The following is a 72,089-nucleotide window of genomic DNA, read 5'->3' on the forward strand; positions in this document are numbered from 1 at the left end:
ATTCCCGTCCATTTTAGTTCACTGATTTCTAAAATATCAATGTTCACTCTTGCCATCTCCTGTTTGACCACAGACAGTTTATCTTGATTCATGGACCTAATGTTCCTGATTACTATGCAGTATTGTTCTTTATAGCATCTGACTTTACTTTCACCACCAGTCGCAACCACAACTGGGCATCACTTCTGCTTTGGCTCAGCCTCTTCATTCTTTCTGTAGCTGTTTATCCACTTTTCCCCAGTAGTATATTGCATATCTACCGACCTGGGAGGTTCATCCTTCAGTACCTTATCTTTTTGCCTTTTCACACTGTTCATAGGGTTTCAAGGCAAGAATACTGAAGTGGTTTGCCATTGCCTTCTCCAGTGGACCACATTCTGTCTGTTACTAACAGGGACATACCTTTCAGCCACTCATTGTAGCTGGATGACATGCCCAGTGCCCTGGTTGTCCCAGTGATGGTCCTTGTTGAGTGTGAAAACCTTCACTGGCTGAAGGGTGTTGATTGATGTATGGCTGGGTGTCAAGAAAAGGCCCTCCTGGAGTGGCTGGGAAGCAAGTCTGGGGAAGGCTGAAGTCAGCGTTGGATGATGCCCAGGAGCGGGGGCACCCTGGCCTTACCACTGCCCACCCTGGAGCCAATCTGCCACCCAGGAGTGGACGGTATCCCAGCCTCTCCTCTGCATTGGTCTCCCTGGGGTGGATCTGCCACCACCACTGGTGGATCGACTCCATGGGCAGACATCGACTCCTTGGTGGCAGAAAGGCTCCATAGGCAGACAGCGACTCCTGGGTGGTGGATAGGCTCCAGGGTGGGCAGAGGTAAGGCCAGGGTGCCTTCCACTCCCGGGCATCCTCCAACATCAGCTCCTGCCTTCCCCAGACCCCCTTCCCAGCCACTCCAGCAGGGTCTTTTCCTTGATCCCCCGGCCACACATTGACTGACATCCCATGGCCAGTGAAGGTTTACATGCTCAACAAGGGCCGGCATTGGGACAACCAGGGCACCAGGCATGTCATCCAGCTATGTTGAGTAGCTGGATGGCTGGTAGGAGGCAGTTTTAATAAATAAGGGAGCTTACATACAAGGTTTGTCTTTGTCAGTCTCAAGACAAGTATATCTATCCATCCTCCTGCCACAACCTTAAAATTTAATAGAGAGGCCTTTTAAATTTTATTTATTTATTTATTTTATTTTCTGGCTGTGCTGGGTCTTTGTTGCTCTTCGACAGCTTTCTATAGTTGTGGCAATTGGGAGCTATTCTCTAGTTGTGATGGGTAGGCTTCTCATTAAGGCAGCTTCTCTTGTTGCAGAGCACAGGCTCTAACATGGTCTGGCCTCAGTAGTTGTGGTGTTATGGCTTAGTTGTGCCATGGCATGTAGAATCTTCCTGGACCAGAAATCAAACCAGTGTCCCCTTCATTGACAGGTGGATTTTTAACCACTGAACCACCAGAGAAGTCCTACAATAGGGTCTAGTCACACATCCAGTTCAGATGGTCTCAACAACACATTACTCTCTCAAGACTGCATCCTTGAAGTGGCTGCTGGTGTAGAAATAGTAGGTGGAACATACATTCTAAGGACAGGGGAGAGGTTAAGGAGCCTCTGATCACCTGATTCCTGTTCATGGGTCAATTAGCAGTCACATCCTCTTGATGATCTCCCCCAACAATGACATGACCATCTATGTAGGAAATCTGGAAGAAATAACAAACAACTCGTAGAATAAGCAACTACAGCAAGATTGCAGGATGCGTGGTTAATATACAAAAGTCAATTGCTTGCCTCTATACCAGCAATGAACTCATGGATGTTGAGATTAAAGATATAATACCATTTATATTAACATCCCCAAAATGAAATAACAAGGTAAAAATCTAACAAAATATGTGTAATATCTGTGTGGAAAAAAAAAAAGAACTATAAAACCGTCATGAACAAAATAAGTGAAGAACTAAATAAATGGAGAAATATTTCTTGTTCAGTTCATTGATAGAAAGACTGGATACTGTCAAGCTGTCAGTTCTCCCCAGATTGATCTATAGATACAATGCAATCTCATTCAAAATCACTGCAAATTATTTTGTGATTATTGATAAGCTGATTATTAACTTTATATGGAAAGGCTTAAGATCTAGAATAGCTAACAGACTATTGAAGGAGAGGAATAGTTTGAAGATTGATGCTACCTGACTTCAAGACTTGCTACAGGCATATCTCAGAGATATTACAGACCCTAGCAATAAACTAAATACTACACTAAGGGAAGTCACATGAACTTTTATTGTTTCCTAGTGTACATAAAAGTTATGTTTACATTATACTTTTGTGTATTAAATGTGTAATAACAATTGTGTCTAAAAATTGTAAATAATGTAAGTAAAAAATACTTTATTGCTAAAAAAAAATGCTAACTATCATCTGGGTCTCCAATAATTCATAATCATTTTGCAATGGTAATATTAAATATCAATAATCATGGATCTCCATAACAAATATAATCATAATGAATATGTGAATTAATAATGAATTGAAATATTGTGAGAATTACCAAAATGTGACAGAGAGATCCAAAGTGAGCAAATGCTGTTGGAAAAATGCCACTGATAGACTTGCTTCAGTCAGGGCTGCCACAAACCTTCAATTTGTAAAAAATAAAAATATCTGCAAAGTGCAATAAACTAAAGCACAATAAAACAAGACATGCATGTGTAAACTACAGTAACCAATATAGCATCACCTTAATGAAAGAAGGGATCAATGAAATATGATAGAAATCTCACATCAGTTCAGTTCAGTCCCTCAGTTGTATCTGACTCTTTGCGACCCCATGGACAGCAGCACGCCAGGCTTCCCTGTCCATCACCAACTCCCAGAGCCTACTCAAACTCATGTCCATTGTGTCGGTGATGCCATTCAACTATCTCATCCTCTGTCATCCCCTTCTCTTCCCACCTCTAATCTTGTCCAGGATCAGGGTCTTTTCCATTGAGTCAGTTTTTCGCATCAGGTGGCCTAAGTATTGGAGTTTCAACTTCAGCATCAGTCCTTCCAATGAATATTCAGGACTGATTTCCTTTAGGATGGACTGGTTGGATCTCCTTGCAGTCCAAGGGACTCTCAAGAGTCTTCTCCAACACCACAGTTCAAAAGCATCAATTCTTTGGCTCTCAGCTTTCTTTATGGTCCCACTCTCACATCCATACATGACCACTGGAAAAACCATAACCTTGACTAGATGGACCTTAGTTGGCAAAGTAATGTCTCTGCTTTTTAATATGCTGTCTAGGTTGGTCATAACTTTCCTTCCAAGGAGTAAGCATCTTTTAATTTCATGGCTGCAATCACCATCTGCAGTGATTTTGGAGCCCAAAAAAATAAAGTCAGCCACTGTTTCCACCGTTTCCCCATCTATTTGCCATGAAGTGATAGGACCAGATGCCATGATCTTAGTTTTCTGAATGTTGAGCTTTAAGTCAATTTTTTCACTCTCCTTTTTCATTTTTTTTTAGTTTTTTATTTTTTTAATTAATTTATTTATTTTAATTGGAGGCTAATTACTTTACAATATTGTAGTGGTTTTTGCCACATACATTGACATGAATCACCACTAAAAAGAATGCATTTGAATCAGTTCTAATGAGGTGGATGAAACTGGAGCCTATTATACAGAGTGAAGTAAGTCAGAAAGAAAAACACCAATACAGTATACTGATGCATATATATGGAACTTAGAAAGATAGTAACAATGATCCTCTTTCACTTTCATCAAGAGGCTCTTTAGTTCTTCTTCACTTTTTGCCATAAAGGTGGTGTCATCTGCATATCTGAGGTTATTGACATTTCTCCTGGCAATCTTGATTCCAGCTTGTGCTTCATCCAGTCCAGTGTTTCTCATGATGTACTCTGCATATAAGTTAAATAAGCAGGGTGACAATACACAGCCTTGACATACTTCTTTCCCAATTTTGGAACCAGTCTGTTGTTCCATGTCCAGTTCTAACTGTTGCTTCTTGACCTGCACACAGATTTCTCAGGAGGCAGGTCAGATGGTCTGGTATTCTCATTTCTTGAAGAATTTTCCACAGTTTGTTGTGATCCACAAAAAGTCTTTGGCATAGTCAATAAAGCAGAAGTAGATGGTTTTCTGGAACTCTCTTGCCTTTTTGATGATCCAACGGATGTTGGAAATTTGATCTCTGGTTCCTCTGCCTTTTCTAAATCCAGCTTGAACATCTGGAAGTTCACAGTTCACATATTGCTGAAGCCTGGCTTTGAGAATTTTGAGCATTAGTTTGCTAGCATGTGAAATGAGTGCAATTCTGTGGTAATTTGAACATTCTTTGGCATTGCCTTTCCCTGGGATTAGAATGAAAACTGACCTTTTCCAGTCCTGTGGCCACTGTTGCTTTTTCCAAATTTGCTGGCATATTAAATGACTATAGCCTGGTGTTAATCTCCTGGTTGTACATCATGGAGCATCTGCTCTTTATCTGAAGATTGGTTACTGAGATAAGCTTCAGAAACAAACTTACAGTGTCCTTCTTAATAACTTAATTAAATCTTTTATCAATATAACATAACAACAGGGAACTATTTCAGAAGTGAGTCTCAGTAAACACTAGACTTTAATTAACAAAACTATAAACTTAGTTTAACAATTAACAAAATTTAACATCAGTGAAACATAATTTTTCATTATGAGGGCATTAACCCTGTAGCCAAGGAGGGCTTTAACCCATCAAATAAAAATCAGGTCTGTCAGGGAGCCAGGAAAAGCCAAGCAGCCGTCTTGGATTTCCCATAGCCCTAACGCTTTGATTTACAGCTACTGTTCACCCATGTTTAATTCCCCGATTCAGGAATAGACTGTTGCCATGTTTTAAGGACATCAGGATAGCAAAAGTCTAGCCATGAGGGCTTATTTTTTGTAGAAGCAGAATAACCTTTGCCTACATGTACCATAATCTTAAATAATGTTTATTTAGTTTACCAAAGTAGCGAAAGATTTTAAAAACAAATATAAACCACTTAAAGGCAAAGAAATTAATAATCTGTTATCAAAAGCTGCATTCTAAGAAAACTCTGTTCTCTTAACATAGAGAGTAGACTAAATTCCAGTCTGTTACCAGTTTACCAGATAACAAACAAAATTTGTTTATTGCTTAATCTTAGAAGTCTTTTCCATAAATCTTGAAGTAGCAGTATTCTTGCAAAGGCATCAGAGTGAAACCAGAGAAGGCAGGTTTAAAATCTGATTAAATTGTAATTGACAAAGTAACCTGGTCATTGCTGTGACTTGTAACACTTTAACATGATAACTAGAATTATAACTGACAGTATTTTACCAGGACATATCAGATTTTCATGAATTTCACATAATTTCTAGGATATCTATATTAGTAACATCAATCATACAATATAATCTGAGAAGATTTATCACCCCTTCAACAGTACTTCCCCTGTAATTTAACATGTCCAATGAACCCAGGTAGTTTAATAGCTCTTTGAGATATCTCAGGGGCCCTCTGAAGCATCCCAAAGTTAGCTAGAAATCAAGTTATTTAGGAAGTTTTGTCGATAAATATCAAAAGGGTTTATAACACTCAGTCAGATAGAATCATATAGATCATTGTGAAAAAATATATTCACTTAGGCAAAGTAACAAAGAAGATTTCAAAGGTAAACATAGAACAGATCACTACAGAGGTAAAGAAACTTAAAATCCGTTATCAAAGGCAGTTCAACACTTCAATAAACTTGTATTTATGCCCAAAGTTCTTCCCTTTCCATAAAACCTTCTTATCACTTTCTGTACCCATTATTCTCTTCTCCCATCCTGAAACTGCCATCTGTAAGCCAGACCTACTTCCTTTTCCCTTCATAAAATGTAATTTCATTCCTCATACCTTCTTTACTGAAAACACACATCCTACTTTCTTTAAGCAACAAAGAAATGATCTTTATATTAGCACTCTATAGATTGGTGAACATAAATACCAGTGATAAATTCTAAAAAAAATTCTAGAGAACATCTCAGGATGGCATCAAACATTCAATAATAGTCCAAAATCACTAGTTTCTCTGTAAGAGGAAGTTAGTGTTCAGTAATGAATGTTTCAGAATCTTACTTTATTTGGAAATGACCTAGTTATTCAATAAACTTCCATCACTTAGTTTAGCACAACTCTAGAAATTCAATTTACCCCAATCTGTAGAGACTATTTTAGACAGACATTCCTAAAGTATAATTATTCTTAATAATTTAACTAAAAGCTCTTGTCTCATTTATATTTTTCTTTTTTAAAAGTTTCTTCACTCGAGTTACTTTCCTTGCTGACAAACTTGTAACAGATATAACAATATTTAACTTATAATAAACCAAGGCACAATGAAAATACTATGCTTAATGACTCTTAGACATGTCTATATTAGATTAGCAAACAAACAATAATACTAGATATTTAATACTGAAAATTCCCCAGTTCACGTAAATCTGAAATTCATTTAGGTTAATTTCTCTTGTATTTAGGATTGTCTGATTTGTAAGCGTTTGCTTTTCTTTAGGCCAATTAAATTAGAACTGATTTACAACTTCAGCAATATTATTAAAAAACAAACACACAAACAAAAAAGACATCCACTGAGACATACATAAACCCAGACAGACAGACAGAGATCGCATAGTTTTCTGCTTGAGATTTAAAATGTCTCTTTGACCCCTTGTTTTTTGTTTTGTTTTTTTTTGGCTTGAAGTGCTAATTTGCCCAAGGCTGAGGTCTCAGGTAAAATGGGCTGTATATTTCAAGGACATGGAAAGGGTTAACTTCAAGCTTTTCCCTAGACAAGCCTTTTAACAAGTTAGTTGTTTTTAACTGCATATGCAAAAGGACCAGTTTTGCAGTTTTGAAGAAAAAAAATTTCACTTTAACCAGTTTTCTCCAGAGTCTAAAGAATATCATGGCCATCTTGTGTCAAAAAGTCATCTTTCCTTTCTATGGTCATAGTTTTATACCTAAATTATAGACCAAATAGTGCTCAAATTGACTCTGATATCAGGGGCAGATCAGCTGATAAAAATCTTGGATTGTCCCTCTGGTGGAAAGTGAGGTCTTTGTCCCATCAGAAGAATCTGAAGGATTAAGGGAATTTGCAGGGGGGAGGCTTGGTCCTTCCCCACTCTTAGGTGTAGTTAGAAGGGAATTCTTTAGGATGGTCAGGAGTGGGGAAAACTTGGTTCCCTCCCCACCTGAGAGGTAAGCATACATACAGGAGAGTTTTTTATCCTTCAGGCTTTTGAATATAGGAGAAAGACCTGGACCAAAGGGAACCTCAGAATCCTTTCCTAGAGATCATGTGGATATGCAAGGTCAAGTAGGGGTCATCTAGGAAATCTGATGGAGAGAGACAGAGGGGGACAGGTGACAGGAAGGCAACAGAAAGACACATGCGACATGAGTCCCTCAAAGCTGGATTCTGACTGAGGACCATGAAGGACTGAATGTAAGGAAATTCTGCGTCCTTTCTCTGCTTTTGGCAAAAGATAGTGGGCCACTCAGAGGCCATTTTTTTGGGGCCCCCCAGTTTGTAATGGGGCCAGGCCATTTGCAGGATCAAAATTTTCCAGTTTCTGAGAAGGTAGCATGGGGTGAGTCTGAGAGAGGCTCCCAGGACATACCAGAATCCACTCTTAGCCTCTGCCATAGAATGTGGGCACTGAGAGACACCGGCTGACAGAAAGGCATCCTTTTTGTCCCAGTGATCTCTCTGTGTGACTAATGGCACAAAAATGGCCAACCATCCCAAGTCGCGTCTGACAGTGAGAGGTGACCCCTGAGAAACATGCGGCTATGGTACAATGTGACCTGGGCAGAGAAAGACAGCACCTGTGGCCCGGGAAGAAACAGATAGAGATTCCCGGGAGCAACCGGGTGACTCACTGTTTGGCCATTCCCTGAAACATGGAAGCCATTCTTGGGATGGCTCTGAGGCAACACTTAGGCTCCTGTAAATCAATCTGGACTGAAAGGGAAAGAAGTGAAAGTGACAGGGAAGAAAGCTGAGGAGTCTGCCTTACAATCCTATCGGGGAGGCAGTGGCCAGGGGACAATGGCCTCTGTTTTGCTTCAACCACTATGTGCCTGACGTGGTGCACAGAAGTTGTCTTGCTGCAGGCAGATGCCCTTGTGGCCTGATCCGTTCCGTGTCCCCCTTATCCTCACACGGGAGTCTTCATGTGTCAGGCTTCCTAATGGCTTTTAAGTACCTGACCTGTGCCCACACAATATTTGTTGGCCTAGTCCTCAGTTGGAAAGAAGACACAGGAGAGACCCCCACCCGTTCAGGCGGCAGCTACTGGGGTGCAGTGAGCAGTGGGGCCTTTGGAACACACAGAGGGTGACCCTGGCCAGAGTTCCTCAGTTGCTTCCACAGCACTTGTCTGCTTGCAGAGGGTCCCTATGAGAAAGGAGAAGCGAGGAGGTGGGGGAAGAGGCCCCAAGGTCCCCCAAAATGTCAGCCACCAAAAATGGGCCACCAAAAATGTTGTAGTCTGGACATGAGTCAGAAAAGAATTTCCAGACACGAGACAGAATGAGAAGGAAACAAAGTTTATTAGAGTGGGAGACGCTCTTAGAACAGTGGGCCAGCTCAAGGGAGAACCGACCTTGAACAGGATTCCTTAGTTCACTTTTATACTCAGGGTACAAGGAGGGGGATGGGGCCTTGCAGGTTATTTGCTGATTGGATGAGGCACGTATACTGGGTTGAGGGTAGAGTAAGGAAATACCTTCTCCCTATGGGGTAAGAGGGGAGACAGGTTATAATGCTCAGGAGGACCTGAAATCTGTTAACAGTTACAACATGGGGGAAGGAAGGATGATAAGGGTCTGGTTTTTCTGTTTCTGCATTTCAAGACCCTCCCTGGTTTTATCTGCTCTTTCATCCTTGGGTCACCACAGATGCCATGATCTTAGTTTTTTTTTTTTTTTTTTTTTTCATTTATTTTTATTAGCTGGAGGCTAATTACTTCACAACGTTGCAGTGGGTTTTGTCATACATTGACATGAATCAGTCATGGAGTTACATGTATCCCCCATCCCAATCCCCCCTCCCACCTCCCTCTCCACCTGATTCCTCTGGGTCTTCCCTGTGCACCAGGCCCGAGCACTTGTCTCATGCATCCCACCTGGGCTGGTGATCTGTTTCACTATAGATAATATACATGCTGTTCTCTCGAAACATCCCACCCTCGCCTTCTCCCACAGAGTCCAAAAGTCTGTTCTGTACATCTGTGTCTCTTTTTCTGTTTTGCATATAGGGTTATCATTACCATCTTTCTAAATTCCATATATATATGTGTTAGTATGCTGTAATGTTCTTTATCTTTCTGGCTTACTTCAGTCTGTATAATGGGCTCCAGTTCCATCCATCTCATCAGAACTGATTCAAATGAATTCTTTTTAACAGCTGAGTAATATTCCATGGTGTATATGTACCACAGCTTCCTTATCCATTCATCTGCTGATGGGCATCTAGGTTGCTTCCATGTCCTGGCTATTATAAACAGTGCTGCAATGAACATTGGGGTGCATGTGTCTCTTTCAGATCTGGTTTCCTCGGTGTGTATACCCAGAAGTGGGATTGCTGGGTCATATGGCAGTTCTATTTCCAGTTTTTTTAGAAATCTCCACACTGTTCTCCATAGTGGCTGTACTAGTTTGCATTCCCACCAACAGTGTAAGAGCGTTCCCTTTTCTCCACACCCTCTCCAGCATTTATTGCTTGTAGACTTTTGGATAGCAGCCATCCTGACTGGCGTGTAGTGGTACCTCATTGTGGTTTTGATTTGCATTTCTCTGATAATGAGTGATGTTGAGCATCTTTTCATGTGTTTGTTAGCCATCTGTATGTCTTCTTTGGAGAAATGTCTGTTTAGTTCTTTGGCCCATTTTTTGATTGGGTCATTTATTTTTCTGGAGTTGAGCTTCAGGAGTTGCTTGTATATTTTTGAGATTAATCCTTTGTCTGTTGCTTTCTTTGCTATTATTTTCTCCCATTCTGAAGGCTGTCTTTTCACCTTGCTTATAGTTTCCTTTGTTGTGCAAAAGCTTTTAAGTTTCATTAGGTCCCGTTTATTTTTGCTTTTATTTCCAATATTCTTGGAGGTGGGTCATAGAGGATCCTGCTGTGATTCATGTCAGAGAGTGTTTTGCCTATGTTCTCCTCTAGGAGTTTTATAGTTTCTGGTCTTACATTTAGATCTTTAATCCATTTTGAGTTTATTTTTGTGTATGGTGTTAGAAAGTGTTCTAGTTTCATTCTTTTACAAGTGGTTGACCAGTTTTCCCAGCACCACTTGTTAAAGAGGTTGTCTTTTTTCCATTGTATATCCTTGCCTCGTTTGTCGAAGATAAGGTGTCCATAGGTTCGTGGATTTATCTCTGGGCTTTCTATTCTGTTCCATTGATCTATATTTCTGTCTTTGTGCCAGTACCATACTGTCTTGATGACTGTGGCTTTGTAGTAGAGTCTGAAGTCAGGCAGGTTGATTCCTCCAGTTCCATTCTTCTTTCTCAAGATTACTCTGGATATTCAAGGTTTTTTGTATTTCCCTACAAATTGTGAAATTATTTGTTCTAGAAATCCCTTGCATTCCTATACACTAACAATGAGAAAACAGAAAGAGAAATTAAGGAAACAATACCATTCACCATTGCAACAAAAAGAATAAAATACTTAGGAGTATATCTACCTAAAGAAACAAAAGACCTATACATAGAAAACTATAAAACACTGATGAAAGAAATCAAAGAGGACACAAACAGATGGAGATACATACCGTGTTCATGGATTGGAAGAATCAATATTGTCAAAATGGCTATACTACCCAAAGCAATCTATAGATTCAACGCAATTCCTATCAAGCTGCCAACGGTATTTTTCACAGATCTTAGTTTTTTTAATGTTGAGTTTTAAGCCAGCTCTTTCACTCTCCTCTTTCACTTTCATCAAGAGGTTCTTCTTTGGAAAACTGGAATGGAAACTGACCTTTCCAGCCCTGTAACCACTCCTGAGTTTTCCAAATTTGCTGACAAATATTGACAGCAGCAATTTCACAGCATCATCTTTTAGCTCAGCTGGAATTCCATCACCTCCACTAGTTTTGTTTGTAGTGATTCTTCCTAAGGCCCACTTGACTTCACCCTCTAGGATATCTGGCTCTAAGTGAGTGACACACCATCGTGGTTATCCAGGTCAAGAAGACCTTTCTTGTATAGTTCTTTTGTGTATTCTTGCCACCTCTTATTAATCTCTTCTGCTTCTGTTTTGTCCTTACTGTTTCTATTTTCTTGAGATTTCTAGTCTTTCCCATTCTATTTTTTTCCTTTATTTCTTTGCATTGTTCATTTAAGAAGCCTTCATGTCTCTCCTTGGTATTCTCTGGAATTCTGGCATTACCTTTCCTCCTTGCCTTTTGCTTCTCTTCTTTCCTCATCTATTTGTAAAGACTCCTCAAACAACCACTTTGCCTTTCTTTTTCTTGGAGATGGTTTTGGGCACTGTCTCCTTTACAATGTTAGAAACCTCTGTTCATATTTCTTCAGGCACTCTACCATATCTAATCCTTTGAAATTATTCATCAGCTCCACTGTACAATCATAAGGGGCTTGATTTAGGTCATATCTGAATGACCTAGAGGTTTTCTCTACTTTCTTCCATTTAAGTCTGAATTTTCAAATAAGGAGCTCCTTTTTGGCTGCAAAGAATATAATTATTCTGATTTTGGTGTTGACCATCTGATTAGGTCCATATGTAGCATCATCTCTTGTGTTGTTGGAAGAAAGTGTTTCCTATGACCAGCATGTTCTCTTGGCAAACTCTGTTAGCCTTTGCCCTGTATCATTTTGTACTCTAAGGGCAAATTTTCCTGTTACTTCAGGTATCTCTTGACTTCCTACTTTTGCATTCGAATCCTCTGTGAAGAAAATGACATCTTTTTTGGGTGTTAGTTCTAGAAGGTCTTATAGGTCTTCATAGAACCGTTCAACCTCAGCTTCTTTAGCATTAGTGATCAGGACATAGATTTGGATTACTCTGATGTTGATTGGTTTGCCTTGGAAATGAACCAAGATCATTCTCTCATTTTTGAGATTGCACCCAAGTACTGCATTGTGGACTCTTTTGTTGAATATGAGGGCTACTCCACTTCCTGTGAAGGATTCTTGCCCACAGTAGTACATATAATGGTCATCTGAATTAAATTCACCCATTCCTGTACATTTCAGTTCAGTGATTCCTAAGATGTCAGTGTTCACTCTTGCCATCTCCTGCTTGACTATGTCCAATTTATCTTGATTCATGGACCTAACAATCCAGGTTTCTATGCAATATTGTTCTTTACAGCATTGGACTTTACTTTCATCACATCCACAACTGAGTCTTGTTTCCTCTCTGGCCCTGCTGCTTCATTCTTTCTGGAGTTATTAGTAACTGCCCTCTGCTCTTTCCCAGTAGTATACTGGACACCTTCTGACCTGTGGGGCCCATTTTCTTGTGTTAAATCTTTTTTCCTTTTCATACTGTTCATAGGGTTCTCTTGGCAAGAGTACTGGAGTGGGTTGTCATGTCCTCCTCCAGTGGACCATGTTTTGTCAGAACTTTCCACTGTGACCCATCCGTCTTGAGTGGCCCTGCCCAGCATGGCTCATAGCTTCACTGAGTTATCCAAACCCCTTCACCACGACAAGGCTGTCATCCATGAATGGGTCAAAAAGTATGTAACATCCTCAGATAAAACTCACAAAAATATGCAATACTGCCGTGGAGAAAATACATGGAGACCTAAATATAGGGAGACCTAAATAAGACCAAAGTAAAAGAAGAGCTATACCATGGTAATTGGCTATTACAATCAATAATGTTAGATAATATTTTTTCCCAAGTAGATTTAAGGATTCAAAGAATCCCATCAAAGTCTCAGCATTTTTATTTATAAGTTGTCATGATGACTATTATTCATCTGAGTTGAGCATAGCCAAGACAGTTGAACAGGAACTTACAGAAGCCACTATGGAAGATGGTATGGAGATTCTTTTTAAAACTAAGAATAAAACCACCATATGATGCAGCAATCCCACTCCTAGGCATATACCCTGAGGAAACCAGGGTTGAAAAAGACACATGTATCCCATTGTTCCTTGCAGCACTATTTACAATAGCTCAAACATGGAAGCAACCTAGATGCCCATCAACAGATGAATGGATAAAGAAGTAGTGGTACATATACACAATGGCATATTACTCAGCCATAAAAAGGAACGCATTTGAGTCAGTTCTGATGAGGTGGATGACCCTAGAACCTATTATACAGAGTGAAGTGAGTCAGAAAGAGAAAGATAAATATCATATTCTAATGCACATATATTGAATCTAGAAAAATCGTTCTGAAGAATTTACTTACAGGGCAGCAGTGGAGAAACAAACACAGAGAATAGACTTATGGACATGGTGAGAGGGGAAGAGAGGGTATGGAAAGAGTAACATGGAAACTTACATTACCATATGTAAAATAGATAGCCAACGAGAATTTGCTGTATGGCTCAGGAAACTCAAATAGGGGCTCTGTATCAACCTAAAGGGGTGGGGTGGGGAGGGAGATGGGAGGGAGGTTCAAAAGGGAGGGGATATACATATACTTATGACTGATTCATGTTGAGGTTTGACAGAAAACAATGAGGTTTTGTAAAGCAATTATCCTTCAATAAAAAAATAAATTTAAAAAAGAACTTATGGAAGGATGCTTATTCTACCTTATCAAGATTGTTTCCTGCTGTATTAACAAATGGTTGTATTTGTGACCCTATTCCTTGCTGCAACCTGCCTCCATACCTGTTTCAGATTCTTCCTACCTTTCTTTTCTTTTGCTTTTCCCCATAATGTTTATTTTCTAAAATGCTGTATAATTTTGTTCATGACTTCTTGTCTGCTCAATCTCTCTGTTAGGGAAAGCACACTGACTGAAATCGCCCACCTTGGCCAGGCACCATAGTAACCATTTGCATGAGTTATTTCATGACAGGAGGAGGTCCTAGTAAAGAACAGGAACTAATAAGCCACCACCAACCAGAAGAGTTTGGGAAAGGTCAAAAGGAAACACCACATGTCCGATCATCTCCCAGAATCCTTTTCCCTGGTATCCATCTTGGCTGAGCAACGTATGCACCACCAGGAAGGACTCTTGAGTCAGAATAATTGGCCAAAGATAACCTGGAAAGTAATCCCCCATCACCATAATGCCTGAGACTGTGAGCCATGTGGCAGATCAGTTCTCCTGGGTTCCCTTACCCTACTGCTCTCTGGGGGGCTGAAGGATGGGGTCAGGGTACTTTTTCCAATAAAGTCTCTTGCTTTGTCAGCATGTGTGTCTCCTTGGGCATATCATTTCCGAGTGTTAGACAAGAGCCCTCTTTGGGGCCCTGGAGGGGGTTTCCTTCCTCCAACACCTCCTTCCCCAACCCCTGACCCAGAAAAAAGTTCTCCAGAGCAATGATCTCTGTTTTGCTCACCAAGATAGGGCTTATCTCCAACAGGTGCTCAATATACTTGTTGAAAGACTTAAGAGAAAATAGGTTTGCTCTTGTCAGTTGTCTACTTGCCTTACTATCATTTACAAAGATGCAGAGCTACAGGATACTATCCTGGCAAAACGGTTTCCTCTCGGAAGAACCAGGAACCCACGACCCAGCGGCCCAGGAAGCACCAGCACTAGCTCAGAATACGTCTGGGCATGGGACAGACTCAGCCCGGCCTCTCCCGGCAGACAGTTAGGAAGAACTACACTTCCCAGAATCCTTGGGCACTGGTGCGGACTACATTTCCCAGAGGGGATAGCGATAGCCCCTGAGGGTCCCGGACCTGCGTGGGTTTTGCCGCTGGCGTGAAAGGCCTCCCGGCGTGAGGTCGACCCAGGCAGCACCTCGGACAAGTCCCTACCTGAAGCAGCTGTCTGGCCGTGGCAGTTCCGGAGCATACCACTTGCTGCCCGCGGAACCCCCGGAGGCCTGGGCGAGGTGAGCTGCGGAGGGTCGGCGGGATGCAGGAGGGAGGACCGGGCCTCGGGAGGATGCTGCGTCGGGGCGCGGGGCAGAGGCCCAAGAGGCGAGATCAGGTTCTTCGTGGGTGCCGGCGGGCCGTGGGCGGGGCACCACCGCCTCTGTTTTCTTGGCGCCACCGCCTCCCACAGATGTGCCCTGAACGCCACAAGTCGGGCACTTCCTCCCCATTCGCCGGGTTCTGCCACCCTGCTGCTTTCTCCCGACCTGTTCCCAGCGTGCTGCCTGCCCGGCTCCTGGGGCGTTTTAATTTGCTCCGGGCCGGCCGTGAATGAGAAGATTATTTCCTCCCCCTCACATCGCCACTACCCTCCTCAGTGAAAGGCTTGTTTTGCGTGAGAAGTGAGTCACTGGTTTCCCCCAGTGGCAGAATCAGGACTGGAATCCCGGTCTTTGGTTGTCTGTGCCTCCTCCCTCAAGCCTGCTCCCCGCTTTAGGAGAGCTGATGTGTTCCCTTCCGGAAGCAGGTTTTCTAGAAAAATCTGGAAATTGTTTCCTTAACAGGAGGGGGAGGAGTTGGGTGGGAAGACTTGGATGGAGAAAAGTTGTCACGTGCATGCAGGGAGGTTAAAGCATGTGCTCTGGAGCCAGCTGTGGTTGGAATCCTGGTACCACCCTCCTTTGGCTGTGTGGACTGGGGTAAGTTGCTCCCACTCTGCCCTCAGTTTCCTGATCTATAAAATGGGGGGGGGGGGGGCTGACAGTGCCAACTGTGCTCAATGATGCAGGTAGCGCCTGACACTTGGTGAGGCTCAAGGAGCTGCTACTACCGCTGATAGAGTCCTAGGACCTTTTCCTCTGAGTCAGGGAGAGAGCTGGGCCTGGAACAGGATGACCCAACCCTTTTCTCTGGTGCTGTCTGTTCCGAGGTCCTGACTTCCTTCTCTGAGGGCACATACTATCCATTCTCAGGGAATGTAAAGGTTTCAGAGCTGCTGATTCTGAGGGGTGGAAAGAGAAAGGGCTTCCTCCTGGCTCCCTTCTTCTTCTCTCAGATCTGACTTACAGAGACTTCACCCATCCTCAAGGGAAACTGCTCAGAAAGAGGATATGGCTGCCGAACAGAGGGAAACAAGGTCTCAGGTGAGTTCATTGCCCTCTCAAGTCTTACAGACAAATAGATTTGTTTTTTTATCTGCAAACTGGAGTTCTCCACCTAATACCATCTTCACCAGGATTTGGAGCCCATATCCTTTTCTCTTTGAAGAGCTGGCCCACAGAGGTGGATGGTGGATTCCATAGGGAATGTTCACTTCCAACCTTGCAATCCATATCTAGTGTTTCTCTTTTGTTTTCCTGGTAGACACTCTTTTATTCGTTAATCTCAGCTCACCATGTGATTACTAATTAGACAGGTAAGATGCCACACGTCTTGTGTCACTTGAGGTCAGAACAAAGAAACGTGCACACTTGGCAGAGTTGCTTTCTGGCCTGGCCCCTTTGCTCATTCCTGTCTCTCTCCCTGCCCTTGGCCAGAACGCTTTTCTTTTTCTTTCCACCCCTGAGAATCCTCATGCTATCTTTCCCAGGTTTTTCCCAATCCATAGTTGTTTGGTTTTTTTTCTCCCTTTTAACTTTCTGGATCATGTATCTCGCTTCTATCACTCTCTTGAAAGCTGATCTTGACCTACTATTTTGATCTTCATTCTGTGAAAATGACGGTGGGGCCCCCATCCAGGTTAACCATGTTAGAGGGAACACAAATGGAGAGGTCTCTTGACTTCAAGAGCAGGGAGAAGACTCCTCAGGAAGTGGCAGGGAGGATTTTGTGGGATATCAGTAGTGGAGAGTCAAGGTATACAGGGTATACAATTAGAAGTGGGGCTCTCAAGCCAGACACCCAGGTTTGAACCCATATCTTCTGTTGCCATTTATAGGCCTTAGGTATCTGCATCTCTCTCTGCCTCAGTTTCCTCAGCTGTAGAATGAGAATAACAACCATGCCTACCTCATAGGGTAGATGAGAGGATCACATGAAATTACAGCATGAAAAGTGTTTTAATCAGGGCTGGGCACCAGTTGTAGTAGCTGAACAGTATCATTGTAGTCCATGATACTATTACTGTTGGTAGATAGAAATTACTGTACAGTGTTTTTCAGACCCAGAAAACACTGTCAATTTTTACTTATTTTCGTCTAACAATAATATTGATAGTTAATGTTGCTAGGGAATATCCCAAGGGCTTTACCTTTGTTCTCACTCTCATAACAGTGCAGCAGTTATTACCCCATTTTACATATGAGGGAACTGAGGCTCAAAGAAGTCAAGTGACCTGAAATCAAACCCAGCTATGTCTGGCCTCTCATTTTATGCTGGTTATTGTCCAGCCGTTCCTCTGGTGCATTTCTCAGAATGCAGAGTAGGCCCAGACCCTGTGTTACTGGAGCTTTTTGCTATGTGATGTTGCATGTCATTTGAAGCCAATGATTCAAATGGTGATTGATCTTCTGAGGCAATGGCTAGGACCTGCCTCTGATTATTTGAGCTGCTTGGTTTTCACGTTCCATTCCAACAAAGTCAAGCTGCTCTCTTGCCCAGAATCTTCTCCGTCCCTATATAACATTCTTCCCTAACCTCACCTGCTGCATGGACTTGTATGTAAAACTCAGTGACGGGATGTTTTAGGATCAGAGAGAGAATATACCAAGTGCTGTGTTAAAAGGAGACTAGTTATCATCCTGTCTCTGCCGTTAATAAAGTATGTGACTTGGAATCCTAACTGCCCTGGATCTTGTGTTTCTCGTCTCTAAAATAAGGATTAATAGAAATGATGTGTGGTCATATTCAGCTACACATTTTCTTTTATTGTTCAAATTCGTGCACTTTTCTTGTCTGTTAGATTGTAAATTTTTTGACAGCATAGATCATTTCTTGTATTCCTCACCAATATTAATTTAATGCCTCATCTTACCATAAAAATATTGCATAATTGTGGCAAAAAACTTTACAGAGAATAAAATATGCACATATACATGTGTATATGTATATATGCTTGTATATGTACATAGATGTGTGTATGTGTGTGTATTTGTGTATATATTTTTTCCATATATGCAAAAAAAAACCCCACCATCTGGAGATAACTGCTGTGAGCCATTTGTTATGTATCTCTCAGCATCATTTTCTATGTACATATTTAATTTTTTTTAAAAAATGGGAACAAACTATACATACTGATACATAACCTGCTTTTTGTACTTAACATTATCATGAATGTCTTTTTAAGTCAACATTGTTGACTTATACCATCAGTTTTAATGATTGCATAGTACTTTATATTGATGTGATAATAGGTAACATCTGAACCTTTAATATAACCTTGGTACGGTTTTAAGTACATTGTATGCAGTATTTCAATTATTTACTAATTATTTGGTAGATGTTGAGAGGCCTTTTACAGAGTGGTTAAGAATGGAGCCTTAGCCATGCACCTGAAATTGGAATCCCAGCACTGCCACTGATCGGCTTTATGATTTTAGACAGATGTCTTCCCCTCTCTGTGAGTTCTCCTGCGTAAAATGAGGATACTAAGAGTACCTTCTTCTCAATGTTGTCATGAAGATAAAATAAAAGATTTACACTAAAGGTTAATATAAAGCTGTAAGAATAGTACTTGGCCTAAAGAAAGCATTCAGTAAATGATAGCTATTTTAATTGCCACTGTTGTCCTCAGGCTTCAGAGAGCACACAGATAATGCCTTAAATTATTTAACCCAGCCTCTGTCAAAGATTACTTAGGTTGTTTCCATTTCTTTGCTCTTACTAACACCGTAATAAATGTCCTTGTGTGTGCATTTTTTTGCACAGTTCATTATCAAACAAATATAGTAATTAAGAGAGTTAAAGAGTATAAACATTTAAAGAACAGCATGTATACTATCTATGGTGAAACAGATCACCAGCCCAGGTGGGATGCATGAGACAAGTGCTCCAGCCTGGTGCACTGGGAAGACCCAGAGGAATCGGGTGGAGAGGGAGGTGGGAGGGGGGATCGGGATGGGGAATACGTGTAAATTTATGGCTGATTCATATCAGTGTATGACAAAACCCACTGAAATGTTGTGAAGTAATTAGCTTCCAACTAATAAAAAAAAAAAAAAAAGAGTATAAACATTTTAAAGCTCTTAATATGTTTTACTGAATTGCCTTAAGAAAGATTATTCTAATGAAAATTCCTACTAATGGCCTTAATACCTCCAAACATCTCTGTGGTTAACACAGGGTATGGTTCAGACTTCATGCTACTCAGTATATAATTGTCACAAATCAAGTGTTCATTAAACAAGTGACTTGAACCTTTCAGAATCTAGAATAAGATAAAAGCATTTCATGGTAGCCTGACTACTTCGCATTGCTGCTGCCTTCACCCTGTGTGATGGGTGGTCCTGGGTGAGCTAGGATACTTGTCTCTACAGGTGTCAGTGACATTCGAAGATGTGGCTGTGCTCTTTACACGGGATGAGTGGAGAAAGCTGGCTCCTTCTCAGAGAAACTTGTACCAAGATGTGATGCTGGAGAACTATAGTAACCTTGTCTCATTGGGTAAGGAAATTTCCTCTGATCAGAAATTGGGATAACTCAGCACCCAATTCCCTGGATAAAAGCCATGGATCATCAAAATTTCAGCTGAATTTTGCCTTAGCACTGTACAAATTGGATTGCCAAAAATCTGAAAAATTTTTCTTCTTCATAAGCATGGATGCCTCGTGCCTCATGGATAGGACAGTCTACAGAATTGCACATTAGAAATTCCCTCATTAAAAAAAAAAAAGTTCAGGCCATAGTTCAGGCCATTCCCACTATGATGTGTTTGCTCTTTTCTAAGCAGAGAGCATCCTTTAGCCCCATTATTTGACCCACCATTTGCCTTTCCCAGTTTTCTTTTCCAACCAGATGAACACCATATAATCCGTATTTTTAAAGGGAGCTAGATAGTGTTTTCTCATTTTAAACAAGCTACCTGTTACATAATCCTTTCCATAGATACCTGTTTATAGATATTAGTCTGGACATTTCACATATTTCTTTTTCTAGAGAAAGCTAATGGTACCCTATTTCAGGGCTGCATGTTCATTGTGTTTCCCTCACGTGTAACTAATTATTCCATTGGTAGGTTCTACAAGTCCCTTGCTTTTTCCCTAACCCACCCCTTTACATCATAGGGGCATAGCTTGAGCACCCCACAGAAGCTCTTTATATCATCCTCTAAGTTTCCACTCAGAACCAGTTACCTCTTTGTGTCAAGACTGAGTTTGTTGTTGTTTTTATTTTTTTGTCTTTTTTTTTTTTTCTGTGAGCAGGACTCCCATTTTCCAAACCTGAAGTGATCTCCCTGTTGCAGCAAGGAGAAGATCCCTGGAAAGTAGAGAAAGAAGGCCCTGAAGGTTCCTCTCTAGGTGAGTGAGTGGGGAATCTCTGCAAGCAGCAGTCTGGTAAACAAGTGGACGTGTGACTTGGAGATGTTGGTCAGTGAATTTTCTCCAGGTTCTCAGTCCTCAAGAAATGATGGAGAAGGAATGCTAAAGCCCCCAGTCACAAGCATCCTCTTTTTCTCTTAGAATTACTTCACAGGAGAAATCTTTCAGGATCTTTTTTCTTATTCTTTCCTGTTTCAGAGGAGGACTACATTTTCATGTATTCATTCAGCAGATTTAGTGTATTTAAGGAACTGTAGCTGTTTCATTCTGACTAAAGGCCAGGGTTATAGGAAAGGAAAGAGATGAGAAAGGAAATAGATTGGAAAGCTGGGTGGGGGCCACACTATGGGTACTTTGGCACAGTTTCTTGAAGATGAGAACTGTCTCTGGTTGACTGGAAATAATTTAAGAAGCTTTTGATAGTTTTATTTATTTGGGTATCACTTTTTGGCTGGGCTGGGTCTTTGCTGCTGTGGGTTGCTGTCTAACTGCGGTGCTCGGGCTTCTCACTGTGGTGGCTTCTCTTGTTGTGGCTCCCGGGCTCTGGAGCACAGGCTCAGTAGTTGGGGCTCACGGGACAAGTTTCTCCTTGGCCTGTGGGATCATCCTGGATCAGGGATTGAACCTGTGTCTCCTGCATTGGCAGGCTGATTCTTTACCGCTGAGCCACCAGAGAAGCCCCAATTCAAGAATTTAAGCTGAAGAATTATATGGTCCTTGATATTTTGGAAAAGTTGGTCTGAGTCTGAGACACTTTAAACGTCCTGAGGCAGGTCGCTGTGTTGGCACACAGCACCACAGTTAGAAAGAAGGAGTACTGGTGTGGGCTGAGCTCCAAGGCCTGTGAGAAACTAAAGCAAGTTACAGAGCACGATTATAACATGTCACCATTTACATGTACAGAAATTTACATGGTGTTTGTCTACATGCATGCATGTGAAAGTAGCTCAGTCATGTCCAGCTCTTTGTGACCCCATAGATATACAATCCATGGGATTCTCCAGGCCAGAATACTGCAGTTCCCTTCTCCAAGGGATCTTCCCAACCCATGGATCGAACCCAGGTCTCCCACATTGCAGGATTCTTTATACCAGCTGAGCCACCAGGAAAGCCCCTGGTGTTATACATGTTTGTCTACATGTGCTTAAGTGCTTAAAAAAAGGTCAGGGGACACTAGTTACATGTGGATTGGGATCAAGAATGGGCATGATGAAAGGAGACTTATTTACATTTAATTTTATTAGAATTTTCACAAAATATATTCATGAAGTCCTTAATTATGTAATTTGAATTTAATAAGAATAGTCACTTTGAAAACATTGTTGGGCTTAGATTTGAATTGAGAAAAAAATTGAGGTGGGAACCTTCTAGAGATTATTGCATAATGTAGGCAAGACATTACCTGGAAGAAGGCATGTGCAGTGGGTTCAGGAGAGAAGAGGAGGCCCCCTTTGTTAAGGGTATGTGATGAGTTCAGTGTGAGGTGGGTCTCACTTGAGATGTGAATGAAATGTGGGTAGAGGTCAGCAGTGGACAGTTATAGAAGGATTAGGGGGTTGGAACTCAGCAGGGAGGTCAGGGAGCCACCAGTGTGAAGGAAGCACTTGAAGCCTTGAGCTGAGCAGATGAGGGGATGGAGGAGAGGTCAGAGTTCCAGGAAACCTCAATGTTCACGAGGTGGGTTAAGAAGGAAGATTCTGTGACTGAACCAGAGAAGTGGTCACCAGAGGAGAGAAATGGCAGAGGCGGCTGTCATGAAAATTGGGGACTGACAGCTGTTGAACTGGGGAGGCTCGGGCTCTGGGAGAACCAAGTCGAAACCCTCATCCACCGCTTTCCTGTCCCCTGATAAACGGCAGTGCAACCTTGGACAGAAGGACGCAGGTCCTGCCCTGGCAGAGCTCAGCTGAGGGGAAGACTAAGTGCACACAGGAGTGTGGAATGACAGATTCTGGTGGGGATTTTGGGGGAAGAGCCACAGGAGCTGTGAGAATGTGGATCAGGAGAGGCAGTGTGGGCAATGCTTCCCAAAGAAGGATCCTGGGATGTGAGAAGCGTTCAGAAGGGTGTGTGTGAGTCCAGAGAAAGGGAGCTGCTGTGTAAAGGTTGGAGCAGGGAGAAAGGGGGAGGGACCAGATCCCGCTGAGCCGGGAGCCCTATCACGGGACCTGGTCTGTGCCTGAGAGCTGGTCACGGCCTCTGAGGAGTTGAAGTAGCCTGGCCCACAGGCTCAGGCTTATATCCTGCAAGGATCAGCTTGCAACCAGCCTGGAGCCACCTGGCGTAGATGTGGTAGGACTTGTCAGGTTGTCATCAGGTCCCGATGAGTCAGTGGACCCATCAAGATGTGGAATTGGGGGCCAGCAGACGGGCTATGAGACAGGCTGTCTCGATTGCTAAGGTGCCCACACCCGTAGGAGAGTGCTTTCTTCCCCGTCCAAGGTGAGATCTTTTGAGGTTGGAACCACACTCGTCTCTCTTTATGACTGTCAATTGGGAGAAATATACTAATTTTGTGGGAACAGCTGAAGATGACCACAAAATAAACAGAGAACTCAGGCAGTAGGGAACCGGTAGAAAGTTAGGAGAGGCGTCAGTCCCACTGTCAGCTGTGGGCTGAGCCTGGCGTGAAAGATCAGAGGAAGAGAAGGAGGAATTGTTACCCTTCCCTTCACCTTAGCAGCCTCTGATCCACGAGGAGCCCTTTCTGAGTTAAGCTTTGGTTGGATTGAATTGAATGAAAGTACAACTGTCCAGAGCTTTGCAGAGAGATTTTGGAGCCAGAAAATAAAGTCTGTCACTATTTCTATTGTTTCCCATCTATTTGCCATGAAGTGATGGGACCAGATGCCATGATCTCAGGTTTTTGATGTTGAGTTTTAAACCAGCTTTTTCACTCTCCTCTATAACCTTCATCAAGAGGCTCTTTAGTTCCTCTTCACTTTCTGCCATAAGGGTGGTATCATCTGCATATCTGAGGTTATTGATATTTCTCCTGGCAACCTTGTTTCCAGTTTGTGCTTCATCCAGCCCAGCATTATGCATTATGTACTCTGCATATATGTTAAATAAGCAGGGTGACAATATACAGCCTTGATATACTTTCTCAATTTGAAACCAATCCATTGTTCCATGTCTGGTTCTAACTGTTGCTTCTTGACCTGGAAACAGGTTTCTCAGGAGGCAGGTCAGGTGGTCTGGTATTCCCATCTCTTGAAGAGTTTTCCACAGTTTGTTGGGATCCACACAAAGTCCTTAGTATAGTCAATGAAACATGTTTCTCTGAAATTCTCTTGCTTTTTCTGTGATCCAACAGATGTTGGCAATTTGATTTCTGGTTCCTCTGCCTCAGATAAGTTTATTTGCATCATATTTTAGATTCCACATGTAAGTGATATAATCTGGTATTTGACTTTCTCTTTCTGACTTACTTGACTTAGTATGATAATCGCTAGGTCCATTCCTGTTGCTGCAAATGGCATTATTTCATTCTTTTTAATGGCCGAGTAGTATTCCCTTGTGTGTATATGCCATATCTTCGTTATCCTTTCATCTTTTGATGAACATTTAGGTTGTTTCTATGTCTTGGCTATTGTAAATGGTGCTGCTGTGATCTTTTGGGTGTGTGTATCTTTTCGAATTACAGTTTTTTCCAGACATATGCCAAGGAGTGGGATTGCTGGATCATATGGCAACTCTGTTTTTAGTTGTTTTGGGGAACTTCCATGCTGTTTTCCGTAGTGGCAGCACCAATTTATATTTCCACCAGCAGTATAGGAGGGTTCCCTTACCTCCACACCCTTTGCAGCATTCTTCCTTCTTTTTTAATCACCTCATCATGTGTTACTTTCTCTCAGAGTCCTTACCACTGCAAAATAGTAAGTATTTTTTAATAATCTGCTCTTTCTCTGAATTATAAACTCCCTTGTTCTGGGTTGTCTGTTTCATTTGTACCTATTTCCCCAGTGCCTAAAATAGTGCCTGGTCCAAGTCAGTTTCCAGTTAATGAATGCATGAATGGCTTGCTTAGCCTAGTAGTGATGGAGACAGAAAGAAGGAAACCAGTTTCAGAGATATTTAGGAGATAAATGCAGCAGGAATTAAAGATGGATTCAATACGGAAGATAAGGGATGCTGAGTTGTCAAGGTTGCCTGCTTGTCTTGTGACTTGTTTAGGGATGGACAATGATATCATTCACTGAGATAGTGGTACTAGGAGATCAGATTTGGGGGACTGATACCAATTTGAGTTTTTACTTTAGAGGGAATTTTGCTTTTTTAAAAAAAAAAAACTTTCATTTTAAAATAATTGTAGATTCACATAAGAAGTATTGAAACTTTTTGGCCAACCCAGTAGCACAGCAAGATCCCACTGGTCCTTCACCCAGTTCCAGAACTATAATAGAAGGTTGCAAATAAGATATTGATACAGTAAAGATATGGAAGAATTCCTTCTGCCCCCATATGGATCCTACCTGTTACCCATTTTTAGACACACCCACTTTCCTCTGATTCCTTGTCCCTGTTTCTCACCTCCCCTTGTTCTTTCTCTTTTGTAACTCCTAGTCCATTTCTACAATTGTGTCATTTCAAGAATGTCATTTAAATGATCATACAGTATGTTACATTTTAGGATTTTTCTTTGCACTCAGCATAATTCTCTGGGAAATTTTTAAAGTAGTTTCTTGTATCAATATTTCATTCCTTTTGATTGCTGAATAGTTTTTGTAAAGTACACATACCACAGTTATACAACCATTCACTTGTTGAAGGACATAGATTGTCTCCAGTTTTTGACAATTACAACAAACATGGCTAAAAACATTTGTGTACAGGTTTTTGTACAAAAGAAAATTTTCATGTCTCTGATGAATGCCCAGGAGTATAATTGCTGGGTCATGTTGTAGTTGCATGTTTAGGTTTTGAAAACACAAACAAATTGTTTTCCAGAGTGGCTTTACCAATTGATATTCTACCAGCAATGCAGCAGCAGCATATGAATGATTCAGTTTCTACATATCCTTGCCAACATTTTGTGTTGTTGCTACTCTTATTTTAGCCATTCTGATAGGTATATACGGGGTTTCCCTGGTGGCTCAGATGGTTAAAAAAATCTGCCTGCAATGCAGGAGACCCAATTATACCTATAATTTAACTTGCATCTGTGCAAGTTCTAATGACATTGCACATATTTTTTGTGTGCTTTTTTGATATCTGTATATCTTCTTTGGTGAAATGTCTGTTTGTATCTTTTGTCCATTTTCTAATTGTATTGCTTGGTTTTTTGCTGTTGAAAGTTTTTTAATACATTCTGGATCATAGTCATTTGATGAATATGTGCTTTGCAAATATTTTCTCCTAGTCTTTAGTTTCCTTTCATCCTCTTAACTGTGTCTCTTGAAGAATGAAAGTTTTAATTTTGATGAGCTCCAGTTTATCAGTGCTCCCTTTTATGAATTGTCCTTTCATTGTCAAGTCTAAGAACTCTTTACCTATCCTTAGATCTTATAGATTTTCTTCTGTGTTTTTTTCTACAAGTTCTGTAGTTTTACACTGAACGTTTATTTCTGTGATTCTTTTGGGTTAATTTTTGTATTAGATATAGGATTCAGTCAAGATTGATCATTTTTGCTGGTGGACAGTCAGTTGTCCCAGCATTATTTGTTGAATAAGCTATCTTCTTCCACTCAGTTCTTTTACACCTTTGTCCAAAAGCAGTTGAGCACATTTGTGACTTTATTTCTAGGTGTTCTCTGCTGTTCCACTGATCTGTGTGTCTTTCCCTCTACCTGCATCACAAAGTTTTGATTACTGTAGCTATATATAGGCTTTAATATTGGGTAGGTTGATTATTCCTAGTTTATTCTTCCTTTTAGAAGTTGCTTTATGTATTCTAGTTTCTTTGCTTTTCCATGTAAATTTTAGAATAATCATATTTATATCTACATGCAGAGATATTGTAGTAAACCAAGTAAATTTTGAGACAATTGAGGTCTTTACTAGGCTGAATCTTCCAATCTGTGAATATGGTTTATCTTACCATATATTTAGTTCTATTTTGTTTTTGTTTTTGGCCATGCCACATGATTTGTGAGATCTTAGTTCCCCAACCAGAGATTGAACCCTGGCCCTTGGGCCCTCAGCAGTGAACGTGCTGAGTCCTAACCACGGACCCAGCACGGAATTCCCCATTTAGCTCTTATTTAATTTCTTTCATCAATGTTTCATAGTTTTCATAATACAAGTCTTATACATGTTTTGTTACATTTACACTTAAGTGTTTTTGAGTAATTATAAATGGTATTGTAAATATAAGTTCAGTGCCCATATGTCCATAGTATGTAGATATAATACTGATTTTTGTATGTTTGTCTTTTTCCTGTGACCTTCCTAAACATCTTACAGTTTTAGAAAATGTTTTGTAGATTCTGAGGAATTTTCTTTGTACTGTTATCTACAAATAGGGATAGTTTTATTTCTTCCTTTCCAGTTTGTATACCTTTTATATCACTTTTTTACCATATTGTATTAAGTAGACTTTCAGTACTATACCGATTATAAGTGATGAGAATGACATGGTTGCCTTGTTCCAGATCTTAGGTATAAAGCATTCAGTTCAGTTCAGTTCAGTTGCTCAGTCATGTCTGACTCTTTGCGACCCCATGAATCGCAGCATGCCAGGCCTCCCTGTCCATCACCAACTCCCGGAGTTTACTCACACTCATGTCCATCGAGTCGGTGATGCCATCCAGCCATCTCATCGTCTGTCGTCCCCTTCTCCTCCTGCCGCCAATCCCTCCCAGCATCAGGGTCTTTTCCAATGAGTCAACTCTTCGCATGAGGTGGCCAAAGTATTGGAGCTTCAGCTTCAGCATCAGTCCTTCCAGTGAACACCCAGGACTGATCTCCTTTAGGATGGACTGGTTGGATCTCCTTGCAGTCCAAGGGACTCTCAAGAGTCTTCTCCAACACCACAGTTCAAAAGCATCAATTCTTTGGCACTCAGCTTTCTTCACAGTCCAACTCTCACATCCATACATGACCACTGGAAAAACCATAGCCTTGACTAGATGGACCATTGTTGGCAAAGTAATGTCTCTGCTTTTTAATATGCTGTCTAGGTTGATCATAACTTTCCTTCCAAGGAGTAAGTGCCTTTTAATTTCATGGCTGCAGTCAGCATCTGCAGTGATTTTGGAGCCCCCAAAAATAAAGTCAGCCATTGTTTTCACTGTTTCCCATCTATTTGCCGTGAAGTGATGGGACCAGATGCCTTGATCTTAGTTTTCTGAATGTTGAGCTTTAAACCAACTTTTTCTCTCTTCTCTCTCACTTTCATCAAGAGGCTTTCTAGTTCATCTCTTTCTGCCATAAGGGTGGTGTCATCTGCATATCTGAGGTTATTAATATTTCTCCCAGCAATCTTGATTCATCCAGCCCAGCGTTTCTCATGATGTACTCTGCATATAAGTTAAATAAACAGGGTGACAATATACAGCGTTGACATACTCCTTTTCCTATTTGGAACCAGTCTCTTCCATGTCCAGTTCTCACTGTTGCTTCCTGACCTCCATACAGGTTTCTCAAGAGGCAGGTCAGGTGGTCTGGTATTCCCATCTCTTTCAGAATTTTCCACAGTTTATTGTGATCCACGTAGTTAAAGGCTTTGACATAGGGAAATTAAATGCTTCCTGTATATAAGATGCTACTAGTAAATAGTGTTAATTTCATTGGCTGTAAGATGTTTTGCTTTTTGTTGCCTTTTTTTTTAATGCCCTTTGAGAAATGCGTTTGGAAATATTTTCAGATGAGATGATATGTTTGGGAGTTGCCTTAGCCCATCTGATGGAGGAGGAGTGAAGCTTATATATGAAATGTTGGTGGTTTTTGAAGCATTGTACAATTCTCTCTACTTTCATATATATTGAAATTTTTCCATAATAAAAAGTTTTTAAAATTGACATTGCCAAGACCATTGTCTAGACCAGCATTTCTTTTTTCAGTAAGACAGAGGGTGTTCACAAATGTGCAGTACTACACCCATGTATAATTATACTGTTATGTTTAATTCCCAGCATACCGATTTTAATTCTCTCAGTCCTCTGGTTCACAAGAAGTCTTGTGAAAGTGCCAATTAAAGTCACATTTTTGTTAAGATATAACTTTGAATCTGACTGATTATTGGATAAATCAGGGGAATGCTTTAGAAAATAAGGCCAAAAACCTATTTGGGGTTAAAAAAAAAAGATACTGATTCTCTGTATAATAGGCTCCAGTTTCATCCATCTCATTAGAACTGATTCAAATGAATTGTTTTGAGAGAACAGCATCGAAACATGTATATTATCTATAGTGAAACAGATCACCAGCCCAGGTTGGATGCATGAGACAAGTGCTCGGGCCTGGTGCACTGGGAAGACTCAGAGGGATCGGGTAGAGAGGGAGGTGGGAGGGGGGATCGGGATGGGGAATACATGTAAATCCATGGCTGATTCATGTCAATGTATGACAAAACCCACTACAATATTGTAAAGTAATTAGCCTCCAACTAATAAAAATAAATGGAAAAAAACAAAACAAAACAAAACAAAAGATACTGATTCTGCCTTCAACCCTCATGTTTATCCCTTCATATAATATTGAGGAAAGTTTTGTTAAATCTCCTGCCAACCCAGAAAAATCTCTCCAAAAGACGGAAAACATTGTCACTATTGAATAAGCATTAAACTAGACTGCATAGGTGACCTGCTGATGAAATCACAACAACAGAAAAAAAAAACCCACCCTTTTTTAATGTAGCTGAGAATTACATATTCTTGAGAATACATGTTCTTGAGGTTAATTGTCATTTGTCTTCATCCTGGTGACTCAGATGGTAAAGAACCTGCCTGTAATGTGGAAGACCTGGGCTTGATCCCTGGGTTAGGAAGATCCCTGGAGAAGGGAATGGCAACTCCCTCCAGTAATTTTGCCTGGAAAATTCCATGGACAAAGGAGCCTGGCAGGCTACAGTCCATGGGTCACAAAGAGTCGACTTGACTGAGCGACTAACACTTTTACTTTCCAGGGGACTGACGACAACACAGCTATACGTTCTTTTGTATTTATCCTAAATTCACCAGGCAGTTGGGCTATCTGTCCTAGTGATAAGAAAACTTCTAGTATCCTATGATGAGCAGATAGTGCCAGTTTGGAACTAGGCACTAGGCTAAACTTTAACAAGGACAGGAAGATAGTATCACTATATTTCTTGATGTTTATATTTCAAAGAGATGGTTCCCAAGCTCTCAAGAATTTTTAGTGCTGGTTTGTAATGCTAACAGAGGCTTTACAAGTTTAAATACATATCAAAGGCATAAAAGGCATAGAGGAATGATTTACAAATAAAAGTTTTCTCAAAGAATATGCCAAGAAAAAGGGTGGGAAAGCATGTATCTTTCCATTTTGACAAAAGGGAAGATTCAGTTTTTAAATTTCCACTAGCAAACTACTAATCCCCTAAAATCCTAGGAAACTGTAACTATTGCCTGAACATCTTTCCTGCCTGTATCCTCCACTATCTAAGGATAGTTTGGATACTATTTAAAGCACACATTTGCTTCTGTTTCTATCTTTTGTTTTCCTTGTAGAAGTGATCACAATTTGCTGTGATTGCACATTGAATTAATTTGTTTCTCATGTCAAACTAGGCTCCTGGAGGAAACAAAACATTTCTTTTCATTACTGGATCCCTAGTGTCTTACAGAGCAGGAGTCCCGGTAGCAGGAGGTGAGTGGTAAGCTGCATGACAGGAGGTGAGCAGCAGGAGAGCGAGGGAAGTTTCATCTGTATTTATAACAGCTCCCCATCGCTCGCATTTACCACCTGAGCTCTTAACTCCTGTCAGATCAGCAGTGGCTTTAGATACTCATAATAGTGTGAATGCTACTGTGAACTGTACATGCAAGGGATCTAGTTTACTCAGTCTTTATGAGAATCTAATGCTTGATCTGATGTGGAACTGAGGTGTTGATGCTTTTGCTGGGGGGGGTGCAAATTCAGATTATCCTTGGCAGAGAGGTTTGACTGCACAGAGACCATAATAAATCAATTGCTTGAAGACTGATATAAAAACCCTGTCAGTGAGTGGCAAGTGACAACTAAGATGTATCTGGTGGCAGGCTTTATAGTGGCAAGTGAATTGATGTACTTGAATTGTACAGCTGCATCTAGTGGCAGGCTTTAAATCAAAATCTTATACTTATTTTAGGCCATGCATGGCCTGTCCATTATTTTATTTATCACTTCTATCCACACCTCTTTCCCTCATTGCACACTTGTCTCAGTCACAGTTTTGATAAACCCATAAAGTAACCCTTGCCAAAATGAGTGAAAAACAAACATCACTGGAGAGCTTCTTTGAAAAGGGGGAAAGACACAATAATGAGACAGCAGAAGGCTCTAACACTGCCAACAAAAATAAAGCTGCATTTAAAAGAAAATGGGGCTTCCCTGGTGATCCAGTGGTTAAGAATTCACCTTACAATGCAGGGGACACTGGTTTGATCCCTGGTCCAGGATGATCCCACATGCTGTAGGGCAACTAAACCTCTGCACCACAACTGCTGAGCCTGTGCTCCAGGACTGAAGAGCTGCAACTGCTGAAGCCCTTGCATTACAGAGCCTATGTTCTGCAACAAGAGAAGCCTCTGCAATGAGAAGCCTGCAGTCTCCACAACTAGAGAAAGCCTGCACACAGCCACAAAGACCCATTTATATAGAATACCAGGAGTCCAACTTAAAGTACAGGTTTATTGAAATAGGTGAGTCACATTCTCTAAGCCCACTTTGTATAATATGTGATGACTGGCTATCCAACAAAGTTTCGAAACCTTCAAAACTGCTTTACCACAGGAAGACCAAGCACCCTGCAATAAAATGCAAGTCTCTGGAGTTTTTCAAAAGGAAAAAAAAAGTGAATATGAAGAACAGAAGAAATTACTGAAGGCCACCACTTCATGAAATGTGTCTGCACTGAGAGCATCATTCTTAGGGCTAACTGCATTGCCAAAGGTAAGAAGTCCTTTACTATTGGTGAAGAGTTGATCCTGTCTGCTGCTAAAGTTCATTTGTCATGAACTTTTAGGAGAGGTCGCAGTTAAAAGGTGGCATGTGTTCCTCTTTCGGCTAGCCCTGTAACTAGACGAATGGATGAAACAGCAGAGGATGTTGAGGCACAATTGTTAGGATTAATGAGTCACTGTGGTTCGCAATCCAGGTTGATGAATCTACCAATGTTGACAACAGGGCAACAGTGCTTGTTTTTGTGCAATCTGTTTTTCAGGAGGATATGTTATGTGCACTTTGGTTGGCAACCAACATCACAGCTGCAGAACTATTCAAGAATGATTTCATATCAGGAAAACAGAATTGGTCATTTTGTGTCTGTATATGCATGGACAGAGTGGCTGCCATGACTGAGCTCTTAACTCCTGTCAGATCAGCAGTGGCATGAGATTCTCATAATAGTGTGAGTGCTACTGTGAGCTGTACACGCAAGGGATCTAGGTTGCTCATTCTTTATGAGAATCTAATGCTTATGCTCATTCTTTATGAGAATCTAATGATGTGGAACTGAGGTGTTGATGCTATTGCTGGGAGGGGGTGGTGCAAATACAGATTATCCTTAGCACAGAGGTTTGACTGCACAGAGACCATAATAATGGTCTTTAGACCGTTATTACATGGTCAGAAAGCCACTAAATGGCTTTCTGGTTTCATTCAGTTCAGTTCAGTCGGTCAGTCGTGTCTACCTCTTTGCGACCCCATGGACTGCAGCACACCAGGCTTCCCTGTCCATCACCAACTCCTGGAGCTTGCTCAAACTCATGTTCATCGAGTCAGTGATGCCATCCAACCATTCATCCTCTGTCGTCCCCTTCTCCTCCTGCCTTCAGTCTTTCCCAGTATCAGTGTCTTTTCTAGTGAGTCAGTTCTTCACATCAGGTGGCCAAAGCATTGGAGTTTCAGGTTCGGCAACAGTCCTTCCAATGAACATTCAAGACTGATTTCCTTTAGGACTGACTGGTTTGATCTCCTTGCAGTCCAAGGGACTCTCAAGAGTCTTCTCCAACACCACAGTTCAAAAGCATCAGTTATTCAGCACTCAACTTTCTTTATAGTCCAACTCTCACATCCATACATGACTACTGGAAAATCCATAGCTTTGACTAGACGGACCTTTGTTGGCAAAGTAATGTACTTGGGTCAAAGAGGTCACTTCTGAATGTGAGTCTATGCACTGTGTTATTCATAGAGAAATGCTGGCTAGCTGGAAAATACCTCCTTGACAACGTTTTGCAGAGTGTGATTAAAATTATCAACCACATTAAGTACGTGCCTTTAACTCATGTCTGCACAGCTCTGTGAGATGGATGCAGAGCACACATGTCCTCTCTTGTACACAGAAGTGAGATGCTTTCTAAAGGTAGATCACTGGCCAGAGTGATCTGGCCAGTTTTTGAGTTATGAGAGACATTTCAGAGATTTTTTTTTTAGAATAATGGTCACCACTAGCAGCATATCTCAGTGACACAGAATAGGGTCACAAAATTTCCTTCATTGTGTGACATATTCAACCTGCTCAACAGACTCCATCTGTCTGTTTAGGGGAGAATGACAGTGTGTTTAGTTTGGCATGTAAAGTGGCTACATTCAAAGCCAAACTGGAATGATGGGGGTGGCAAGTGAACATTGGAATTTTTGATATTTCAAGCATTAGCAGAGATTTTGAAAGAGACTGAGTCAGAGCTTTCTTTCTCCTAGCTGGTGTATGATCACCAATGCAGTTCAGAAGGGTTCCAGTTTCTCCATATCCTTGCCAACATTTGTTACTTTCCGTTTCTCTCTATATATGATTAAAACACACACACACACACACGTATGTTTGTTAGCCATAATAACAAATGTGAAATAGAATATTGTGGTTTGGATTTTTATTTCCTAACATGTTGAGCATCTTTTCATGTGCTTATTAGAGTCCACTGGTATACCTTCTATAGAGAAATGTATGTTCAAGTCCTTTGTGCATTTTTTAATTAAATTGTTTTTTTCTTATTGTTGAGTTATAGGAATACTTAATATATTTTGGATATTAACCCTTTATCAGATACATAATTAGAAAATTTTTTCCTAGTCTTACCTTTATATTCTGCTGATGTCATCTTTGACGTACAGAAGATTTTATTTGTTTATTTTGGCCACACTGCTCAGCTTGTGGAGTCTTAGTTCCCCAACCAGGGATTGAACCCAGGCCCCAGTAGTGAGCATGCCAAGTCCTAACCACTGGACTGCCAGGAATTCTCCAAGAAGCTTTTAATCTTGATGAAATACAATTATTTGTCTATTTTTTCCTTTGTTTCCTATGTTTTTGGTATTCTATTCCAGAAATCAGTGGTAAATCCTAAGTCATGAGGCTTTTGTCCTATATTTTCTTCTAAGAATTTTATAGTTTTCGGTCTTATATTTAAGTCATATATTCATTTTGAGTTAAATTTTGTGTATGGTGTTACACACATGAAGGGTCCAACTTCATGTTTTTTTTTTTTTGCACCTGCATATCCAATTTTCCCAGCACTATTTGTTGAAAAGACTATCTTTTCCCCATTGAATGGTCTTGGCACCCTTGTCGAAAATCACCCTCATATGCGAAGGTTTGTTTTCAGACTTCCTATTCTGTTCCATTGGTCTATATGTACCTTTATGCCGGTACCATGATGCTTCCATACTGTAACTTTGTATAAGTTTTGAAATTGGGAAGTATGAGTATTCCAACTTTGTTCCTCTTTTTCAAAATTATTTTGACTTTACAGGGTCTCTTGAGATTTCATATAAATTTTAACCTGAGTTTTTCTATTTCTGCCCCAAAATGGCATTGGAATTTTCATGGGGCTTGCATTTAATCTCTAGATCACTTTGGGTAGTATTGACATCTTATCAATATTAAATCTTATAATCTATAAATATTTGATGTTTTTCCATTTACCTTCGTCTTCTTTATACAGTGTTTGTAGTTTTCAGTGTATTAATCTTTTACTTCCTTTGAGTTAATTCCTAAGTATTTTATTCTTTTTAATGCTATAGTAAATAAAATCTTTTTCTCTATTTCCATTTTGACTTGTTAATTGTTAGAATATAAAAACAACTGATTTTGTGTAGATTTTTTTATCCTGCCACTTTGCTGAGTTTGTGTATTCTATCAGTTCTTTTGTTGAATCTTTAGATTTTCTGTATATAAGATCATGTCATCTGTTGCAAACTATTATATAGAGTGGACAAACAACAAAGTCCTACTGTAAAACACAAGGAACTATGTTCAATATCCTGTGGTAAACCATAAGTAATGGAAAAGAATATGAAAAAAAAATGTATATATTGGGTTGGCCAAAAAGGTCATTTGGGTTTTTCCATAAGATGTTACAGAAATGTTTGAACGAACTTTTTGGTCAACCCAATTTATGTATGTGCTGTGTGCTTAGTTGCTGTTGTGTCCGACTCCACAACCCCATGGACTGTAGCCTGCCAGATTCCTCTGACCATGGGGATTCTCCAGGCAAGAATACTGGAGTGGGTTGCCATGCCCTCCTCCAGGGGATCTTCCCAACCCAGGAATCAAACCTAGGTCTCCCGCATTATAGGCAGATTCTTTATCATCTGATAACTGAATTATGGTGGTACAGCAGAAATTAACACACCATTATATGTCAGCTGTACTTCAATAAGATAAATTTTGAAAAAGACCATGTCCTCTGTGACTAAGATCATTTTACTTATTCCTTTCCAGTTTAGATACTCTATTTTTCTTGCCTGATTGTTCTGGCTGGAAATTCCAATACTGGGTTGAAGTGGTAAAAGTGGGCATCCTTATCTTGTTCCTGATCTCAGAGGAAAAGATTACAGTCTTTTTCCATTGAATATGACGTTAATTGTGTGTTCTTTAAGGATAGTGTTTATTGTGTTGGGGTAGTTTCCCTCTAGTCCCAGTTTTGTTCTTTAATGAAAAGGTGTTGAATTTTGAGTTTTGTTAGGTGCACTTTTCTACATCACTTGAGATGACTGTGTTGTTTTGTGTCTTCATTCTGTTAATGTGATATGTTGCTTTAGTTGGTTTTCATATGTTAAATCATTCTTGCATGCCAGGGATAAATTTCATTTGGTCATGGCATATAATCATTTTAATGTGCTGGATTCTCTTTTCTAGTACTTTATTGAGGATTTTAAAATCAATATATGTAACGAATATTGGTCTTTAGCTTTCTTTTCTTGTAGGGTTTTTGTCTGATTTTATTATCAGGGCAATGCTGGCTTCATAGAATAAGTTAGAAAGTATTGCTGCCTCTTTTGGTTTTTTGGAAGCATTTCAGAAGGAGTGGTGTTAGTTCTTTAATGTTTGGTAGGCAGTAAAGCCATCTGGTAAGAGCTGTTTTTTGTAATTATTATTTTTATTGGGAGGTGTTGATTACTGACTCAGTTGCTTTTCAAGATATATATCTGTTCAGATTTTCTACTTCATAATTCAGTTTGGGTAGGTTTTTTGTTTCTATGAATTTGTCCATATTTTCTAGGCTCTCCAGTTTTTTGCCATACAATTATCCATAGTTTTTCCTTATAATCCTTTTTATTTTAATCTGTGGTAATGTCACCACTCACATTTCTGATTTTAGTAATGTGTGTCTTTTCCCTTTTATTCTTAGTCTCACTAAAGGTTTATCAATTTTCTAGGTATTTTCAGATAACTGATTTTGGATTTCTTGATTTTTCTCTATTGTTTTTCTATTTTATGTGGCTAGGCTCTTACCTTTATTATTTCCTTCCTTCTGCTAGCTTTGGGTTGAGTTTGTTTTTTCTGGTTCCTTAAGTAGTAAATTATGTTTTTAAGTACTTCTTTAAATTTTCTTCCTAGCACTGTTTTCACTATACCCCATAAGTTTTAGTAAGTTGTGTTTTCATTTTCATTCATGTATAAACATTTTCTAATTTCTCCCTGATTAGACATGGTATAAAGGGGGAAAATATTAACCTACTCTCTCCTCTTGCAAGAAATTAACAGAAAGTAAAAGAAAATATAATTTTTACTTTTATTATAGAAAAGTTTAAACATATATGAAAGTAGAGAAAATAATATAAGGAATTCCTGTGTGTCTATCACCCAGTTCCAACATTTATTAACTTACTGTCATTTTTATTTCATCCATACCATTGGTTCTCTACCAGGGGTGATTTTATCATTTCAGTGCTTCAGTGTCTTGAAATATTTTTGAGTGTTACAACTTGAGAGAGGATAGGAGTGGTGAAAAGAGTAGGTACTATTGCACAGGCCATCACTGAAAAACAAAGAATTATCCAGCGTAAAATGTCAGCTGAAGTTGAGAAATCCTGCAGGATTTAAAATATCTATCTATCTATACACACACACACACACACATGCAATTTAATACCTTTATATTTTTGTAATATTTAATCATTTTATCCATGAATAAGAGAGGTTTTGCTATTGGTTCAGGTATACTTTAATGACATTCAAGACTGTTTTAAATTTTTCTTCATATAAGTTTTTCATATTTCTTGTGAATTTATTTCCCTAAATTTTTTGTATAAATGAAGGTTATTGATTTTAGTATGTTAATTTTATATCCTGCTATGTCACTGATCAAGTTTTATCATTGATTCTCTGAGGTTTAATTTTAGATGTAGCATTAATAGCATCAGCAAATAGAAGTAGTTTAATTTTCTCTTTACTCATCCTTATGCCTCTTTATACACAAAGCCAAAAGACTTTGCTTGTATACTTGTATTGGTTAATACATCTAGTACCATGTTGAATAGAAGTGAAGGTAGTTGACATCCTTGCCTTGTTCTTGATCATGGTGGAAATGTCTCTAGAGTTTCTTCATTAAATAAGATACTGACTTTAGGACTAAAGTGTATGTACTTTATCTTGTTGAGGAAGTATCCTTCAATTCCTGTTTTCTTGCATGTGTTTATTATTAATGGCGCTGAATTTTTTTAAGGCTTTCTCCTTGTCTCTAGATATACTCAGTTTTTTCCCTTAAATACATATTATGGTATACTATGGTAAGTGGTATAATAAGGGGAATAGATTGGTGGGGCTCAGAGTCAGGAAAGGGTGACAGACAAGCTAACATTGGAACTGATTCTGAAGGCTACAGAGAAGTTTGACATGTAGGAAAAGTAGGGAAGATATTCAAGATTAGAAATAATTACAGAAATGAGAATGATGTCATGGAGATAATTTATGAGCCTGTCTTATGCTTTGGGTGCTAGACTGCATTTCCCAGTTCATACTTCTCTGATCCCTTCTCTCCATTCTCCTGGTCATGCATACATGCTCACCTTCTTTAAATGAGGATCCCTTATTTTACTCACCCTAATACATCATCTCTTATTCATTATTGTTTTATATATACAGTGTTACTTTCCTATTTTTTCCTCTTCCTAGTTTTTTTATCCAGAAAGTGAGTCCTTATTTAGATATCATTAATATTTATTCCTTCTATACATTTAGTCTCAGCTAATCATGTGAATCATTGGCACTTCCTTTTTTTATTTTTTTCAGAATGTAAGAGCAGTAAAACCACAAAGGCAACTCAAACTCAAGACTCATCATTTTCGGGGCTAATAAGGAAAACACTCAAAAAGGATGAACCATGGAATTTCATATCAGAAAACCCCTGCATATATGAAGACAGAATAAAGAAACAGAAGGACAAAAGTGAAAGTTTACAAATAATTTCAGTCACCCATACAAAAATCCTCACTGCAGAAAGAAGCCATAAAAATAATGACTTTGGCCAAAATTTCAGCCTGAAATCAGTGTTTGTTAAGCAACAGAGGAGTGCTAGAGAAAAAACACCCTCAAAATATGAAATACAAAGGAATAGCTTCAGGCAGGATTCAAATGTACTTAACCAGTCGAAAATAAAGACAGCAGAAAAACGCCATAAATGTAACATATGTGAAAAAGCCTTCATTCACAAGTCATCCCTTCGTAAACATCAGAAAAACCATTCTGGAGAGAAATTATTTCAATGTGATGAATGTTTGAAAGCCTTCAGCCAAAGTTCAGCTCTTATTCAACATCAAAGAACTCATACTGGAGAGAAACCCTATATATGTAAAGAGTGTGGGAAAGCCTTCAGCCATAGTGCGTCCCTTTATAAACACGTAAAAATACATACTGTGGAAAAATCCTACAAATGTAAAGAATGTGGTAAATCCTTTGGCAGAAGGTCTGCCCTTTTTATACATCAAAAAATTCATGCTCAAGACAATCCCCACAAATATAACCCAGGAAGGAAGGCAGCCACTTGCAACCTTCCTGGATGTCAGAGAATTCATTCAAGAAAGAAGTCCTATTTATGTAACGAATGTGGCAACACCTTTAAGTCTAGTTCATCCCTTCGTTACCACCAGAGAATTCACACAGGAGAGAAACCTTTTAAATGTGGTGAATGTGGGAGAGCCTTCAGTCAGAGTGCATCTCTCATTCAACATGAAAGAATTCACACCGGAGAAAAGCCTTACAGATGTAATGAATGTGAAAAAGGTTTCACTTCTATTTCACGACTTAATAGGCATAGAATAATTCATACTGGAGAGAAGTTGTATAATTGTAATGAGTGTGGTAAAGCCTTAAGTTCCCACTCAACACTCATTATTCATCAGCGAATTCATACTGGAGAGAAACCATGTAAATGTAAAGTGTGTGGGAAAGCCTTCAGACAAAGTTCTGCTCTCATTCAACATCAGAGAATGCACACTGGAGAAAGACCCTATAAATGTAATGAGTGTGGGAAAACATTCAGGTGTAATTCATCCCTTAGTAATCATCACAGAATTCACACAGGAGAGAAACCATATCGATGTCTGGAATGTGGGATATCTTTTGGGCAAAGTGCAGCTCTTCTTCAACATCAAAGGATTCATACAGGAGAAAAACCCTTTGTGTGTATTACCTGTGGGAAAACTTTTAGGCAGAGCTCATCACTTATTGCACATCAAAGAATTCATACTGGAGAGAAACCCTATGAATGTAATGCATGCGGGAAACTCTTCAGCCAGAGGTCATCCCTTACGAACCATTATAAAATTCACATTGAAGAGGACCCCTTCAAAGTAGATTTGCATGTGTGAAACCCTTAAACCAAAGGTCATTAGAATAAAATTGATCTCACATATCTGTGGGTTCTACATCTACTGGTTCAAATAACTGCAAATTTAAAATACTAAAAAAATAGTTTTCAGAAATATCCAAAAGCAAAATTTGAATTTGCCACACACTGGCAACTATTTTCATAAGCATTTGCACTGTATTAGGTATTTCAAGTAATTTAGAGATGATTTAAACTTTATAAGAGGATGTGCATAGGTTACATGCAAATTCTATGCCATTTTACATAAGGGACTTGATCATCTTCAGATTTTGGTATCTGTTTGGGGGAGGGGGGTCCTGGAATCAGTCCACTACAGATAGTGTGGGACAACTGTATACACACTTGAGAATGACTTAGTAAATGTAATGAATACGATAAAGCTTCAATTTTAATCTAGTCCTTATCAGTTATTTAATTTTAAGGAAAAGCTTTGACTGTGTAATAAATATGTGGACTACTTTAATACCTGTCAGTCACTTTTTAAAATATCCTGAGACAAATAAATCACAATTCAAAATACTGATTTTGGCCATTTGTAAGATAAATGTGAGGTTTTTCTGTCTCTTTATACAGTGTTACACACTATATACAACACGTAAACAGAAAAAATCTGTGTGTAAAGGTGCTGAATTTCTCATTAGAAACTCACCAACTGCATAAGCTTAATACCATGTCTCTTACAACTAACATTTTAATAGCAAACAAAGTCTTAAAATATATGCATTTTTAGAGCAAAGGACCAAATAATAGATAAAAATAAACTGCAAACTACCTCAGCCTCTGCAACTTACTTTTCCTAAATTGCTGTCAAACTTGGTGCATGGTTTTCATCAAAAAAGAGGCCAAAAAACCCACTCTCTGTTCAGTTCAGTTCAGTTCAGTTCAGTCGCTCAGTCGTGTCTGACTCTTTGCAACCCCATGAACTGCAGCACGCCAGGCCTCCCTGTCCATCACCAACTCCCGGAGTCCACCCAAACCCATGTCCATTGAGTCGGTGATGCCATCCAACCATCTCATCCTCTGTCATCCCCTTCTCCTCCTGCCCTCAATCTTTCCCAGCATCAGGGTCTTTTCAAATGAGTCAGCTCTTTGCATCAGGTGGCCAAAGTATTGGAGTTTCAGCTTCAGAATCAATCCTTCCAATGAACACCCAGGACTGATCTCCTTTAGGATGGACTGGTTGGGTCTCCTTGCAGTCCAAGGGACTCTCAAGAGTCTTCTCCAACACCACAGTTCAAAAGCATCAATTCTTCAGCACTCAGCTTTCTTTATAGTCCAACTCTTATGTCCATACATGACCACTGGAAAAACCATAGCCTTGACTAGATGGACCTTTGTTGACAAAGTAATGTCTCTGCTTTTCAATATGCTTTCTAGGTTGGTCATAACTTTCTCTTCCTCCTTTATTTTTCTTGTTACTTCCAAACTGCACCTAAGAGTGTTCCAAAATTTTTACACAATTTCTAATTTTGTTTCAGCATTATTTTTCTTTGCATTGAAGTCATATTTATCATATAACTTTATTTGCCCTGTTCTGTACAGCATGCTAATTTAAGTAGGAAAAATATAGTTTGATTAGATAATCACTTTAAAGCTATTAATTTTTTTTTTTAGTTTGCTGCAGAAGTCCTAAGAACTTGTGGCAGTCTTAAAAAGGAATCAATTTCACGAAATAAAAGCATGTTTTCCCCACTTAAGATTTTCTAGTGTTTAAAAATCTCAGACTCCAAAGGAAAATAAAAGAAGGGGAAAATTTCTAAGCCTTTAAAAAACAGTTTACTCAGTAAATGCTTAACCCCAAGTGTGAGCCAGCTATTATTCTAGGCACTGGAACTCATACAAGAGAAAAAGAATAGGCCTTCAGGAAGTCGTGATTTGACAGGCAAAAAGATGGAGTTGAAGAGAATAACAAATGAGTAAGCAGATTACAATGTGTTAAAGTAGTTTGCACAGGGAAACAGATGTGACAATGATACTATGTTATAGAACGCAAATGCTGTGTTTTTGTGCTGGATGCATAAAGAGTCTGAAAGGACTAGGGACAGTGAGGTCTGAGCCTCGTTTTGGAAGAATAATAAGAGTTCTCCAGGGAGTGAGATGAGTCCTTCAAGGAAAGGAAGCCACATAAGCAAACACAAAGGTGGGTGACAGCGTGACACATTTGTAGAACATCTGTTAAGTGGTGAGAATGACAGCTTGAAGCTTGAGAAATGGCAGAACCAAAGGTCTTACTTGCCATCCTAAAACATCTGAAATTGATTCAGAAATTTATACCAAGGAAAGATTTTATATAAGGGAAGTGGGTCTAGCAATAAGGTGTAGAGACTGAGTTTAGAAGGTTGAAGACAGCTGAACAGACAAGCCTAGAAATCTAGACCCAGAAGACTAGAATTCGGAGTAAAATACACAATTGGTAGTCAAAACCATTGTGTGTGAACTTGTCCAGCATAGTGTATAGATTAGAATGGGGAGCAGGGGTCATATATAAAACCCACAAAAATATCAACAAATAAGGAGCTGGTGGAGAAAAAGTAATTTAACATGAAAAGGAATGGCCCCAGAGGTAGAAAAGCTGGAGGAGTGAAGTCAGTGAACCCAAAGGAGAACTGGATCTCAGTAGTGTTGGGTGCCACAAATCACATAAAAGAGAATGAATTTGAATTAGTAGCTAGCCTGTTGAAGACCTTGGCAAGAACAATTTCTGTTAATCAGGGTGAACAGAAACCACATTATTCTAGGTTAGATGGAAAATGTGAACTTCAGGAAGTTTAAAAAAAGGGAAAAAGAAGAAGTTTGTGTTTCAATGGGAGAAAATGACAATATTTCTGTGTTAATAATTGAGGCAACAGTGTATGTATATGTTGAGAGTGAATTAAAGAAGTCACTGGAACAGATTTTCTGAGATATTATGAGAGAATGAGAGCATAGGTGGAAGAATTCATCTCAGACTGGAGAGGAATCCTACAGAAAGGAATGCAAATAAGTTTCTGTTTGACTTGGAGGTGAAAGAATTTGTATATGCTGATCTTATTTTCTATACAGCTGGAGAAAGATTTCACTTTTTAAGATGTTGGCTATAGTAGCAACTTTCAGATCTTTGGGTGCTTAAAAATCTTAATGAGTTTCAGTCTGTGCTTAGGAGCTTTTTTAGGAAGTTATGACTCTGAGTTTACTCTGTACTCATTTCAGTAAGAAAGCTCCACTTTTATTAGTTCTATATGTTTGATATCTGTGTTAATTTTTGTTTTGTTTTTCTTTTTAAGAAGAGAATTTGCTGATAAAGTTGAAAAAGTACTTTAAAGGGTAAGAAAAAATGCTTTAAAAGATTGATTAACCCTGAACAGAGACTGGAAAGAATTATAGGAGTTCAACAAATGTGTGGAAGTAGATGGAAAGACATTAACACAGAGGAAAAGTTCATGTAATGGCAAAGAACATAGGAGATATGATGTCTTCACTGTAGTATTGTGAATAGTACTTTTTAACCTTCATTTCCCCATTGTTTATTACTAGAACATGACTATGCAACTGGTTTTTATATATTGACCTTATATCCCATAATCTTGCTTAACTGACTTTCTCCAGTAGCTTGTTTATAGATTCTTTGGAATTTTCTACAAACATAATTGTTCCATCGCTCAGTCGTATCTGACTCTTTACGACCACATGGACTGCAGCATGCCAGGCTTCCCTGTCCTTCACTATCACCTGGAGTTTGCTTAAACTCATGTCCATTGAGTAGATGATGCCATCCAACCATCTTATCTTCTGTCACCCCTTTTTCCTTCTGCCCTCAATCTTTCATAGCATCAAGGTCTTTTGCAATGAGTCATCTCTTCGCATCAGGTTGCAAAGGATTGGAGCTGCAGCTTCACCATCAGTCTTTCCAATGAATATTCAGTGTTGATTTCCTTTAGGATTGACTGGTTTGATCTTGATGTCCAAGGGACTCTGAAGAGTCTTCTCCAATACCACAGTTCAAAAGCATCAATTCTTCAGCGCTCAGCCTTCATTATGGTTCAACCCTCACATCTGTACACGACTACTGGAAAAACCATAGCTTTGACTAGATGGACCTTTGTTAGCAAAGGAATGTCTCTGCTTTTTAATATGCTGTCCAGGTTAGTTATTGCTTTTCATCCAAGGAGCAAGCATCTTTTAATATCATGGCTGTAGTCACCATCTGTAGTGATTTTGGAGCCCAAGAAAATAGAGCCTGTCACTGTTTCCATTCTTTCCCCATGTATTTGCCATGAAGTGGCAGGATCTTCATTTTCTGAATGTTGAGTTTTAAGCCAGTTTTTTCACTCTCCTCTTTCAACTTCATCAGGAAGCTCTTTAGTTCCTCTTCACTTTCTGCCATTATGGTGTTGTCACCTGCGTATCTGAGGTTATTTATATTTCTTCTGGCAATCTTGATTCCAGCTTGTGCTTCATCCAGCTCAGCATATAGTATGATGTACTCTGTATATAGATTGAATAAGCAAGGTGACAATATACAGCCTTGACATACTCCTTTGCCAATTTTGAACCACTTCAAAATTGTTCCATGTCCGGTTCTAACTACTGTTTTTGACCTGTATACAGGTTTCTCAAGAGGCAGCTAAGGTGGTCTGGTATTCCAGATTCTCTTTAAGAATTTTCCATAGTTTGTTGTGATCCACACAGTCAAAGGCTTTAGTGTCATCAATGAAGCAGAAGTAGATTTTGGGGGATTCCCTTGCTTTCTCTATGATCCAACAGATGTTGGCAATTTGATCTCTGGTTCCTCTGCCTTTTCTAAATCCATCTTGTACATCTGAAAGTTCTCGGTTCATGTACTGCTGAAGCCTAGCTTGACAGATTTTGAGAATTACCTTGCTAGCATGTGAAATGAGTGCAATTTTGCTTTGAATGTGGTGCACAATTGTGTAGTTTGAACATTCTTTGGCAATACCTTTCTTTGCAGTTGGAATTAAAACTGACCTTTTCAGTCCTGTGGCCACTGCTCAGTTTTTCAAATTTGATGCCATACTGAGTGCAGCACTTTAACAGCATCATCTTTTAGGATTTGAAGTAGCTCAGCTGGAATTCCATCATCTCCACTAGCTTTGTTCATAGTGATGCTTCCTAGGGCCCACTTGACTTCACACTCAAGGATGTGTGGATCTAGGTGAGTAATCACACCATTGTGGTTTTCTGGGTCATTAAGACCCTTTTTGTATAGTTCTTCTGTGTATTCTTGCCACCTCTTCTTAATCTCTTCTGCTTCTGTTAGGTCCATACCATTTCTGTCCTTTGTTGTACCCATCTTTGCATGAAATGTTCCCTTGGTATCTCTAATTTTCTTGAAGCGATCTCTAGTTTTTTCCATTCTATTGTTTTCCTCTATTTCTTTGCATTGTTCACTTAGGAAGGCTTTCTTATCTTTCCTTGCTATTCTTTGGAACTCTGTATGCAGATGAGTGTATCTTTCCTTTTCTCCCTTGCCTTTCACTTCTCTTCTTTTCTCAGCTATTTGTAAGGCCTTCTTGGATGACCATTTTGCCTTTTTTAATTTCTTTTTCTTTGGGATGGTTTTCATCACTGCCTCCTGTACACTGTTATGAACCTCTGTCCATAGTTCTTCAGGCACTCTGTCTATCAGATCTGATCACTTAAACCTACTTATCACTTCCACTGTATAATCATAAGGGATTTGGTTTAAGCCATACCTGAATGATCTAGTGGTTTTCCCTACTTTCTTCAATTTATGTCTGAATTTTTGTAAATAATGACCATTTTATTTTTCTCTTTGAGTTGTATTACATTTAATTTTAAATCAAAATTTCTTCTTACATGATAGTCCTGTATAGCACAGACCAGCACAATGTTGAAAAGCAGTGAAAGTGTTAGTTGCTCAGTCACGTCCAACTCTTTGCAACCCTGTGGACTTTAGCCTGCCAGGCTCCTCTAACCTTGGAATCCTCCAGGCAAGAGTACTGGGGTGAGTAGCCACTCTGTTCTCCAGGGAATCTCCCCAACCTAGGGAATCTTCCCCACCCAGGGATTGAACCTGAGCCTCCTGCATTACGGGTGGACTCTTTACCATTTGAGCCACCAAGAAAGCCAATTTAATGATGTTACTTTAAGTTTCTTGTGTATATTTGTTATCAGAATAGAAACATACCCCTGTATTCCCAGTGTGCTGTTTCTTTTAATCATAAATAGGAGTAGTATTTTTTCATTTTTATTTCCTGTACTTAGTGAAATAATATTTTTTTTCTTCACACTTTTAATTGATAATTATATTGACTGAATTTTTATGCTGACCAGTGTTGCACTGTTATTGTTATTTAGTTGCCCAGTCATGTCCGACTCTGCCACCCCATGGACTGCAGCACACCAGGCCTCCCTGTCCCTCACCATTTCCTGAAATTTGCCCAAGTTCATGTCTGTTACATCAGTGATGCCATCCAGTCATCTCATCATCTGACACCCTCTTCTTCTGCCCTCAATCTTTCCCAGCATCAGGGTTTTTCCAGTGAGTTGGCTATTCACATCAGGTGACCAAAATACTGAAGCTTCAGCATCCATTTTTCAAATGCATATTCAGGGTTGATTTCTCTTAAGGTTGACTGGTTTGGTTTCCTTGCTGGTCAAGGGATTCTCAGGAATCTTTGCCAGCACCACAATTCCTACAGCACTCCTGACCTCACACCCCAGAATGTCTGGCTCCGGGTGACATACTGGCTCTGGCTCTCATAGTTATCCAGTTCTTTCCCTTCTCCAGGGGATCTTCCCAACCCAAGAATTCCAAGTCTTCCACATTGCAGGTGGATTCTTTACCAGCTGAGCCACAAGGGAAGCCTAACTGCACTGAAAGACTAATTGTTCATTTTCTGTACAATTCTTCCATGTGTTCTTTTCATCTCCATCTATTAGATCAAGAAGTTCTATTAAATCTTTTCAGTGTCTATTAGATCTCTACCATTTCTGTCCTTTATTGTGTCCATCTTTGGGTGAAATGTTCCCTTGATATTTCCATTTTTCTTGAAGAGATCTCTAGTCTTTTCCCTTCTGTTGTTTTCCTCTATTTTTATGCACTGTTCATTATAGAAGGGCTTCTTGTCTCTCCTTGCTATTCTTTGGAACTCTGCATTTAGTTGGACATATCTTTCCCTTTCTCCCTTGCTTTTTGCAGCATTTCTTTCTTCACCTATTTGTAAAGCCTCATGAGATAACCACTTTACCTTCTTGCTTTTCTTTTTCTTTGGAATGGTATTGTTCACTGCCTCCTGTACAATATCATGGACCTCCGTGCATAGTTCTTCAGGCACACTGTTTACTAGATCTAATCCCTTGAATGTTGGCTTTACTAAAATAAATTCTACTTGGTCATGGTATATCATTATTTACATGTATGTGTTTATAAGATCAGGTTTCTTCTTTAATAAGTAGAAGCCAAATGAAGTGACCAAGATTGTGTTCTAAGAACTCAGAGCAGAACTTTTTTTATCATCCAGATCTGAAGCATGAATGGAATTATAACATCTAGAGAGAAGAAGGGGATGGCATGGATAAGAGTACCGTAAGAGCAAGAGTCTCAGAAGGAGAGTGAATGCAGCGTCTGATGAGACCAGTAGAGAAACGAGCTTTGCTGATGTAGAGGATTTCTGATACAATAAAAGAAAAAGTAGTACTGGAAATGAAAGCTAGAGTTAGGTTATCAGAAATTTTAAATACTACCTGAGAGTATAGGAGTTTGGGTAGGATCCTTAGATATTAAATCAGTGTATATTTCTGAGTAGTAAATGGCCAGTTTGAAGCCTGTTTTAGGAAGAATGTCTGATGTGGCAGAAGGTTCAAAGGTGATTTGATAGTTTCTGACTTGAGAAACTGGCTGAAAGATGAACTTTTGGAAATATGAGTTTAGGAGAGTCTGTAAAAAATGTTTAATGAGAAGCTAAAAAAATAAAAAAGAACAGAGGCTAGCTCTACTCTTGGTGCCTGACAATTGTCCTGGTATTTTGCTAAATACCACAGATGATAAAATTGTTTAAATTGACAATTTACTTAGTTTACTTTTTAAAATTAAGGTGCAGTTAGGCTTCCCTTGTGGCTCAGCTGGTAAAGAATCCACCTGCAATGTGGAAGACTTGGAATTCTTGGGTTGGGAAGATCCCCTGGAGAAGGGAAAGGCTACCCACTCCAGTATTCTGGCCTGGAGAATTCCATGGAGAAGCTCAAAGTCAGACATGACTGAGAGACTTTCACTATGCTTTCAAAATAAGAACATATAGTTTCTGTATTGTAGGTCAGTATGCTTCAGATTATAAAAACAACTTCCAACAGATACTTGTAAGGTTTTATTTTATTTTTGAGAGAGATAACATTCCATGAGATCATTGGACAAAGAGTGAAGAGACCTATATGTTTTCCTACCCCTATTCTGGTTCAAGTTACACAGTCTCTGGCTTTTTAAACCCTAGGAAATCCACCTTTTTCATATACTGCTTTATAGTTCCTAATGGTGTGGATTAAGTGTGAAAAGGCAAAAAGATGACACACCAGAAGATGAGCCCCCCAGGTTGATAGGTGTTCAATATGCTACTAGGGAAGAACGGAGAAATAGCTCCAGAAGGAATGAAGAGGTTGGGTCGAAGCAGAAACCACACCCAGTTCTGGATGAGTCTGGTGGTGAAAGTAAAGTTCAATGCTGTAAAGAACAATATTGCATAGATACCTGGAGTGTTAGGTCCATGAATCAAGGTAAACTGAACATGGTCAAGAAGGAGATGGCAAGAGTGAACATCGACATTTTAGAAATCAGTGAACTAAAATGGATGGGAATGGACAGATTTAATTCAGATGACCATTATATCTACTACTGTAGCCAAGAATCCCTTAGAAGAAATGGAGGAGCCCTCATAGTCAGTAAAAGAGCCCAAAATGCAGTATTTGGGTGCAGTCTTAACAATGACAGAATGATCTCAGTTTGTTTCTAAGGCAAACCATTTGACATCACAGTAATCCAAGCCTATGCTCCAATGACTAATGCTGGGGAAGATGAAGTTGAACGGTTCTGTGAAGACTTACAAGACCTTCTAGAACTAACACAAAAATAGACGTCCTTTTCATCATAGGAGATTGGAATGCAAACATAGGAAGTTAAGAGATACATGGAGTAACAGGAAAGTTTGGCCTTGGAGTACAAAATGAAGCAGGGAAAAGGCTAACAGAGTATTGCCAAGAGAGCATACTGATCATAGCAAACACCCTCTTCCAACACCACAAGAGACTACTCTACACGTGGACATAACCAGATGGTCAATACCGAAATTGAATCGATTGTATTCTTTGCACCTGAAGATGGAGAAACTCTATACAGTCAGCAAAAACAAGACCTGGAGTGGACTATGTCTCAAGTCATGAACTCCATATGGCAAAATCCAGGCTTAAATTGAAGAAAGTAGAGAAAAACACTCGGCCATTCAGGTATGACCCAAATAAAATCCCTTATGATTATACAGTGGGATGAATAGATTCAAGGGATTAGACCTGGTAGACAGAGCACTTAAAGATGTATAGATGGAGATTCATAACATTGTATAGGAGGTGGTGACCAAAACCATCCCAAAGAAAAAGAAATACAAGAAGGCAAAGTGGTTGTCTGAGGAGGCCTTACAAATAACTGAGAAAAGAAGAGAAGCAAAATGGAAAGCTATACCTGACTGAATGCAGAGTTCCAGAGAATAGCCAGCAGAGATTAAAAAAAAAAGCAATGCAAAAATAGAGGGAAACAATAGAATGTGAAAAACTAGAAATCCCTTCAAGAAAATTAGAGATACCAAGGGAACATTTCATGCAAAAATGGGCACAATAAAGGACAGAAATGAGAAGGACCTAACAGAAACAAGAGATTAAGAAGAGGAGCAATGCAAAAATAGAGGGAAACAATAGAATGTGAAAAACTAGAAATCCCTTCAAGAAAATTAGAGATACCAAGGGAACATTTCATGCAAAGATGGGCACAATAAAGGACAGAAATGAGAAGGACCTAACAGAAACAAGAGATTAAGAAGAGGTGGCAAGAATTCACAGAACTATACAAAAAAACGTTTGATCACCTGGATAACCATGATGGTGTGACCACTCTCTTAGAGCCAGACATCCTGGAATGTGAAGTCAAGTGGACCTTAGGAAGCATCACTACAAACAAAGCTAGTGGAGATGATGGAATTCCAGCTGAGCTCTTTCAAATCCTAAAAGATGATGCTTTAAAGTGCTGTACTCAATACGTCATCAAATTTGGAAAACTTATCAGTGCCACAAGACTGGAAAAGTCAGTTTTCATTCCAATTTCAAAGAAAGGCAATGCCAAAGGATGTTCAAATTACCACACAATTGCACTTATTTTACATACTAGCAAGGTAAAACTCAAAATCCTTCAAGCTACGCTTCAGCAGTACATGAACCAAAAACTTTCAGATGTACAAACTGTATTTAGAAAAGGCAGAAGAACGAGAGATCAAATTGCCAACATCTGTTGGATCATAGAGAAAGCAAGGAAATTCCAGAAAAGCATCTGTTTCACTGACTACATCAAGGCTGTATATTGTCACCCTACTTATATAACTTATAGGCAGAGTACATCATAGAAAATGCCAGGCTGGATGAATCACAAGCTGGAATCAAGATTGCTGAGAAAAATGTCAACAACCTTAGATGTGCAAATGATACCACTCTAATGGCAGAAAGTAAAGAAGAGCTAAAGAGCCTCCTGATGAAGGTAAGAGAGGAGAGTGAAAAAGCTGGCTTAAGATTCAATATTTTAAAAAAACTAAGATCATGGCATCTGGCCTCATCACTGCAAATAGGAGGGAGAAAAGTGGAAGCAGTAACAGATTTTATATTCTTGGGCTCCAAATTCACTGCAGACTGTGACTGCAGGTATGAAATTAAAAGACACTTGCTTCAAATTGTGATGCTGGGAAGACTTGAAAGGAAATCAAACCAGTCAATCCTAAAGGAAATCAACCCTGAATATTCATTAGAAGGACTGATGCTGAAGTTGAAGCTCCAATACTATGGCCACCTGGTGTGAAGAGCTCACTCATTGGAAAAGATCCTGATGCTGGAAAAGAGTGAGGGCAGTAGGAGAAAGGAGCAACAGAGAATGAGATGATCTGATAGCATCACCAACTCAGTGAATATGAATTTGAGCAAACTCCAGGAGATAGTGAAGGGCAGGGAAGCCTGGTGTCCATGGGGTGGCAATGAGTCAGACACAACTTAGTGACTGAACAACAACAACAATGAATGGTGTAGATTAACTCATAGTTTTAAGTGTTCATCTTATGTATTTTGGTGGCAGAAACATCATTAATTAGTAACAGTATTAGCATATATTGTTGGATAAAATAATCAATCAATTTATATATTATGAACTCAACTTTTCAATCTAAAAATAAAATTGTTCCAGGAAGATGGAGTAGGCAGGTATATACTCTGTGTTATTTTCCCACTAAGTACACCTAACCCCCCTGTACTTTTATATATATACATATATATATATATAAAAGAAGATTCTTTAAAGTGGAGAAAAGAGGATAGGCCTGCTAGGAACCTCAGGAGAACCAGAAGAATGATATGGCAATTGTTTTGCCTCTTATATCCCAAATGTAGAGCTGAAGAATCAGGAACCCAGAGACAGCAAGAGACATAGGCACAAAAAGAAGTTTACAAACCCCCAACAAAGGGTTCAGTTTCATTAGCCAAAGGACCAGGAAAGGGGTACCCTAGCAAGACAGATGACTCTTAGATAATAACCATTCTACTCCATCCAAAGCACCAAAAAAAAAAAAGAATCATCATTACACACACCAGCAATGTCTGAATGAAGAGTCTAGACTTCTACCCTTAAAAGACTGTAAAGAGGGACCATAAAACTCTGCTGGTGGTGTCACAGAAGGCCAGGAGCTAAGACATTCATCCATGCTGGGTGGTAATAAATGACCCATCTTCACAGCAATCTATTATTGCTATGAATTGTATTGCACTACATGGGGAACTGGGACACCCCACACACACACACACCAGTGCCGGATTAGAACTTTTACCACCGCCCAACAGTAATGAGGCCACAGTCCCACCCCATAGTGCCATTGGAGGACACATAGGAACAAACCAGGCACTCATCTGTCTCAGCCAAGGTGGTACCAGTGAAGACTTAGTGAGGAACCAGAAATCCCACCCCTACCAAGCAATAAAAAGGAGACCCTTAACTCCTTAGGTTTCTAGGGAGATCAAATGGGAAAGCTGATCTATGTCACATGGCCATTTTGAGGTGGCACTTCCTCTACCTTTGCAGTGGCAGTATCAAAGCAAGTCAGCTGAAGCTAAAGATTAAAATAAGATCAAGACTTTTGTAACATAATACCCAAAATTTCAAGGATTCAACAAAAGAAACTTTCATCATACCAAGAACCAGGAAGATCACTTAAATGAAAAAGGCAACAATTAGATGACAAGAATGTTAAAATAATTTAACAAATATTTTTATAACAGCCATCCTAAAAATTCTTCAATAAGCAATTTAAAAAAATGTTTGAAACAAAAAATAGTCTTAGCAAAGAAATTTAAGTCTCAGCAAAGAAGTAGAAAAGATAAGAAACAAATGGAAATTTTAGAACTGAAAACATGCAGTAACCTAAATTTTGAAAATACACTGCATGTGCTCAAGAGCAGAACAGAGTGGACAGAATATAAACTTGAAGACAGAAGAGCAGAACTTAATAGCGGAGAGAAAAAAGACCAAAAGAAAGAACAGAGCTACTCAGGTACCTGTACCTGTAGCAAAAGATCTAGCATTCATATTATCACAGTTTAAAAGTGGGAAGATAAAGAGTATAGGCCGGCAAAGTCTGAAGCAGTAGTAGCTGAAAATTCCCAAGTTTAGCAAGAGATGTAAACTTTCAAACTCAGGAAGGTGAATAAACCCCTAAAGGCATTAAACCAGAGAAATCCACACCACAATACTTCACAGTTAAACTTCTGGAAACTGAAGTGAAAGGGAAAATTTTAAAAGAGGTTATAGAGAAGAATGACCCCTTATAAAGGGGGGAAAAAGCAAACAAATGAAAGCAGATATTTCATCAGAAACCACATAGGTACAAGGGCTGAAATAAAATATCTGTGAGCCCAGGGTAATCACATCAGTAAGACGATGAACTAGGAAGCTCCAGGCCTTCACTCTCTTACAAAGACTTTGACTAAATAAGATATAGATCAAATTGCTTTTCTGAGAACTGCAGAATGCATTTAGGAGGTTGCAGCACCCCAGGTGAGTGCAAAGCCGGTAAGAAATGCATTGTGTTGGAGAATAAAATCGGTGCTACTTTACCCGCTTTAGCTATGTCCTCTGCCCCAAGCAGAGCAAGACACATTCAGGAGAAAAATTCCCAACTCTTAGCTTCTCCCTCAGGAGTGAAAGAGAGAAAAAACAAGATAGACTATACATCCAGTGGTCTGACTTTTCAGGGTCTTGCCTAGGGGACTGATTTCTGTCTCACTTGGCTCAGAGCATTGACTGGAATGGCAGTTTGGACACCAAGTTGGGACTGCTGAAAACCATAGGGGAACATCAAAGAGACTGTAATACCACAGACAGACACCAGGAGAAGCAAGACACTGCAGTCTCCGGAGAAGAAGCAGCAAGCTCCTTTAATTTGGAAATTATATACACTAGTTCAGAGAAGAGTCCCTAAAAATGATTGGAGACACCCTCAGAATATCTGGCCCAGCTGACTGATAACAGTGTTCCCCTGTCCAGTCTGTAAAGACTGGAAGATATGCTGTCAGCCCATAAAGACTGAGGAGGGGGCTGTTTTTTTCCCATAACCATTCTGACAGAAGTCACAGTCTAGAAAGGAACAGGGAAGCATGGCACAGTCAAAGGAATAAACTAAATCTCCATTAACCAGCCCTAAGAAACGGAGATTTGTGAATTATCTGAACAGTAATTCAAAATGACCCTCTTAAAGATGCTCTGTGAGCTAAAAGAGAACACAGATAAGCAAGTAATGAATATGAGGAAAATTAGGACTCCCTGGCAGTCCAGCGGTTAAGATCCTGAACTTCCAGTGCATGGGGCTTGAGTTTGAACCCTGGTTGGGGAACTGGGATTCCACATGCCATTTGACACTCTTAAATAAATAAATAAATAAATTAAATTAAATAAAAAGAATAAATAAATAAAATAAAAAGAATATTAAGAAAATGATACATGAAACAAAGATACATGAGAATATAAACATAGAAATGATAAATACAAATAGTAGAGTGGTAGAGGAACCAGAGATCAGATTGCCAACATCTGTTGGATGATAGAGAAAGCAAGATAATCCAGAAAAACTTCTGCTTAATTGACTACACTAAAACCTTTGACTGCGTGGATCACAACAAATTGTGGGAAATTCTTAAAGAGATGGAAATGCCAGACCATCTAACCTGCCTCCTGAGAAACATGCACACAGGTCAAGAAGCAACAGTTAGAACCAGACATGGAAAAACAGACTGGTTCCAAACTGGGAAAAAGTACACCAAGGCTGTATATTGTCACCTTGTTTATTTAATGTATATGCAGAGTATATCAGGAGAAATGCTGGGCTGGATGAAGCACAAACTGGAATCAAGATTGCTGGGGAAAATATCAATAACCTCAGATACGCAGATGACACCACTGTTATGGCAGAAAGCAAAGACAAAAGAGCCTCTTGAGGAAAGTGAAAGAAAAGAGTGAAAAGGCTGGCTTAAAACTCAACATTCAAAAAAAACGAAGATTATGGCTTCCAGTCCCATTACTTCATAGCAAAGTGATGGGGAAACAATGGAAACTGTGACAAATTTTATTTTCTTGGGCCCCAAAATCACTGCAGATGGTGACTGCCATCATGAAAGTAAAAGACGCTTGCTCCTTGGAACAAAAGCTATGACCAACGTAGATAGCATACTAAAAAGCAGAGATATTACTTTTCTGAAAAAGGTCTGTATAGGCAAAGCTATAGTTTTTCCAGTAGTTACATATGGATATGAGAACTGGCCATAAAGAAGGCTGAGCAGCAAAGAATTGATGGGTTTTGAACATCCATCAGTCAGTTCAGTTGCTCAGTCATGTCCGACTCTTTGCAACCCCATGGACTGCAGCATGCCAGGCTTCCCGGTCCATCACCCGAAGCTTCCTGAAACTCATGTCCATTGTGTCGGTGATGCCATCCAACCATCTCATCCTCTGCCATCCCCTTCTTCTGCTTTCAACCTTTCCCAGCATAAGGTCTTTTCCAATGAGTCAGTTCTTGGCATCAGGTAGCCAAAGTATTGGAGTTTCAGCTTCAACATCAGTCCTTTCAGTGAACATTCAGGACTGATTTCCTTTAGGATTGGCTGGTTGAATCTCCCTGCAATCCAAGGGACTCTCAATAGTCTTCTCCAACACCCAGTTCAAAAGCATCAGTCTTCAGCACTCAGCCTTCTTTGTGGTCCAACTCTCACATTCATACATGACTACTGGAAAAACCATAGCTTTGACCAGACGGACTTTTGTCAGCAAAGTAATGTCTCTGCTTTTTAATATGCTGTCTAGGTTGGTCATAACTTTTTTCCAAGGAGTCAGCCTCTTTTAATTTCATGGCTGCAGTCACCATCTGCAGTGATTTTGGAGCCCAGAAAAATAAAGTCTCTCACTGTTTCCCTTGTTCCCCCATCTCTTTGCCATGAAGTGATGGAACCATAATCTTAGCTTTCTTATTTTCTCTTTTTTTGAATTTATTTATTTTTTCACTGAAGGATAGTTGCTTTACAGAATTTTGTTGTTTTCTGTAAAACCTCAACATGAATCAGCCATAGGTATACATATATCCGCTCCCTTTTGAACCTCCCTCCCATCTCCCTCCCATCCCCTCCCTCTAGGTTGATACAGAGCCCCTGTTTGAGTTTCCTGAACCGTACAGCAGATTCCCATTGGCTGTCTATTTTACGTATGGTCATGTAAGTTTCCCTGTTACTCTTACCATACACCTCACCTTCTCTTCCCCTCTCCCCATGTCCGTAAGTCTATTCTCTGTGTCTATTTCTCCATTGCTTCCCTGTAAATAAGTTCTTCAGTACCATTCTTCTAGATTCCATATGTACGTGTTAGAATACGATATTTATCTTTCTCTTTCTGACTTATGTCACTCTGTATAATAGGTTCTAGGTTCATCCACCTCATTCAAATTGACTCAAATGCATTCCTTCTTATGGCTGAGTAATATTCCATTGTGTATATGTACCACAAGGCCTTTATCCATTCATCTGTCAATGACTTCTAGGTTGCTTCCATGTTTTAACTCTTGTAAATAGTGCTGCAATGAACAATGGGATACATGTGTATTTTTCAATTTTGGTTTCCTCAGGGTATATGCCTAGGAGTGATATTGCTGGGTCATATGGTGGTTTTATTCCTAGTTCTTAAGGAATCTCCATACCGTCTTCCATAGTGGCTGTATCAATTTACATTCCCCCAACAGTGCAGGAGCATTCCCTTTTCTCCACACCCTCTCCAGCATTTATTGTTTGTAAACCTTTTGGTGATGGTCATTCTGGCTGGTGTGAGGTGATATCTTATTGTAGTTTTGATCTGCCTTTCTTTAATAATGAGCGATGTTGACATCTTTTCATGTGTTTGCTATCCATCCGTATGCCTTCTTTGGAGAAATGTCTGTTTAGGTCTTTTTCCCAGAATGTTGAGTTTTAAGCCAACTTTTTCACTCTCCTCTTTCACTTTCATCAAGAGGCTCTTTAGTTCTTCTTCACTTTCTGCCATAAGGGTGGTGTCATCTGTGTATCTGAAGTTATTGATATTTGTTTAAGCAATATTGATTCCAGCTTTTGCTTCAGTCCAGCCCAGCATTTCTCATGATGTACTCTGCATATAAGTTAAACAAGCAGGGTGACAATATACAGGCTTGATGTACTCCTTTTCCTATTTGGAACCAGTCTGTTGTTCCATGTCTTGTTCTAACTGTTGCTTCTTGACCTGCATACAGATTTCTCAGGAGGCAGGTCAGGTGGTCTGGTATTCCCATCTCTTGAAGAATTTTTAGCAGTTTGTTGTTAGCCACACAGACAAAGGCTTTGGCGTAGTCAATAAAGCAAAAGTAGATGTTTTCCTGGAACTCTCGTGCTTTTTCAATGATCCAACAGATGTTGGCAATTTGATCTCTCATTCCTCTGCCTTTTCTGAATCCAGTTTGAACATCTGGAAGTTCATGATTCACGTACTGTTGAAGCCTGGCTTGGAGAATTTTGAACATTACTTTGCTATCATATGAGATGAATGCAATTGTTTCCTTTAGTTCTCTGAATATCCCACTATTTTCTAGACTCCATTGTTCCTAATAAAGAAGATAACCATTAGGGTTTCCCTGGTAGTCCTGTGGTTAAGACTGCGCTTCCACTGCAGGGGGAGTGGATTCAATCCCTGGTTATGGAGCTAAGTTCCCACCTGCCAAGCAGTACCGTCAAAAAACATTTTTCTTAATTCATTTTTTAAAAATTAAAAAAAAAAATTTGAACATGAAAAAATTAATTTAAAAAGATAAATTAGGTTATTAAGTTTCTTATTAAGTTTCCCTTACAAGTGACAAGTGGTTTTTCAAGAGTATGTTTTCTTCTTTTGGCTTTCAGTTTTTTAATGTGATGGATCTAATTCTGGCTCTCTTTGCATTTGTTTTAGTTGGAATTTGTTGAGTTTCCTGAATGTGTAGATTATTGTGTTCTTAAAAATAAATTTGGCTTATTTTAAGTTATTATTTCCTCAAAGTAATTTTATGTTCCCTTCTCTCCTATCCTTCTGATACTCCCATTGTGTATTTATTTAAACATGTTCCATGTTTTCTGAGTCTCCTTTCAATTTCTTTCATCCTCTCTTCTCTCGGGTTACATAATTTTTATTATCAATCCACACTTAAGTTTGCTAATTATTTTTTATACTAGTTCAAATTTATTGAGATACTCCAGTAAATTTTTCATTTCAACTGTACTTTTTAGCTAGTATGCAGAGTACATCATGAGAAACACTGGGCTGGAAGAAGCACAAGCTGGAATCAAGATTGCCAAGAGAAATAGCAATAACCTCAGATATGCAGATGACACCACCCTTATGGCAGAAAGTGAAGAAGAACTAAACAGCCTTTGATGAAAGTGAAAGAGGAGAGTGAAAAAATTGGCTTAAAACTCAACATTCAGAAAACTAAAATCGTGGCATTCAGTCCCATCACTTCATGGCAAATAGATGGGAAACAGTGGAAACAGTGGCTGACTTTATTTTTCTGGGCTCCAAAATCACTGCAGATGGTGATGGCAGCCATGAAATTAAAAGACACTTACTCCTTGGAAGGAAAGTTATGACCAGCCTAGACAGCATATTAAAAAGTAGAGACATTACTTTGCCAACAAAGATCCATCTAGTCAAGGCTATAGTTTTTCCAGTGGTCATGTATGGATGTGAGAGTTGGATTATAAAGAAAGCTGAGTGCCAAAGAATTGATGCTTTTGAACTGTGGTGTTGGAGAAGACTCTTGAGAGTCCCTTGGACTGCAAGGAGATCAAACCAGTCCATCCTAAAGGAGATCAGTCCTGGGTGTTCATTGGAAGGACTGATGTTGAAGCTGAAACTCCAATCCTTTGGCCACCTGATGCAAAGAGCTGACTCATTTGAAAAGACCCTAAAGCTGGAAAAGATTGAGGGCAGGAGGAGAAGGGGACGACAGAGGATGAGATAGTTGGATGGCATCAGCAACACGATGGACATGGGTTAGGGTGGACTCTGGGAGATGGTGATGGACAGGGAGGCCTGGCGTGCTGCAGTCCATGGGGTCGCAAAGAGTCGGACATGACTGAGCGACTGAACTGAACTGAACTGAAGTCTTTTTCTGTTTCATTTGTCACCTATTCACAAGCAATTTCTGGTCCCTGCTTATTTTCCAACATACAGGCCTTCCTTCCCTATTTCTTTGTATGTTTCATATCTTTTGTTAGAGTATTTCAAACCCCTGTAGATCATTGCTTCTATTAACATGTTTATATTGTTAATGACTGGCTGGATTATTTTACTGAATTCTACACATATAAACACACACACACATAGTGTTAACCTTCTGATGTTCAGTGGATGCAACCCTTGTCTTTCAAATAGAATTGGTATCCAGTTTAAATGACTTTCTAAAAAAAATTTATTTTTATTTGGAGAATAATGTTGTGTTGGTTTCTGCCACATATAACAGCGTGAATCAGCTATAAGCATACACATGTCACCTTCCTCTTGAGCCATCCTCCCACCCACCCCCTCATCTCACCACTCTAGGTCATCACAGAGCACCAGGCTGATATTAATGCCTATATATGGAATCTAGAAAAATGGTACTGATGAACGTATTTGTAGAACATGAATAGAGAGGCACATGTAGAGTACAGATTTGTGGACAAAGTGGGGGAAGGAAAAGGTGGGACAAATTGAGAGAGTAGCATTAAAATATGTACATTCAGTTCAGTTCAGTCGCTCAGTCGTGTCCGACTCTGTAACCTCATGGGCTGCAGCACGCCAGGCCTCCCTGTCCATCACCAACTCCCAGAGTTTACTCATGTCCATCCAGTCAGTGATGCCATCCAACCATCTCATCCTCTGTCATCCCCTCCTCCTCCCACCTTCAATCTTTCCCAGGAGCAGGGTCTTTTCAAATGAGTCAGTTCTTCACATCAGGTGGCCAAAGTATTGGAGTTTCAGCTTCAGCATCCTTCCTTCCAATGAATATTTAGGACTTATTTCCTTTAGGATGGGCTGGTTGGATCTCCTTGCAGTCCCAGGGACTCTCAAGAGTCTTCTCCAACACCAGTTCAAAAGCATCAATTCTTTGTGCTCAACTTTCTTTATGGTCCAACTCTCACATCCATACATGACTACTGGAAAAACTATAGCTTTGACTAGATGGACCTTTGTTGGCAAAGTAATGTCTCTGCTCTTTAATATGCTGTCTATGTTGGTCATGTATAATATATTCATTGCGGCTGCTGCTTCTGCTAAGTCGCTTCAGTCGTGTCTGACTCTGTGCAACCCATAGATGGCAGCCACCAGGCTCCGCCATCCCTGGGATTCTCCAGACAAGAACACTGGAGTGGATTGCCGTTTCCTTCTCCATAATATATGCATTACCATATGTAAAATAGATAGCTAGTGGGAAGTTGCTATATAACACAGGTTTAAATGACTTAAAGTCATGTCTTCAAGACAAGAATCTGATAAAGTCCACAGCTGTTACTAGGCTTGAGGTCTTCAACAGAAGACCAGGAAATGGGTGTTGAGATAGCCAGACAGGACCCAGGTTTCACAGAACCTATTACAGTACTCAAGTGTCTCAATATAGTTCACTTTTGAGGTGGGAATCCAGAGCTCTGACCCTCAGGAACCAAGCCTGGAGCTGGTCCTGGGACGTGGGAGGTGGCCATGTACACAGGGAAGACCTGACTGGAACAAATGCCTTCAGGGCTGGACTAGGTGACCCGGATCTACTTCCTGTCTCTCTTCCTCTGAACCTGTCTTCCTCAGGGGCTGTGAACGCTCTGAACAGTACCCACAGATGACTCCCTGATTCCCTCGGCATCATTGCTTTGGGCCATTGCTGTAAAGGAGCAGCTAGGAGAGAGATGTATGGCAGGCTCAGAGTGTGAAATCCTTCCCAGTCTTGTGAAAACGGGACCATGGGCAAAGCCTGGTCTCATAATTCTCTACTCTGCTTAGGGCACCGTGTGATTGTCTGGGTCAGCCCATGCTGGTTACTTAAATATCATGAAAATGGAATGTAGAAGAGACATACCAGAGGGGACATGTTCTTTCCAGTCTGGCCCAAGTTCTTCTTCAGGTCTTCTCCATAATGATGGGCCAGTATTCACTTGTTGGCCTCACGAGTATTCAAGTCTTACAAACTAACCTGAGGACATTGTTTTCAGTTCTTCTTTATGGCCCTGGGCTTGAGAGTCTTGGGGTTGTCTTTGCTGTGCATGATTCTTCTTCCTTGACTCAAGATGAAAAAAGATTCCCCATTTTGTAGCCAGTGCTGGCCGGGAAGGGACAGAGAAATGTGGATGCGCTTTGGCATGACTCACTGTATATTTCAGTGGTTTTCAGAGACCCTCCCTCTACACTAACAAGACCTACACCTGTCTTTGTGTCTGTCGGTGGGAGAGGATAAAATATTAACTAGAAGGTTGGGACCCAGCATCACTGGGAGAAGTAATGTCCAGTGCCTGTACTCATGGTCCTGTTGGGAAGCTTCTGTGTGCCTGAGTATTGTTCAAGTTCGGTAATGAATGATGAAATCTGAAAACTCACAGAACACAAGGACTGACTAAGAATTTTAAGGCCTGGATGGTCTCATCCTTCATTTCAGGAATGTAATCTGTCCTCAGAAAGGAACTTGAACATCTGCTGCTCACCAGGATTCTGTGAACAATGTCCCTGTCCCAGGTACAGGAGGTCACAGGCCCTGTTGGCCTCAGAGATGCCCCTGTGAGCCTGGGGGAGGAGGAAGGGGTAGGGGTTTGGGGCTGGTGAAGGTTCTGAGACTGGGGAAGAAAGTTTAGAGAAAAAGAAAAGTGGCTAATAGGACATTGTGACCAGAAAGTGTCTCTTGTCCCTAACTTTCTTTTTCTTTCTTTACAGGCTTAAAATTTTTAATATTTTAATTGAGAGTCATCTAAGTTTTAAAACTGAAGATATTTTAACATGAGGTAAGGAAAGATATACCCATTTGAATGCAGAGTTCCAAAGAGTGGCAAGGAGATATAAGAAAGCCTTCCTCGGTGATCAATGCAAAGAAATAGAGGAAAGCAATAGAATGGGAAAGACTAGAGATCTCTTCAAGAAAATGAGAGATACCAAGGGAACATTTCACGCAATGATGGGCACATTAAAGGACAGAAATGGTATGGACCTAACAGAAGCAGAAGATATTAAGAAGAGGTGGCAAGAATACACAGAAGAACGATACAAAAAAGATCTTCATGACCCAGATAACCACGATGGTGTGACCATTCACCTAGAACCAGACATCCTGAAATGTGAAGCCAAGTGGGCCTTAGGAAGCATCATTATGAACAAAGCTAGTGGAGCTGATGGAATTCCAGTTGAGCTATTTCAAATCCTACAAGATGATGCTGTGAAAGTGCTGCACTCAATATGCCAGCAAATTGGGAAAACTCAACAGTGGCCACAGGACTGGAAAAAGTCAGTGTTCATTCCAGTCCCAAAGAAAGGCAATGCCAAAGAATGCTCAAACTACTGCATAATTGTACTCATCTCACATGCTAGCAAAATAATGCTCAAAATTCTCCAAGCTAGGCTTCAACAGTACGTGAACTGTGAACTTCCAGATGTTCAAGCTGGATTCAGAAAAGGCAGAGGAACCAGAGATCAAATTGCCAACATCTGTTGCATGATCAAAAAAGCAAGAGGGTTCCAGAAAACCGTCTACTTCTGCTTTATTGACTATACCAAAGCCTTTGACTGTGTGGGTCACAACAAACTGCTAAAAATTCTTCAAGAGATGGGAATACCAGACCACCTGACCTGCCTCCTGAGAAACCAGTATGCAGGTCAAGAAGCAACAGTTAGAATGGGACATGGAAAAACAGACTAGTTCCAAATTGGGAAAGGAGTACCTCAAAGCTGTATAGCATCACCCTGCTTATTTAACTTATATGCAGAGTACATCATGTGAAATGCTGGGCTGGATGAAGCATAAGATGGAATCAAGATTGCTGGGAGAAATATCAATAACCTCAGATACTCAGATGACACTACCCTTATGGTGGAAAGGAAAGAACTAAAGAGCCTCTTGATGAAAGTGAAAGAGGAGAGTGAAAAATTTGGCTAAAAACTCAACATTCAAAAAACTTAGATCATGGCATCTGGTCCCATCACTTCATGGCAAATAGATGGAGAAACAATGGAAACAGTGACAGACTATTTTTTGGGGTTCCCAAATCACTGCAAATGGTGACTGCAGCCATGAAATTAGAAGACACTTGCTCCTTGGAAGAAAAGTTATAACCAACCTAGACAGCATGTTAAAAAGCAGAGACATTACTTTGCCAACAAAAGTCCATCTAGTCACAGCTATGGTTTTTCCAGTAGTCATATATGGATGTGAGAGTTGGACTATGAAGAAAGCTGAGCGCTGAGGAATTGATGCTTTTGAACTGTGGTGTTGGAGAAGACTCTTGAGAGTCCCTTGGACTGCAAGGAGATCCAACCAGTCCATCCTAAAGGAAATCAGTCCTGAATATTCATTGGAAGGACTGATGCTGAAGCTGAAACTCCAATACTTTGGCCACCTGATGTGAAGAACTGACTCATTTGAAAAGACCCTGCTGCTGGGAAAGATTGAAGGTTGGGAGGAGAAGGGGATGACAAAGGATGAGATGGTTGGATGGCATCTCCAACTCAATGGACATGAGTTTGAGTAAACTCTGGGAGTTGATGATGGACAGGGAGGCCTGGTGTGCTGCAAACCATGGGGTTGCAGAGTCGGACACGACTGAGCGAATGAACTGAACTGAACTTCTTTCTTTTGTGCTTCCTGCCTAGAAAAGTTTCTGTAGTATTTGTTGCAAAATTAGTTTAGTGGTGCTGAATTCTCATAAGTCTTACTTGTGTCTAAAGCTTTTGATCAGTACTTTCCATCAGGATCTTCCACAAGCCTCTTTTCCTTGTCCATCAGAGGGCAGACAGAATGAAAACCACAATCATAGAAGACTAACCAAATTTATTACATGGATCACAGACTTGTCTAACTCAATGAAACTGAGCCATGCTCTTTAAGACCACCCAAGATGGAAGGGTCATGGTGGAGAATTCTGGCAAAACATGGTCCACTGGAAAATGGAATGCCAAACCAATTCAACATTCTTGCCTTGAGAACTTCATGAATAGTATGAAAAGATGAAAAGACATGACACTGAAATATGAACTCCCCAGGTGCCCAATGTGCTACTGGAGAAGAGTGAGGAAATAGCTCCAGAAAGAATAGAGAGGCTGAGCCAAAGTGGAAACAGTGCTCAGGTTTGGATGTATCTAGTGGTGAAAGTAAAGTCTGATGCTGTAAAAAACAATATTGCATAGGAACTTGGAATGTTTGGTCCGTGAATCAAGGTAAATTGGACGTGGTCTGACAGGAGATGGCAAGAGTGCACATTGACATTTTCAGAATCAGTGAAGTAAAATGGACCTGAATGGGTGAATTTAATTCATATGACCATTATATCTACTGCTGGGGGGTAAGAATCCCTTACAAGAAATGGAGTAGCCCTCATCGTCAACAAAAGAGTCCAAAATGCAGAAATTGGGTGCAATCTCTAAAACGACAAAATGATATTTGTTCAATTCCTAGGCAAACCACTCAATATTGCAGTAATCCAATTCTGTGCCCCAAGCATTGATGCTGAAGAAGCTGAAGTTGAATGGTTTTGTGAAGACCTACAAGACCCTCTACAACTAACACCAAAAATGTTCTTTGCATCATAGGGAACCAGAATGCGAAAGTAGGAAGTCAAAAAATACCTGGAGTAACTGGCAAGTTTGACCTTGGAGTACAAAATGAAGCAGGGCAAAGGCTAACAGAGTTTTGCCAAGAGAACTCACTGATCATAGCAAACACCCTCTTTGAACAAAGCAAGAGACAACTCTACACATGGACATCACCAGATGGTCAACTGAAATCAGACTGATTATATTCTTGGCAGCTGAAGATGTAGAAACACTATACAGTCAGCAAAAACAAGACTGGGTGCTGACTGTGGCACAGATCATGAACTCCTTATTGTCAAATTCAGACTTAAATTGAAGAAAGAAAGAAAAACCACTAGGCCATTCAGATATGACCTAAATCAAATTCCTTACGATTATACAGTGGAAGTGACAAATATATTCAAGGGACTAGATCTGATAGAGAGTGCCTGAAGAACTATGGATGGAGATTTGTAACATTGTACAGGAGGCAGTGGTCAAAACCATCCCAAAGAAAAAGAGATGCAAAAATGCAAAATGGTTGTCTGAGGAGGCCTTACAAATAGCTGAGAAAAGAAGAGAAACAAAAGGCAAAGGAGAAAAGGAAAGATATACCCATCTGAATGCAGAGTTTCAAAGAATTGCAAGGAGAGAGAAATCTTCCTAAGTGATGAATGCAAAGAAATAGAGGAAAATGATAGAATGGGAAAGACTAGAGATCACTTCAAGAAAATTAAAGATACCAAAGGATCATTTTATGTAAAGATGAGCGCAATATAGGACAGAAATGGTAGAGACCTACCAAAGTAGGAGATATCAAAAAGAGGTGGTAAGAATACCCAGAAGAACTATACAATAAAAAGATCTCAATGACCCAGATAAACATGATGGTGTGATCACTCACTGAGAGTCAGACATCCTGGAATCCGAAGGCAAGTGGGCCTTAAGAAGAATCACTATGAACAAAGTTAGTGGCAATGATAAAATTCCAGTTGAGCTACTTTAAAACCTAAAAGATGATGCTGTGAAAGTGCAACACTCAATATGCCAGCAAACATGGAAAACTCAGCAGTGGCCACAGGACTGGAAAAGGTCAGTTTTCATTCCAATCACAAAGAAAGGCAACACCAAAGAATGCTCAAACTACTGCACAGTTGCATTCATTTCACACACTAGCAAAGTAGTGCTCAAAATTCTCCAAGCCAGGCTTCAATAGTATGTGAACTGAGAACTTCCAGATGCTCAAGCTGTATTTAGAAAAGGCAGAGAAACCAGAGATCAAATTGCCTACATCTGTTTGATCATAGAAAAAAACAAGAGAATTCCAGAAAAACATACTTCTGCTTCACTGACTATGCTAATGCCTTTGACTGTGTGAATCACAACAAACTAGAAAATTCTTCAAGAAATGGAAATACCAGACCACCTTATCTGCCTTCTGAGAAATGTGTGTCCAGGTCAAGATGCAACATTTAGAACCAGACATAGAACAAGGGACTTGTTCCACATTGGGAAAAGAGTACTTCAAGGCTGTATATTGTCACCCTACTTATTTAACTTATGTTCAGGGTACATCATATGAAACTCTGGGCTGGATGAAGCACAAGCTGGAATCAAGATTGCCAGGCAAAATACCAAGAACCTCAGATATGCAGATAATACCACCCTTATGATGGGAAGGAAAGAAGAACTAAAGAACCTCTTGATGAACATGAAATAAGAGAGCAAATAAGCTGGCTTAATACTCAACATTCAAAAATCTAAGATCGTGGCATCTGATCCATCACTTCATGGCAAACAGATGGGGAAACAATGGAAACAGTAACAGACTTTATCTTCTTGTGCTCCAAAATCACTGCAGATGGTGACTGCAGCCATGAAATTAAATGACTCTTGCTCCTTGGAAGAAAAGCTATGACAAACTTAGACAGCATACTAAAAAGCAGAGACATTACTTTGCCAACAAAAGTCCATATAGTCAAAGCTATGGTTTTTCCAGTAGTCATGTATGGATGTGAGAGTTGGACCATAAGGAAGTCTGAGTGCCAAAGAATTGATGCTTTTGAACTATGGTGTAGTGGGAGGTTCTTGAGTCCCTTGGACTGCAGAGAGATCAAACCAATCAGTCCTAAAGGAAATCAACTCTGAATTTTCACTGGAAGGACTGACATTGAAGCTGAAACTCCAATACTTTGGCCACTTGATGCAAAGAGCTGACTCATTAGAACAACAACAAAATTTTGATTTCAACATTAAATCTGATTGAGAGATTTCTGGGTAGATTATTCTTATTTGTAGATACTTCCTTTCCACCGGTTGAATATATCATGCCATTCTCTTCTGGCTTGTAGAGTCCTATTGAGGATTCAGCTGATAATCTTATGGGATTTCCGTTGTATGTTAATTTTTCCCCCTTGTTGCTTTCAATATTTATTGGTCTGGGACTCACCCATGATGAAGACATCCTTCGACTGTGTCATGATTGTATTTAATTCCTTCTGTCTTTGTTTTCAGAATGAGATGAAATGTCCGTGTCACTAGAGTCCTAGAGATGGTAAACACCCACACAAAGCTACCAACAAGAAACTGACTGAGAGGCTGGGGAGGTGGGAAAGAAAGCCTGCTATGTAACAGTGGGCCTTCCACTTCTAGTTTGAATGCACTTTTCATTTTTCAATCTTGCTTCTTTTCTAGCTTCACCCATTCCTGGATAAAATCTAACTTAGAAACAATGCTTGGGAGCACATATTCTCAGATGACAAAAGAAGTCATGTGATGTGGTATGTTATCCTGAATGCTGAGTTTTCTATGCGATCTAGAACTCGTGGTTAAAGCAGGAGAATTGGGCTCCAAGAGCCTATATGACCAAGGTTTGGTGATCAATAAAGAGATGATAGAATGGTCTATAGGATCAATGAGGTATGACATCACTTTAAGATTAGATGTATCCACTGTCAAAATATTAGAGCAGAATCTTCGTATGAAATGAAGTGTGCATGCCTTTGAGCATTAAAGTCACTCTTTGAAAGTAATGTTGTGACTTACAGTAAGCCCTTTTACATACTTTCTGAGTCAATGTCTACGATGAGTAGGTTGTGCAGAATGAAATACCCTGACCTTATTTATATTTGGTAAAGTCCTTCTTCTGTTTAGATAAACACAAGTAGACTATGGATGTCAACTATCTCTTTGTACATTTATACATTCTACTCTATCTCTTTGTACAACTATCTCTTTGTACATTTATACATTCCCTGCATTATTTGCATATTATTTGGTCATAAAACTTCACTCTAATACTTCAAAGCATTGACCATGAGTTTTAACAAATTTCCCACGTGTGAAAAGTCCAGTGTAATTGTAAGGTGATTGTTTGTTTAATTATTTTGCATGTAACACATAAAAATGTTTCTCATTTTTGTACAAAACTGTACCATACTTGAATCGGGATGTAATGTGTTAATTAAAAATCTGTATTTCAGAACATACTCTCACAGTCTGTCTCTCCATGGTGTGGATTAATTTTTTGTAAAATTACTTTTAGCAGTGTGTCTGTTTTTCACACTGTTAGGTTCTTTACCAAAAACTCCATCCTCCATGCAGCCAATATGAGAGCATAGTAAAATATTTTTCTACACATTAAACTTCAGTATCATGACCACACGCATACTTGCACTGACGGAATTTTTGGACTAGGTTGTTAAACAAAAGAAGAACAAGGTATGTCACCAGGAATATATGAAATAAAAGCCATGGATTACTTTGCTAAATTTTTGGTCGTCTCTGTAAATATTTCAGAAAAAGGAATTTGGAAGCATAACTTAATTCCTCATACTTAGATTCCTAGGGAATATGACAAGGCTGGGAGTAGGAATGAGACCCAGTGATGTAACAGAAGGTGAATGTCCTTTCTTCCGGGAGGAATAGAGATGTCCCCTGACAGCAGCTAATCATCTGCCAAATTTGACCAATGCCTATGTCTGTTTTTCTTTTTCAGTCTGAAACCTGTGTAGCCAGAGTTATAGTTCAAGGTTCAGAAGAATTCCTCAGGAAGGAAGGCCTCTGTGCTGCTTTACTTGTACTTTTTGCCCAGAGAAGCACGTTTTGAGCAACACAGGAATAAAGATTTATCATCACTTATGGTAACACCACCTCTTATATATTTCACAGTGAAAAGGAAACTGAAGGTTTTGGAAAAGAAGAATGACGTCTTTGGACATCATTTTCTCAAAACATGTACTTAGTCGGTTTTTTGACCTATCCATTTTTTTATGGTAAAATATACATCATATAAAATTTAACATTTTAATTACTCTTGAGTGCAATTCAAGGGCAGTAACAAATTCCCGTTGCTATACAACTGTCTCCACTGTCCCTCCAGAGGCTGTATCACCCCAGCTTCATCTCTCTTGCCGTGAAACAGTACTTCCTGTTACTTGCTGTGCTGCGCAGTGCTTAGTCTCTCAGTCATGTCCGACTATCTGCAACCTCATGGACTGCAGCCCGCCAGGCTCCTCTGTCCATAAGGATTCTCCAGGCAAGAATACTGGAGTGGGTTGCCATGCCCTCCTCCAGGGGATCGTCCCAACCCAGGGATAGAACCCAGGTCTCCTGCATTGCAGGTGGATTCTTTACCATCTAAGCCACCAGAGAAGTCCAAGAATACTAGAATGGGTAGCCTATCCCTCCTCCAAGGGATCCTCCTGACCCAGGAATTGTATTCAGGCTCTCCTGAACTGCAAGAGGATTCTTTACTAGCTGAACTACCAGGGTAGTCCCCTCTTACTTTCTACTCCCTTGTAAAGATCATTCCACTTTCTGTGTCTATGAATTTGACTACTCTAAGTACATTTATAAATAAAACCGTCTTTGTCCTTTGGAGTATGCTTTCTTTCAAAAGGATAAGGCTTTCAAGAGTCTTGTACATTGTAGCATGTGTCAGATCAATTCATTTCATTTTAAGGCAGAATACCATTGTGTTGAATACGTACATCACTTTTATTATACATTTATCTGTCAATGGACATTTGGGCTGCTTTCATTTTTTGGTTACTGTAAGTAATGCCGGTAAGAGATTATCTTTCCAAGCCTCTGCCTTGAAATTGGGGAGAGTACCCCTAGATGGGAATTGCTCACTGATGCTAATACTATGTTTACTGTTAGAGAATAAAATATGCTATAGTATAATTTTTATATAATAAATTATACTATACTTAGACAAACTGTCAGACTTATTTCCACAGTAGCTGCACCATTTTTCATTCCCAGCAAGAACATACAAAGGTCCCAAATTTTACTTCCCCACAAACACTTTCTAATTAAGGGTGTCTGAATATTATATCAGAGGGACCAATAGGCACAATACACATATGAACAGTGACAGGAAATGTTTCTGTTTACCACATATTGAAATGTTGTACAAATGAAGAAATGCTGAATCCACTTTCTCCTCAGATGCAGAGAGTGTGACCAGAGTCCAGACCAAGGGCCTCCAAACATGGAGAGAAACTGCCTTCTCCCCAGAGTTGCCCCTTCTGGCCTTTGAGGACTCCTTGGGAATGTCATTGACCTGCATGGCTCTGCGGTTTTTGCCATCGCAGCTGTGGCTTTGTGGGTCCTTGTGAAGCACTGAGACTCCCCCACAGTGAAGGCCAATAACCGGACTCTCAGCTGTGTCCTGCTCCTCTTCCTCCTCCTCTGCTCCTTGCTCTTCATCGGTCGTCCCAGCACAGCCACCTGTGTCCTCCAACAAATCACACTTGGAGTTGTGTTCACCATGGCTGTTGCCACTGTTTTGGTCAAAACCCTGAGTGTGGTTTTGGCATTCAAGGTCAGGAAACCAGGAAGAACCATGAGACGGTTCTTATAGCAGGAGCTTCTAACTATGTCATTCTTATGTATTTCCTGATCTGTGGAGTCTGTCTGGGAACATTTCCCCCTTTCCTTGAGAAGGACACTCATTCTGAGCCCGAGGATCTCATCATGGTGTGCAAGGGCTTAGTCACTGCTTTCTACTATATCCTGGGATACCTGGGCCCCTTAGCCCTGCAGAGCTTCTCCTTGGCTTTCCTGGCCAAGAACCTGCCTGAGACCTTCACAGCACCAAGGGCAAGGTCATGGCGGCTGTGGAGATCTTCTCCATGTTGGCCTCCATTGCTGGGCTCCTTGGCTGCATCTTTGTGCCAAAGTGCTACATTATTCTCATAAGACCTGAGAAGAACTCTCTGAAAGGTTTAAGTGATCAAGCAGAGTCTGAGAGAAACAGGCATTCAGGTTTTATCTCATAATAAGTTTCTATTACACTTGGCTTTTGAACAGTATATCACTCTGATATGTTACATGTTTATTCATTTAGAAGTTAGAAGCCATTGCACCTGTTTTACCTGTCTTTTTAGCAAGGGATTCTCCCTTCTCTTTTTAAAAGTCTCTGTGTACAACTTAGTCATTAAGAGTTAAAGATAGATGGTCTGTTTAATGGCAATATTCAAACTTTTTCTACTGAATCTAGCCAGTTCCTCCATTATTAAGTATATAGTAAGCACATCCTTATTGCTTCACCTATTCAGCCACCAATAAACTGATTGCACTGATAGGTAATAGCCTGAATTGTGTATTCCTAGGTTTATGAAATTCAACAAAACCTTCTTGGAAAAGAGAAAACGCATTTCTCCCCAGAAAAGTATCTCGAGGATGCTTCAGTCTCACATGAGAAGCTGGGTGGGTCTCTTTGCTCGGAGGGGCCACTCAGACTTCTTGGACTCATGGCCAAGAGTTGACAGTGAAGCTTCGGGTCCCTAGGACCCTGGCTCTGACTCAAAGGTGAGCCACATGGCAGAGAAACAGTCGTCACCAGCTTAGTGGCAAGCAAGAGGAAGCATGTGGAGGAACTGGCATCTCCAAAGTTCTCCCAGAAGAGGATGTGGTATTCGTGACACGGATGACAGCATTGGCCACGGTCTAGACGGTGTGATGGGACACAGGTTTTCTAGCTGTGGATCTCCAACCTCCTAGATGCTGTCGACCCATCCCCTGGGGTATGGATTCACCCCTCCCCCACTATGAAGAGGACTGTTTTGTCTGGCATCGGCTCCTCAAGGTGACTCATTTAGAATCTTCTGTCTCAGGAACCTCTAGAAGCCCTTGTCAGCACAGGGGGTTGCCATGGTTGTTAACAGGCTGCACCACCCAGACCACCTCTTCAGAAACTACCAGGGATGTTGTCTTCTAGGAGCTTGCAACTGAATCCTTTTTGCCAGAATTTTCCTAGGCTTAAGGGAGCTGCTTGGTCCAAGGTTATGTCCCCTCCCTAGGGGAAGTCACATTTGATGACTGGCCAGGGGCACAAATGCCTGCCTGACTCCAGTGCCTAAATGCATGTTGTGGGTTCAGTTGTGTCCCCCAAAAGATATATCCAAGATATATCCAAGACCTAATTCCCAGCACCTCAGAATGTAAGCCTCTTTGAAAATTACATTGTAGATTATAATTTGTTCAGGTTTAAGGTGAGGCTGGAGTAGACTAAGTCCCTAATCTGATATAACTGGGGTTCTTATAAAAGGCTGAAAATTGGACACAGACACGAGATCAGGGAAAGCCCTGTGTGAAGATGGAAGCAGGAATTGGGAAAATGGGTCTACAAGCCAGGGAATGCTAAAGATCCCCAGCAAACTGCCTTCAGAAGGAAATAACCCTGCTGACAAATTAATCTTAGACTTCCAGCCTAAAAAACATAAAACAGAAGCCATGCTGTAACAAATTTAATAAAGACCTTTAAAATGGTCCAC

At 40.0% G+C, this 72,089-nt stretch overlaps 1 protein-coding gene and 1 long non-coding RNA gene across 4 annotated transcripts; both read left to right on the forward strand.

The window, feature by feature from the left end:
• The first annotated feature begins 14,878 nt into the window (after positions 1 to 14,878).
• Positions 14,879 to 40,265, forward strand: ZNF93 (zinc finger protein 93). 3 transcript variants are annotated; one of them, XM_061149701.1, is made up of 6 exons: positions 14,879 to 15,075; positions 15,622 to 15,756; positions 16,113 to 16,200; positions 19,534 to 19,660; positions 20,419 to 20,514; positions 38,150 to 40,265. In XM_061149701.1, the coding sequence occupies exons 2-6, from the start codon at positions 15,692 to 15,694 to the stop codon at positions 39,724 to 39,726; spliced, it is 1,953 nt and encodes a 650-aa protein (XP_061005684.1). In that variant the 5' UTR covers positions 14,879 to 15,075; positions 15,622 to 15,691; the 3' UTR covers positions 39,727 to 40,265. The 3 variants fall into 3 exon arrangements, with proteins under 3 accessions (XP_061005684.1, XP_061005685.1, XP_061005687.1); XM_061149702.1 differs by having other exon boundaries at positions 15,680 to 15,756; XM_061149704.1 differs by lacking the exon at positions 15,622 to 15,756 and having other exon boundaries at positions 14,880 to 15,075.
• A 21,230-nt stretch (positions 40,266 to 61,495) lies between these two features.
• LOC133061681 (uncharacterized) lies at positions 61,496 to 69,259 on the forward strand. The gene is made up of 3 exons (XR_009694019.1): positions 61,496 to 61,529; positions 67,000 to 67,085; positions 68,303 to 69,259. It is a non-coding gene; the product is annotated as an uncharacterized LOC133061681 (long non-coding RNA).
• Positions 69,260 to 72,089: the final 2,830 nt, after the last annotated feature.

The sequence above is a fragment of the Dama dama genome, chromosome 9 (genome assembly GCF_033118175.1).
Source record: "Dama dama isolate Ldn47 chromosome 9, ASM3311817v1, whole genome shotgun sequence".
Taxonomy (NCBI): Eukaryota; Metazoa; Chordata; class Mammalia; order Artiodactyla; family Cervidae; genus Dama; species Dama dama.

Excerpts from the sequence above, each read along its gene's own strand:
- ZNF93 (XM_061149701.1), top strand. The coding sequence starts at position 15,692 with ATGTGCTCTGGAGCCAGCTGTGGTTGGAATCCTGGTACCACCCTCCTT. Across the intron at positions 16,201-19,533 it reads AGAGGGAAACAAGGTCTCAG|GTGTCAGTGACATTCGAAGA; the intron begins GTGAGTTCATTG and ends TTGTCTCTACAG. Across the intron at positions 20,515-38,149 it reads CCCTGAAGGTTCCTCTCTAG|AATGTAAGAGCAGTAAAACC; the intron begins GTGAGTGAGTGG and ends TATTTTTTTCAG.